Raw genomic sequence first — 70,488 nt, forward strand, 5'->3', positions numbered from 1 at the left:
GGCATTCTTGGCTAAAACTGGTCAGAGGAAACACCAACCCGTGCCCTCAGGATGCCAATGACGTGGTTGTGCAGCAGTACGCGCGGGCCTATCTTTGGTATGTACTAACCAAGGTAGTCTTCTCAGATGCAACCGGGAACTCAGCCCTCTGGATGTTCTTGGAGCCACTTAATAACTGGGATACCCAGTATAGCTGGGGTTCGGCCGCACTAGCATACTTGTATCGTCAGGTAAGAGATATTTGCAACCATTTATCTTGCATTTGTCATGCGCCTCCATATCTAACATGTTTGTTTGATTGCAGCTTGACTTGGCGTGTCGGAGGAAGGGAGGTACATCCTCATTGTCTGGGTTTGTTTGGAGCCTATCCGTGTGGATGTGGGAGCGGATCCCGGTTGGACGGCCCGATTTGAAGAACCCCCTCATGGCAAACCCACGGGGTAATCATGACGGGTTGCATGATGATGATCCATATCGGCGCCCTACGCTTGCTTACTATTGGGAACAAGTGACAGTCTACACAGGAAGCTCGCATGTGCGATACAAGTGCTATATGAACGAGCTGGACACCTTGACTGCTGAGCAGGTTTTGAGAAGTTCGATGAGATAAAATTTAGTCAAGAATGAAACTTATGTAGCTAACAATGTATCTCTTTGTTTTGCAGGTACATTGGTTGCCTTATGTGGAAGATCGTGACTTTGATCTTAATGAGATGTGCACGCGTGATAGCCATCTTTGGCGGGCGAGGTGCCCAATGATATGCTTCTTCGCAGTCGAGTGGCACTTTGTAGACCGTGTGGCAAGACAATTTGGAAAAAGACAAGGTATTCCAATTGAGGAGAGCAAGGAGGAAATGCTATCTCTGCATCGGTAAGCAAGCATGCCTTGAGTATGTAGTAGAGCATTGAATAAGTCAATGTTTGCTAATGCTTTGTCCCCGTGCATCATTTGTAGGTTCGATCGAAGGAACAATCAGGATATATCGGATTGGGCAAACAAACACCGTGCGTGGATAGAAATTTGGAATCAAAGAGACACGTTAGTGCAATCAGAGAATAGACCTCACAATCAGTCAGCATATCAGAAGTATCAAGTGTGGTATGCGGATCGTTACCGGTTAAAGCTGAAGCCAGGTTGGACTCACGAGGAGTGGTCGGAGTTGGTGTCTGAAGACCCGGAGACTGCAGAAGGTTATCATACCTTCAACACGGCTGTGAGAGACACCAGAGGGGCTCATGTTGACTACGCACCGATGCATGACGAAATGGTAGTCTGTTTGACCTATTCTAACATACTTGCATCATGTTGTCTTCTTTCAAATACATAAGTTTGGTGTGTTCATGAATTGCAGGGCAGAGAGTTGCTTCTGTGCGTCAACGATGCCAATGTTGCACTGAGTCATCCACCTGGTGGTGCATTATCTGAGAGGACTCTTAGGAGCACGATGGAGGTTAGTCGCAATATATTATAAAAGTTTTTTTCGCGGATTAGTTATTTGCATCTCATATCATAGCATATTTTGTGTTGTAGCAGAAGTTCAAGAAGCGGTTCCATAAGATGGCAGCTATGCTTTCTTGCCATGGTGCTCAGTCCAGTGACGTGTATGCACCAGGTAGCCGCGCCGCCAGAGCTAATAAACGGCGTTATGTCCAGAACGAAGAGGACATAGAGGAGGAGGTCAATGAAGAGGAGCCAGCACATCAAGAGGAGCCAACACATCATGATGAGCATGAGTATGATGCAACACATCAAGAGGATCATGAGTATGATGTTGATGCTCCACAACCATCACAGGTTACACAACCGACACAAGGCAATGCCCGCTCTAAAAAAGGCAAAGCAATAGCTAAGACACCGGGCCAGAAAGGTAGAAAGAAGATATGGAACACTCAATTCCATAGTCCGGAGTATCCTCATCAATTTATGCCTGCGGGAATGCAAAGATATAAGTCCAACATTGATGCAGAGGCGGAGGAGGCTAGCGAAGAGGAGGAGCATGAGGCTAGCGAAGAGGAGGAGCATACACTTGCAGAACTTGCAAGAGAGGAAGGAAGAAGTGAGCTTGTTGTAGTTTGTTTCAATGAGCTTGTTCTAGTTTGTTTCCATGAACTTGTTGTCGTTTCTTTCCATGAACTTGTTGCCGTTCGAATTAAGTTGCACCGGATTCGTGAAGTTGCTATGAATGTTTGACATGAATGATGTGATTTATGTTAATTGTTGTTTCCTGTGATTTAGTCATTTATATGAATGTTTATATGAATGTTTGACATGAATGATGAAATCTGTAGGTTTAGTCATTTATATGCCACAGGGAGCCAGACGCCAGGGTCCTTGGCGTCTGGCTGTAAGTCAGGGGACCAGACGCCAGGGTCCTTGGCGTCTGGCTGTAAGTCAGGGGACCAAACGCCAGGGTCCTTGGCGTCTGGCAGTCTGCTGACACCAGAAACAGGGTAAAGCAGGGGAGCCAGACGCCAGGGTCCTTGGCGTCTGGTCCTGGTGCAGACAATACTTGTCTTTTCACTTGTAGTTTTGTCTTTTTCACTTGTAGTTTCGAATAACATACATACATAAGCATTGCATAGTCTTTTCATAACACTATAGTTGACAAATGACAAACATAGTTCAAATTACAAACTTAGTTCATGACCACGATGGTCTACGATACAATGTCTCGAATGACATAGCAAATTACAAACATAGTTCAAATTACACAAATAGTCTCGAATGAGAAGTTCATTACATACAATGTCTAGAATGACATAAGTAGTTCATGACCACGATGGTTGAAACGACATGAACATCACATATAACTCGGTTTCCTGTAGCAATGCAAGTCAACAACCCTTTTCCATTTCCATTCTTCCAGCATTTCTTGAATCTTGTCATCATCAGTTATGTCAACCAATTTTCTTTCCCCGGGGCCATCTGACTTCCTCCTGCTGACGTAGTACACAAAATCCTCTTCCTTCAACCCTTGCTTCAACATGAATTTAGTCTTCAACCAATCGAAAGTGAGGTCCACTTGACTAACTTGCACAATACATGGAGACAAGCCATGCACATGAACAACAGGGCTAAGCACCCACTGAGTTTCGTTAGCCATCTACAACACAAAAATCTCTTAGTAGCTAACCTATGATACATTAAACCACGAGGAAAACAAACTAGGGTTTTCACAAAAGTATGATAAATTAAACCAACCAAAAAATGGGGGTGGAGTTGATTTACCTTCTAGTCTCGAAATCCTGAAGATCCAACGGTGAAACCGGACCGATTTGTGAGAGATCTGAGGGGGGGTTAGGGTGCTGGACGAGGGAGTGACATTGGCAGGGCTAGAGGTGAGAGTGGGTGGATATGAGTGAAATGAGAGGGGTAGAGGTGGAGATGAATGGATGAGAGGGGTAGAGGTGGGCCCAAAATCTTATCCACTCGAATCTTATCCATCAGACAAGAATGCTTTCTGGACACCAGACGCCAGGGACCTTGGCGTCTGATGACCATCAGACACACCAGACAGCTTGTCTGGTCACCTGTGTGAGCATAACAAGCCAGACGCCAGGGTTCCTGGCGTCTGGGTATGGGAGGCCAGACGCCACGCACCTTGGCGTCTGGATGTCCATCAAACACACGTCTGCTCACCTGCGCGACACACCAGACGGCCTGTCTGGTCACCTGCGTGAGCAAAGCAAGCCAGACGCCAGGGTTCCTGGCGTCTGGGTGTGGGAGGCAGATGCCACGCACCTTGGCGTCTGGGTGTCCATCAGACACACCAGACGGCCTGTCTGGTCACCTGCGCGAGCAAAGCAAGCCAGACGCCAGGGATAAGTTCATACATTAAACAAAGTCTCGACAATTCATCATCGACGCCGGTGCCTTTCCATTTGTCTACTGAGTAGTATGGGGCCACTTTCCCTTCTTGTCACGTGCCTCGTCCTCCTCTCGTGCATCACGAGCCCTTGCAAGTTTTCTTGCCCTCTCTTCTTGACGAGCCGCCTTCTCTTTGCGTGCCCTCTCTTGCTCACGCTTCTTGCGCTCACGAGCCTCCTTCTCACGACGCTCCCGCTCCAATCCCCGTGCATAGGACTCCTCGAATCGGCGCTGCCTCCGTAACCAATCTGCACGTTGGTCCTCTTGGACATCTTTTGGTACCTCATGATCTATCCAAGTGAAGTACTTGCAAAGTGGAGGAGGGGACTACATATAAACCATGATTTTGTTAGACATATGAGTGACAACTTGTTGATGTTTTTTATATGTACACCTAACATACCGGTGGTATGTCATATGCGTTAGTTGGCCTTCGACGATCATGTGCATAGTTGGAACACACGAAAAATCTTCTACCTTCTGTCCATGACTTGTTGCGGTCAGTGGACACCTTCAGCTTGCAAACATCACCACACCAACATGGTGGTGTGGGCACATCCTTCTCCTTCTCCTTGTCCAAACTGGCCTCCAACCACGTCTTCGGCATGTCCTCTTGGTCCGCGCACGCCGGCCTCGTCCTGGAACCGGATGAAGCCATGCCTACAAAAAGAACAATTGTTAGCACAAGACATAAAGAGAGCAAATGTGTAAATACAGTAAATGAATAAATGCTAGGAATTGTATGAACAAATAATATACCATTATTATTAGATCAACCATCTGGATTAAGCAAATAACCGAAGGCCGATCCATTATCAACCATTCCTCTACGACCACCTCTAGCACTTGTGCTTCCTCTTCGACCACCACCACCTCTAGCACTTGTGCCTGCTCGACCACCACCTCTAGCACTTGTGCTAGCTCGACCACCACCTCTAGCACTTGTGCTAGCTCGACCACCACCTCTAGCACTTGTGCTCCCTCTACGACCACTACTACCACCTCTGACACTCGTGCTTCCTCGACCACCACCATCGTCACCTCTTCCACCTCTTTCACCATCGGTGCCGCCTCCACGACTTGTTTTTCTTTTTTTGGTTTTCTTATTTTTGCATGTCGGCTCATTGTGTCCCCCTTCACCGCACACCCCACAGTTGATAATGTCAGGAGCCTCCATGAAATGACCGCTACCAAATTGTTTCATGCCAGTGTATCCAGCCAGGTCATCCATATCACCCCTGAACCTCTTAGTTCTCCTTCTACCCTTCGTCTCCACCTTCAGAAGAGGGTCTGGCCTAATATGAGGGCCATGGTACTCAGGCCACTGTGATTGGTCCAAGAAAGGGTGAAATCTTGGCGCCCATGTCAACCTAGTAGCTTCCACATGGAACTCTTGCATCCTCACGGTTTTTCCATCATTAACATGTATGTTTCTCGCCTTCGCCGCCGTTATCAAATGCGATCATGGCCAATGATACTTACTAGGCCTCTCGCACTGGCACCACCGAGTCTTCAGTTTCACCTCAAATGCAGCACCACCATATTGTCTACCATCTCGTGTTGTGCCACCTGGCTCATCAATTTGATAGATCATTTCAAGTCTATCGAATATGATAACTTGTTGCCGTGAAGACTTTCTTGCTTGTAACTGCAACCATTCATCAACCTTTTCCGGATAATCCTTTTTTTCACCTATCCATTTTGCAGTCTCTTCAGAATGCCTCTGAAAGTACTCATTAAGCTTGAAGAAGGTGTACTCCACTATTGCAGTCATCGGCAAAGCACGAGCACCCTTCAACACATTGTTGAAACATTCTACGAGATTGCTCGTCATGTCGCCATATCGCCAACCACCATCGTCATGAGCGCGTGCCCACTTGTGCTTCTCGCTTAAATTCCTAGTTAAGAAGTCTTTTCCCCCTTCGTTCACCGCTGCAAAAGAGTTTGTTGTACCGAGCATCGAAACCTTGGGTGGTGAAGGCCACACATACATGGGTAAGGTCTTTGCTGAGCTCCTTGCTCTTACATGCCCGGTAAAAGTTGGCCACGAAATGCCTCATGCACCATCTGTGGTGAAGCTTTGGAAATCCTGGAATAACAATGTCCATTGCCTTGAGTATGCCATGATGTCGGTCAGATATGATGCACACCACCCTAGCCCCAATCACGTTGTGCCTAACATGACCCATGAACCACTCCCAGTTGTCTTGGTGCTCGGAAGGCACCAAAGCAAATGCACACGGCAACACGTTATCGTTTGATGAGTGCGCCATTGCTACCATTAGTGTGCCCTTATATCTACCGGTCAAGAACGTGCCATCTATAGACAAGACCGGACGACAATGCTGAAACGCCTCCACACATTGTCCATAACTCCAGAAGGCACGGTGGAACACTCCCTCATGATCCTCGACCACATGAAACATGCCCGGGTTCCTATGTGCAATGGCGGCCAACAACCTTGGGAGCTGGTTGTATGCTTCTTCATAACCACCGTACAACATCCTAATAGCATTTGCCTTTGCCTTCCATGCCTTCCCATACTTGACTTCATAACCAAATTGTTTTTTCACCGTCCGCATGAGAAACCTCACTTTCACAGTGGGATCAAAGGCTATGTCTTTCATCCATTTGTATCCAAGATACTCAGATGTGAGTTGACGGTGTGTCTTTCTAAGTCGTTTTGATGGCGGTTTGCATCTATGAGTGGTATCACAACTTTTTAACACCCATTCTTCGGTTTCTTTAAGCTTTCTTGCACGAACCTTCCATGTGCATTCCTTTTGCTCACACACCACGGTGTAACGCAACTTCATGTCGGAGTGCTCAACATAAATTGGCCTATGGTTTCGAATGGCATAGTCAGCCAACCAAAACTTCAGCATAGGCAAGCTCAGAAACTTCAATCCTTTCTTCAAATAAGCATTCTCGTCCTCATTCTCCACCCTTGGTTCTCCTGGATCCGGGCATGGTGTTGGCTCAATCGCCGTCATTCTCATTCCACCGTCAACAACAGCTTTATGGGCAAGGCTGAGATCTTTAAACAAGTGAGTTCTTTTTGTAAGCCCGTCAGCTCAAAGTGGATTTGGTTCTCCTCCTTTGTGAATCCATCCTCGTCCAACTGTTCAACTGGACCCTCGTCATCCGAGTCATACGCATATTGACGCCTAAAAGGCAAGTCACGATCCATGTCCTTTTGCGCTATGTACACATCCAAGTCACCAACATCATTGCCATGAAACCCTTCCTCTTGCTCTTCGTCGTCATCATAAGCATCTTCATCCTCTTGAATTACTCCGTCACTAGCAATCACCTCAACTTCATTTGCTTGGCTAGTTGGTGGTTGGCTAGAAGCATTGGGGGCATACAACTCAACCTCATTTGCTTGGCTAGTTGGTGGTTGGCTAGAAGCATTGGGGGCATAAAACTCAACCTCATTTGCTTTGATAGTTGGTACACGGGACGTGGTGGGGGATAAACATTGGGGGCATCAACCACAACCCTATGCTCAACAAGTGGCACCATTGTCCTCTCGCTCATGTCATCCATTGGGGAAGAGACATGCCGGTTCAAATCAAAGGTAAACCGAGGAGATTCAACCTTGGTGGCAAACAATTCAAGTGACTTGTCTTCCGATTGGGATACTTTTTCCTTGTATACATCCCAATGCAAATCCGAGGTGATAGGCATACTTTTCAAGCGAGATTTGGCTCCAACTCCAACATCATACCTTCCTATTAACTTAACATCAACATTGGTGTCCATCCACTTCAAGACTTGTCTCACTTTTGCAACAACATCCTCATAGCTAGGGCTTGTATCAAAAACCAATGGTTCCTCACCCGTGTCGGCATTGTTACTCAAGAATGCCTCCTTGTCAATGTAATGAACATTAACAAGTCTCTCCATCTAAAAATAACATGAATGCATTTAAGACTTCAATGAGAATTGGTGTTTATCCAAATACATCTTATTATATCCAAATCATATCAACACTAAATTATTGGTGATGTCCACAAAAGTATCACTAATTAACACACACTAAGCAAAGTTAACCCTAATCACTAACTAACCCTAACCCCCAATCTTTCTACTCAACAAACATATATTCCTACTACACACCATGCATAGCACTATATTATCAAAGTTAACCAAGCCATTCACACTAACATAAGGGGGAGAAAACATGAACTAGGGTTCCACCAACATGTATAAAATACAACCAAAATAACAAGACTTAACAAAAAATAATTGGATGATTTGAGGGAGATTACCACAAGCAACAAAGTGATGGGAAGATCCACCTAAGGGAAGCACCTTTTGGAGAGGATTTGAGGGGGGAGCTTGAGGAGTGAGAGAGAGTGGGGGGGGGGGCAGAAGCTCTTCTTCAAGCTCGGGCTGGATTGGGGAAAGTGTGTGGGATGGGACCCACACACTCTCCCGGTGGGGTTATCCACTTACCGGGGCCAGACGCCAGGGTCCCTGGCGTCTGGCCCCTTTGCCACGTCAGCAGGTCAACGGGCAGGCGGGCAGTGCGGGTCAAGTCATCTGAGATCAACTTCAAGGGAAGTGCGTCAAGTCTGAATCTCATTTGATGCTCATGACAGAAAATGAGCCAACCTTTTTAGCGTAGCTCCGATACATGTTAGCTCCAACAAAGCTCAAATTCTACTCCCTCCGTCTCAAAATAAGTGTCTTAAGCTTAGTACAAATTTTGATGCTCATAGACTTCTTTTTTTAAAAAAAACTCTTCGCAAAAATGAATACTCTCCTGGCATGGTGTCTCCCTGGTGCGCTTCGCGCCCGCAATTGTCCAGGTGCTGGCCTCGTTTTAAAACTTGGCGAAGGCGATTCTCGGCTGAGTAGATTTGTTGCGTGCCCTAGGCCCTAGCATGTTGATCCACCAGTCTTTGATGGAGGCCTCCACTGCCCGCTCATTGGGAGATGTCAAGCTTTCTAAGCTTAACCACTCCCAACATTTAGCCTTAACGTGAAGCACGGCATTTGAAAAAAAGGATGACCCATCAATTCTTGCTCCGTTTAACACAAACGAACAAAGCCCAAATTGAGCAATTTTAGCGTGAAGCTCTCATTTAATGAACTAGGTACCATGTCCACTCTGCACCTAGATTGCAAGCTCAACTTCAGCCGACACTCAGAACCCTAATGCAAAAGGCCTTATCCTCGTAATACCTATGAAAACGCCCAAGTAAAATTTAACATGGACAAAACCTGACAAAAAGTAGTTCATGAGTCGAGGTTTTGATTTGCATTCACAGGGTTACAAAAATCCAACATAATCTGGTTTCTCGAAAGAGTAAGCTAAAAATCCAACAAAATCCTCACCTGGTTAGCTGTACGAAGCTGAAGAAGCAAACAGGGAACAAACAAATCACATGATCCGCAATTAAGTCACAGACCATCACAAGCATGAAACCAGAAAACAATCTAATGAACCGGGCAACAATGTAGATTGTACAACCAAAGCCAGAGATCTGCATATACTGGCAACAGAGCACACAATAGATTCACATGAATACAACATCTTGCTGCTTACAACAAGGATTACAATAGTCCATTTCAAGGAATTGAAAATAGCAGAGGTAAGCTAGCCTAGCTAACGCGATCCATACCTAGAATGCAAACTCAATGGGCACCCAGAAAATAGAAAATTCCTTCAAAATGGCAGATAAGATGCTAACAAAAATACGTACAAACAACGTATCAGAAAGGCGAGGCAGAAGTCCCTCTCAACTTTTGGCTAAGAACACATCAAGATGACTCATCCTACTACGCCCTGCCAGAGACCGTGAAGAATCATCGCGATTGATCCTTCTGTAGCTGTATTTACCACAAGATGAACTTTGTTCTCCAGAAGACGACAAATGCAGCTGCAACATTGTAATCATGCCAACAGCAAGCACTGCACTGTTCCCTAGAAAACCACCAATATTTTTCATATTGAAACTGTTCCTGACAACATCAAGACTAGAAGAAACCATCCACCCTAAGAAATCTGAACCATCTCCCGTCTCCTTGGTACTGTTAGCGCCAGAATGAGTTCTTGATTTCTCAGGCTTGTTTACTGACAGAAAAGACCAGAAATCATGGTAGACATTGTGGACGAAATCCAACGCCTCATCTATGACTTTGTGATTATTCCCATGGTGCTCTTTTAATCTTATGGTAAGCATGATGTGACTTTGTTGCAGCCTTGCTAATGCAATATCTCGTTCTGCTTGTTGCTGTGAACAAACAGCCTGCAAGAACATTGAGTATAATATATAAGTACACAGTGCAGACATGAAATTCAAGCATTAATCATGGTACTTCACGGATGCCTGAACATAAAGAGAATCTAGAGATTTGAGTTTCCAACTTATTAAATTCATCCGTTCAGTGTCTTTTTTAACTCGCCCAAACGTTCAGTTGTTGACTAACTTGGTGCTTTCCCTTTTGATAAAAGAACGCTACCTAGTACTTAGGTTCATTTCTGCAAAAGCTTGACAAATTAGTATAGGTTTTTTAGTTGTTTACTTGGTCCACTTCAGGATAATCAACCAGGAACTTGCATCCGTTGCAAGTCAGACACTCCATGAATATACATCACTGCATGCATTATGAAATTCCACAGCCAGCTTGGGAGCACTCAGGTTTCTGAAATAAGTAAAACAACCTATGCACAACTAAAAAATATCATCATTTCGGAGGGGAGACTTCTGAACTCTTATCTATGGGTGATAGATGTGCCCAATTGTAATCTAGCGGTCTATTCACATTTGTGGAACTACAACATGCAGAAACACACTACAATATTGCCCTGCTGAGAGGCAATAACATACCCTATCACAAAGATATTGCCTTAGTTAATCATGGTGCAAACAAGAATATTCTAATTTAAGTTAAATCACGGTGCAGACAAGCGCATCTTATTTAACAAGGATATAAATGTCCATGTCGACGGTGCAGCGGCAGACACAAATATAACCATTGGAAACACAAATCTTCTAAACAACCAGTTCAGTGTGGTAAGAACACCGGCACCTATGTTCAACAGAAAACAAGGTTATCCAGTTCTGAGTCTGGAAAACCAAAACGAGACACATAATTTTCACAGATACTTACCATATTTATCAAAATGCAAGTCATTCTTAATCGAATGGGACACTTTCCTTCTAACAGAATAACAGTGCTCCTGCTCTTTCGAGGTTGATTGGAAAACATATTGTCAAAACTATTAATTCGAGATGAGTTTAACCTTCAGAGAAATCCTTGCTGATTAAAGACCTATCGTCAACCGGTGCAAACATCGACATGGCCAAATCATCCCAAGGCATACTAGCGATGTCTGAAAGAACTATCTGCAGATTTAGTTCAGGGTGATTTCCCTCTTCCAAAACCAGCATGGACACTACGAGATTAGTATATTCAGACCAATCACTTCAGATTGTAAATCATACCCCAAATTCCGACCATGCTTTCAAGCTTCAATAGCCGGTCGGTTGAATTTACCAACATTTCTACCCACAGCCAGCCTCTCCACAGTTTACAGAAACATCCTACCAACCAAACTAACCACTTCGGCACTCGGTTCAAACCAATCAACATATAGCGAAGGCGACGCGCGGAACACAGTACAGATCAAACCACGCGAACAAGAGTGAGGGTCTGAGCAGGGGATAAGGAGAGGGGTTTGAGAGGCTCACGAGAAAGCACTCGAATTGGTCCTCGAGGTCCTCGAGCGCGGCGCGGATAGCGTGGAGGCTCCTGGCCTCCTCGGCCACCGCATTCAGGTCGGCCGCCTCGTCGCCGTCCGCGGGGACCCCCTTGATGTGGACGACGCCCGCGGGCTTGCCCCCGGCGCGGCGGCGCACGGTGCGCAGGAAATGGGCGCGCGAGAGGGCGTGTATGGCGTCGCTGACCTTGTCGTGGAGGTCCCAGATGGTCTCCAGCACGGCCTCCGCCTCCTCGGGCTCCATCCGAAACCCTAGCGCCGCCCCGGAAAATTCCAGACGGCGCTGGCCGCTTTGCTTGGGTTGTTGCGGGGTTTCCGAACTGCTTGGAGGGAGGAGAGAGGTAGGTAGAATTTTGCTGAGCAATGATGATGATGCTGACAGTGACAAGACATGGGCCATCGGTCGTCTGCAACATTCATAACGGGCCTCTTAAATTCTGGGCCTCATTTTCTACTTGGATCTGGGCTCTAGCGGGTCGGGCTTCGGAAAGGGGAAAACTCGAGAGCTTTCCAAATCCTTCCTTCTATGCCATCAGCGGCCGCCGGAGCGCCGCTGGTTTTCTTTCTTCTCGCCCAAGCCGCCGCCGACACACCAAACCGGCAGCTGCTTGGTCGCCGGGGCCGACCCTAGAATAAATTACGAAGCAGCGCCACGGTCTCCAGGTAGTAGCAGCTCCCCTCGAGCCACATCTCTCCCGCGTGCTGTTGGTTCGGTGGATTGGATCGGCATGGAGAAGGAAGCGACGACGCCGCGGCCGGTGTGCGCGCAGGAGGCGCTCGCGCTGCTCAACTGCGCCGCCGAGAACCCCTACGACCGCGACAAGTGCCTCGCCCTCCTCGACGCGCTCCGGGAGTGCATCGCCCAAAAGGTAATTATAGGCTCAAGCGCCGCCTTGCGTTTGGTGGACCCTTTGCTCATTCTTGCCGATACAACTATGATTTGTGATCCTGTACTGAAGGTCTTACATCTTAATAATTCCTTGGAAGGAAGATATCACCCACCACTGAGTAATCTTATCTTTGTGCCTACCTGTTTTCTGGATGGACAATTGTGGTGGGACTCCATAGCTCTCAAACATGTGTATCTCACATCATGTGCTTCCGTGTAATTTCCAGCAAAATGAGCACCATGTCACATGATTCCTTGTCCAGTTGGAACAATCCTGCATGCTAAAGGAATACATACTTTTGTTGGTTGGCAGAGATATCAACTTGCCGATCAAAGCCTGGTTAAGTGTGAGAAGTTAGAAACGCTTAGTTAAATCACTTGTTTGTACTCGGAGTTACAAGGCTGAAACTACTTGTCTGTACCACTTAGCTAGTAGTACCAATTTATTAGTACCCGAGGTAATTCCCCTTTGAAAATCAAAGTGGAAATACCAAAGTCTTTTAATAGTTTGTCTCCTTTGAGGATTGTGTGATATTCGGTACCGCTAGTTAAATGACGCCATATTATTGGAGAGCAACTTGTCTAAAATATGTTTGTCAGGTGGATATGTGTTATCTAAACTAGCAGAATGACTACTCCAAAAAGTTATGAACAACAACAACAAAGCCTTTAGTCCCGAACAAGTTGGGGTAGGCTAGAGCCGAAACTCATAACTCTTTCTTTTGGGTTTCATCTCCATAAGAGTGGCTGAGTTTTGACGTTGGCTCGCCAAGCCTATCACAACCCTCCTCCTTTACCCGGGCTTGGGACTGGCTATGTCGAGAAAACATAGGCGGAGTTCCAAAAAGTTATCAAAACATGCAAAATAAATTGACAACACAAGATGCACCTATTATGTCATGACATTTTTAAATCAGAAGTCGATCTATACATTGAGAGAAAAAAAACAATGATGCAATCAATGGTAGCTGAACAACCGGAACCGAATCCTCTGCAAACCTTTAACGCCTCCTGTTTTTCTCGCCTCTCAGCTCCTCTTGTCCACTTTCTTGGTCCCACAGTTAGTCTAACCCTAGGTCGCCATTCTCTTTAAAAAAACTAGGTAGGTGTCATTCACAACAACAAAAATCAGTTTCAGTTTCTCAATGTATATATGACCGATTTTGATATGAAAATTGTCACATTATCCATCTGCCTACATTGTATGGAATGCACCTTTCGATTTTCCCCCCTGTGGCCATGAGAAGTTACTACATCACAATGTAGCTAGACTCTCTGCAGAAATTGGGTGCTAACAGAAATAATTATATTAGTCACGATCAGTTTGTTTCATAAAGAAGATGCAACTGGTCTTTGTGTGGATGTATTTTTGCTGTTATTATCCAACTAAATTTGTCTTTTCCTGTCTCATGTTCTCCTCCAGGCAAGTCATTGCGAAGTATATTTCTGTCTTATAAGATGTATTGTCTTGTTCAAATTTCTCTAAATCCCCCTCATTTTGTTGAAATGCAGAAAGTGAAGAAATTTTCGTTGGCTGAAGCAGGCTCCACCAGCACCACGGAAGCTCCAAAAAGCAAATAGAAGCCCGCAATATTTCAGTGCCACTTACATAACATGTTCTAGGCCAGTCATACTGGTTTGGTTTAGAGTTGGATTCCCCCCCCCCCCCCCCCCCCCCCCCCCCCCCCACACACACACAACAAAATCCAATATGTTATGTCGAGTTGTCGACTGGAGATTATATGTAATTTTTACGCAGTTTGAGCAGACAAGGATGAATGTACTTTCGCTAGATTTGCTGCTGCCGTTCCTATCCAGTTTCATGATCGCAGGTGTCTGAAATAGTCGCATGAACAGTTGCCACCTCTTCACAGATTTATGTTTGTAGTTGTTCTCTGCCGAATCGTCGATAGAAGGGGAACTTGATGGTTTCGAAGGTAATTTTTGTCCTGTTTAGCGAAGTTAGTAGTACAAAATTGAGTCATTTATTTGTCCTGTTTATGTGGATCTCTATGGCTGCTTCTCCCCTCGTGCTTCGGGCTTCTCACCCCATGTTGGGTCCAGTTCGACGCCCCAAGTGTTACCGGACTTCGAGGGGGTGGCCTCCGTCGAGGTAGTGTCTCCGGTGTTGCAGATCATGCTCGAGCTGCAGATGTTGAGTGGGGAACTTGTTTCACCTTTGTCGATGGAGCAACTCAAGTTGGACTCTCCCCAGGCTTCGGAGGTGGACTTGGTGTCCTCACCACCCCCCATGGAGCCTTGTCAGGCGTCAAACAGCCTACCTCTCGACGTCATGGAGAGCGGCGTTTTAGATGCTGTCGTCGTTCCCTCGTCTGTGACCATCGGGCAGGTGATGCCTGTGAGTGGCATGACCACGGAGCCACTTGTGTTGGCACCTACCCCAAATTCAAATGCTCTCTTCGCGAAGGAACTTTGTGACTTGCCAGTGTTGAAGTTGCTAGACCTGGTTTAGGTAGGTCGATTGCTTGCCTCCTAAGAGAGACGCCAATAAGGGACAAACAAAAGAAGGTGGGCAATCGCAAGAGTGGCGCCAAAGACAAAACGTCTTTGGCTGCTTGATTGGGTTGTCATTTCTGGTTGGGAGGTGCCTCTGGGTTTGTGGATGTTGTGTATTCGGCGAGTGTGACAGACCGTTTGTGCGGTTGTGGGGTTTCATGTCGTGTGAGTAGTTCGTTTGTGCTCAGTTTGTATTGGTTTTCGCCCGGTTTCCCGTTAATTAACTGGGCAATTCTCTTCTTCTTAATTAATCGATGAGGTAAAACTTTTGCCTCCGTTTTGAAAATTTTTTTAAGACGGAGGGAGTATCTGATCGCAAGGGCTGACTGGCATGTGCAATTTGGTGCGTTCATGGAGATAGCTTGGACTGCGTCGATGCTGATGTTTCTTGTCTTGGCTTACCTTTGTCTGTCTGGCAAGTATATTCTTTGAGCTCCGGCCGTGGAGCAAAGCCATGTTGTCCCTGGGCTTTATGTGATTCACAGGTAGGAATATGAAAGAACGTAAGGTGTTGATGTTACTACACCAAATGACATTTGATTACACCACATGAGAATCGAATAGACAAATCATACTCCCTCCGTTTTTATTTTACACTGCATATTAGATTTGATTAAAGTTTGATAACGTTTATAGAAAACAATATAAATATTTATCATAACAAATGTCTATTACGTGAAAGTACATTCGACTTTACCATAACAAATGTCTATGACGTGAAAGTACATTCAACAATGAATCTGATGGTATTGATTTATTATTGTACGTATATGTTAGTATTTTTGTTTATAAATTTTATCAAAATTTGTAAAGTTTGTTTTTATCAAAACTAATACACAGACTAGCTAAAAACGGATGGAGTACTCTATTACTCATCATGAAGTAGGGTGTGCGTGTGTGGATTCATAGGGATGAGTATATGCGCGTGTATATGAGCGCTTGTGTTTGTAATGATGTTAAAAAAAAGGAAGTTTGACAAGGCTCGACGTCCATGCAGTTGAGCGCCATCCTTCTCGCAACAACGACGCAAGTCGGCAGCTCACGCGTAAGCACACACGTAGCTGCAAGCGAGCCACGTGGGCACGGCGCGGTAGCGGTGGTCGCTTCTTCATCTCTCTCGGGAGTAGTACGCTTCGAAAACGAGCCGTGTCTTAACTACCGGCAACGATACACACACACACACAATCAATCCGTCCGCCGCCTCCTCCTCTCCCTCTCCTCCCTCGCCATGGCCACCGCGGAGCGAGCCCCGGAGCAGCTCGCCCCGCCGCCGCCGCCTCCCGAGCGCGCCATGGGGTTCGCGGAGCGGGCCGTCGCGGCGGCCGGCGCCGCCGTCGTCTCCGCCGTCCTCGTCAACCCCCTCGACGTCGCCAAGGTATGCGCCGCACCACGCACAAGCGTGCCAATTGGCCAATTGCCACGCCCCAGCCTCTCTTTCCGCGAGAACAAAACGAATCGTCCTCCGCGGGCGCGGGTCCCGCCATTTTCCAGCGCCGTCGCCAGGCTTCTTCTAGTCTAGGTGAACAGGGGTACAACGCGTGCTCTTGGCCAATTTTCCTGCTCAACAGAACACTTGCGCCACTTAATTGCAACGAGAGAGTAGAGAGTTTGTCGGCATGATCGCTGTATTGCTGCCAGGCGAATTGGCCGGGACATGTGACAAAATGCACATATAGACTTGGACCGCATGTGTTGATTCAAACCCTTACTTTTGTCTTGCAGACGAGACTACAGGCGCAAGCCGCTGGAGTTGTCTACAATCCGGTAAGCATCCCACTTCTGTCCCACACAGAGCCGTTTCACAATTGAATGTTCCTACCAATTTCTCTGGTCAACCAGAAATGAATTTGAAAGTTCACATTAACTCAGAAACAGAGAAGAATCAAAGCCATCAGTTAGACCATATCTGTCAATTGTAAGATTTATAGACCACATGCTGCTCTCCTTCTGTATACCACGAGTTAAGCCGTATAAGCCTGCTCAACAGAATACTTTTGTGGTTCTTTAAGGAGAACTATATGTATGTCGTAATCCGAGCATTTTTTTCCTTTTGGGTTGTGTGTCCCAGTCTATTCTCCATTAAAAAAACCTTAATATCTATGCACACATACTTTTTTGCAGATAAACCATCTGCAGCACCCAATTCTGATAATAGTTACATACTGGCAAGCAGATGTATTTCTGTCAGGGTGATTTGTGGTTTTATCCTTTTAATTCTGAAAAAGTGTGTGTGTGTGTGTGTGTGTGTGTGTGTGTGTGTGTGTGTGTGTGTGTGTTTGCTAATTGTTTACACAACAGTATTGCTTGCTTGTTTATTTGTTTTTCTCTGAAATGCATTGCTCAGATATGGTCAGATTTTAGGTGCTACCCATGGTGTAACCCTGGTGGACTGAAGTTGAGTGGTTTAGGGCCATCCTGCAGTCCTGAATGCTTTCAGTACAGAGGAACAATGGATGTGTTCTCTAAGATCAGTAGACAGGTAAATGCACTTATGAGCATTCTTCTTCATTGTGCTTTCCTGTTTTGGGTTGATCATCTTCACTAACGATTTATGAGCTCCTGCAGGAAGGATTTTTTAGACTATGGAGAGGTACTGGTGCAAGTTTAGCGTTGGCGGTACCAACGGTATATCCTTTCAGCTCCATGGCTAGTAGTCTGTTTGTACTAATTAGCCTATTTCATACCTTAATATTAATATTACATGGAGCTTTCGTTGCCTTACATTTAATTTTCTCTACAATATTTTTCTTCCCATTATGTATCTTCAAGTACCATTTTGAAGGATTTTCTAGGGGTCTTATAATCAGGACAACTTTACCGTCCTCCTGTAGAGTCCAACATGATTTCTCTTGGTAAAGCATAAGAGAACTATAAATGGAAGTAACAATGGTGTAATTTATTTTGACGGAAAAAGTATGGATCTTGCACATGCTTGCTCTTTAATAGTAAGTTGGATGGAATGCCCATTGTTTTCTCAAAAAGAGTTCGATCACACCTGTAGCAGTAATAATTGTCTAACAGTCTGAGGTATTTTTAAATGCAAGTAGGAGCAGAATTTGTGGTGAGCATATATTAATGCTTGCTTGAGGATTGGTATCTGTGACACAATCTTTCTATAGATTGTTACTGATTTAGGATCTAATGTGTTTCTTGTGCCCTCTTGGATCTGCATTCAATTTGGGTCAAGGTCATGGGATGTTAGAATTATACATTTTGATGTACTTCACATTTGTATCTCACTAGAAATTTATGCTATGTCTTTCAGGTTGGGATATATCTGCCTTCTTATGACCTGTTGCGCAATTGGATTGAGGAATATTCAGATCGCAGTTATCCCAAACTTAGGCCATATGCCCCTCTCATTGCTGGATCTATTGCACGATCATTGGCATGTATAACTTGTTCCCCTATTGAGCTGGCAAGAACACGTATGCAGGTCAGGATATCGAATCCTCGCTTTTCTACAGTTACCGTTATGAGAAAAGAAAACACATGTACTAGGGGAAGGGGGGGGGGGGGGGGGGGGTGATACGTAATTTGCTCTTTAACTCTTGCCAGCAGACTGTGTACATTAATACTTTGTGAGACATTAAAGCCTTAAGATAAATGATGCTTTTAGATACGTAAAAGTAAAAATATTTACTAGCTTCTGATTCAACAGAAATTGCCAGTACCAGCATGGTTGAAACAGTTGAAAGAGAAACTGAAACTTATTCTGGTTGCAACTTTATTCTCTATGTCATTCTTTTGATATAATTATGTATTTTCTTATTACATATATAGGCCTTCAAACAGTCAAGTGGTGGAGCGAAGCCCCCTGGAATGTGGAAGACTATGCTAGGCGTGCTATCATCGAGGCAAAGCATCAGTCACCCTGAAAATTGTATGCCATTAGTCTACTATACTGTCTGTTGGCCTGTAATGAAGCGGTCAAATCATTCCTTTAGCACAACAATTAACCACACCTGCTACATTATTCGCATAAATTTATACAAACTAACTAATAATTGTAGCTTTATGTTCTCATTTGTTTTGATTAAGCTGTACTTTCGACAGTGCAAACAGCTCGGGGATACCATCTTCTATGGACTGGTATGGGAGCACAACTTGCACGTGATGTCCCCTTTTCAGCTATATGTTGGATGGTTCTTGAACCAGTGAGCTACTACTGAGCTTTAGTTTATTATATTATGATTTAGACCATTTGAATTCATCCAAGCCTGTAAAGTTAACTACTGTTTTGACCTGTAAATGCTTTCTGTACAGACTAGAAGACACTTTTGGGGGTTATTAATTGGTGAGGAGAGCAATGCAGCAGTTATACTGGGGGCAAACTTCTCCGCAGGCTTCATTGCTGGAGTCATCTCTTCTGGTGCAACATGCCCTCTTGATGTCGCCAAGACACGCAGACAAATAGAGGCAAGCAGAGCTTGGGCCATTAGCTTATCACTAGTTTCTTTACTGACTTTTGTTAGTTAGGCTTTATGTGCCTTCAGTCATTCCTGGTGTGCAGAGAGCTTGGGAATCAACTGCTACCGATAACACAAAATACTTAATGTTTTTTTTTGCTCAATATTTTGTGCTTACTAAATTTACCATTCTCATTTCAGAAGGATCCTGCTAGGGTATTAAACATGAACACACGGCGCATACTTCTTGAGGTTTGGAGGTAACTTACATTTCCCTTCAGCAAATTCCATTGCAACGTACCCACCTTAGGTTTTCAACAAAAAATGCCATGGAAACTCCATAATCATCGGGGTTAAAACTTAAAAATGGAAGATGTAAGTATCAGTGGAGCCAAAAGTTAGAACAAGAATTAGGCTCCCTAAGCTGTACTAGCATAGACAAACATGTCCTCAGCGATAATGAAACCATTCTCTTCAGTAGGACATGGACTATAAAATTCTTCATTCAAGAACACATATGCTGATGAGCTAGTAAGCATCATTATGTTCTTGCACATTTCCACCCGCCGAATCCTTCTAAACGAGAAAGAGATAGGCTCTGTTTTCGGTTGCTGAGCTGTGTTGAATTGTGCGAATTTTATAATCTGCTGCGGAAACTAGCCATAAAAGTATGCAAATGTGGGTAAAAGAAACACTAAAATAGAGAAAAGCAGGTGGAGCAAATGGGATTATGAGAATCCACTACAATACCAAATGCAGACAGAGTCATAATCATGTAGCGACGGTTTGTCAGGCGTTTCAGGAATGCTTAATGATGTGATTATTATTTTGCTTGCCGTCAACATACTCCACTATTTAGTCTCTTGCATATAGCAAGTTTTCTGCACAATGCTATGCATATAACACTTGTGATGCGAACGTCACTTGTCGCAGGAATGAAGGTATCAATGGCCTATTCAGGGGCGCAGGCCCTCGCATGGCACGAGCAGGACCTTCAGTGGGCATTGTCGTCTCTTCGTATGAAGTTGTCAAGCACATCATGCACAGAAAACATGCAGAGCTATGAGCTTTTAGATTTAGTCGTATGTAGAACACACGAGCCTTCTGATCAAACCAACAGCGGAGCCTCCTTCTGATCGAACGTGCCTTCACTCTCGTGAAAGCCGGTTTACATTGCATGCCTACCTTATCAGAAGGGAGGTTTGAGTGTCTGTTGTAATAATAAAGGGTAGAATGCCCAAAATGTTGTAATTTCTCGTTGCAAGAAGTTTTGGGCTAGTCCTGTCTCCTGTGTATTTGTGAGATTTTGCTAGGCGTTTGAGCAGCACGACCAGGACTAGAGTGATGGGTTGAAAAACCGTAGAAAAGGCTGCACTGTCAAGTTCATGCTCAATGCTCTTTCTTCAGAACTGCGTCTTCACAGAGGCAACAGATAATTAAAAGTTCATGCTCAATGTTCATGCTCAACTGTTGGCTCCTTTATACCACCCCGCTTGCAACCATGGAAAGAGCTGCTACTGCCATCAAGTACTAGTTCAGGAACTATTGTTTGCCCCGGCAAACCTGTTATCTCCGAGGTTGCCATCGCAGAATCAGGTTTTACTGATCAAATCACAATGCACAGGCACCCAGAAGGGAAATAAACTGCCAAATCGACGTATTCTGCATGGCCGAAATGCTTTTCACTGATCAGGTCAAACCGTCAAAAGTGCACAAGCACCCCAGAAGCCAAATAACCGAATTCTGGGAAGCTGAAATGCTCGTCGAGTAACGTCAGACGTAATGTAAAGGAGCTGGAGGAAAAAGAAATACATGCTTGTAAAAATATACGTAACATAGGATGGTCACTTGGTCTGAAAGATTACTTAAGATACAAGTATCACCGAAGATATCTCGATGCAAAAACGGTTCAAGGTGTCAGCTTAATGCCTCTTCTTCGTGCATCTATCTTGGCACAAACACTACGAAGGTGTTCCATCAACGTCTGTTCCTTCGGCCTCCCTTCCCCTTCCCCTTCCCCTTTACCTTTCCTTTCCCTTTCTTGCCCTTTCTCATCTCCCGCTCTGGCGCATCTCTGAACGATGACGACGACGATGGTTTTGGTGCTCCCATAAGGTGCTTCACATCGAGTATACCATTCTTGAAGCGCCCTTCAGTTGCCCTGAGTACTCGGTCCTCTGGTCTAAGCTTCTCAAATTTCTTGTTCTTGTTTTGTTTCCTAAAAATCCCAAGCAGTCTTTCCTGTATAGAGTTATCATGTGTCACTCACTATTCCAGAGCAAACCAGAGTCAGAGTAATTGAGAAACATACCTCTTCAATCTTCTTTTGTTCTCTTTTCTGCTGATTCTTCATAGCTGGGATTGCCACAGACAACGGTGTACGCTGCTTCTTGATGGCCTATTCCAGACAAATGAAAACTTTTGAGATAGTGCAAAGTTTCAAGTCAGGATATATACAAGGAAACAAAGATTACCTTTCCGCCCAGTTCAACTACTTTGCGGTTCTGTATTTTATTTTTGTCCTTCCATGTAGTGGCACCTGTAAATATAGCACCGAGTGAATGTTTGAGCCTGAACAAAAACTCAGATGAAATGGTAAGCGTACAAGGAGAGATGAGCTCACTATTAGTCCGTTTAGTTGAAGAAACACTAACATATTAGCCTGTTTATAAGAATAAGCAAAATCTGAAACAATTGGAAATTGTTCTGTTGTATGCCTATGCAAAATGTTAATCCTTTTTAACAGCTCGCTAAATGGCTAAGATAGGACATTCTGGGGTTCTGTTGAGGAAACATTGATATTTGCTTTTATTTGAGAATGTAGTTTTTTTTCGCTGGATGTGCCTATCGGTTGTAGAATATAATGTGAAGTTTGTTCCATATTATAGTTTGGGTATGAAGAAATGCAATTTAGTGTTTTTCATCTGCGTCTATGTTTCTGGAGTTGCGCCAGAAACAACTTCACTTCTTTGATTAAGAAAGAATAATATAACTGTTACCATTGTTTCGTTTATGAGTTGTTAATATTCAATATTTTGCCCAAATGTTTCAGATTCTACTTCACAAATACGAGCTCTTGAATTACTACGGTAGTCATCAAATAGCTAGACCAGAGCGCGAGCAGTTGTTTGACATGGTATACTAATATTAGCAGCTATGGCACATGCTAAAACTTAAACCACACTGAAATAATCAGAACAAAACAGTTCACAACGCCCGAGGATGCAGTATATGAGATAATTACCGAAAAGCTCGACATCTTTCAACAACTTCTCAATATCAATGTCAGGCTCATCATCAGACATGTCAGTAGATTTCGCCGGAGCTGGCTTGTGGTACATATTTGAAAGACTCGACCCCTAGAGCAGAAAAGGTCAGCACAAAATTAGGAACTGATGATGGCTCGGAACAGACGTGCTCCAAGAAAAAGCAAACCACACACAGGGACAAACCATGAAGTGGTGATACTCGCCGCTCGACGAGGGCGCCTCGGCGCGGCGCGGCTTCCGGGGGCCAGAGACGGACGGGTCGAAGACCACCTCGGCCGCCGCTTTGATAGGTCTTGATTTGGGCATCCCCTTCACCATCTTCTTACCCGGCTCGTGGTGGCGCGAAAGTTAGCGGCTCTCGGAGAGGACGGCCGCCAGTACTGGAAGCGGCGACACGGCAGGCAGCAGGAGGAATTCGGGGTGGACGAAGCGGAGGATAGGGAGCCTTGAGCGTCGTTGCCGGACCTGGACGTGGGAGGGGAGCTTAGGGGCGGCGGCGGCGGGGGCTTGGGGAACCTGGTCGAGGGAGCTGGCTTGGTGCCATGGTTGATTGTGAGTTGGGCTACTGGGCCTTGTTGTGGTTAGCATGTTAAACATGAGTATATCTATTAACCAGGCCCAAGAACTTTCTTCTGTGTCTCGCATTCAGCAAGACAGAGGAAAACGAGGGAGTATCCTATTGGAAAACCCTATACGATGCTCTTTGCGTCCAATTGTCGACCGAACGCACAGGGGCAATACCCCGCATCGCTAAATATGGGCCGGCCCATTGTACCAGACCTAGCCAGCCGGTTTTGGGAGAAGGTTCCCTGAACCGGTTTTTCCTTTTTGACCGGTTTTTCTTTTTCCTTTTTCGTTTTTTCCGTTTTTCTGTTTCTTTTTCTTTCTCCTTTTCCTTTTTTTTTCTGTTTTAGGTTTTTTTTTGTTTCTTTCAAAAATTGGTTGGAAAGTTCCAAAATTTTTCGTGTTTCTAAAAATGTTCAAAATTTCAAAAAAATGTTCGCGTTTACAAAAAATGTTAACATATTAAAAAAAATCGCATTTTTCAAAAATTGTTTGGACATTTCAAAAAATGTTCTTGTTTTACAAAAATTGTTTGGAATGTTCCTGTTCAAATTTTAGAAAATGTTCCCATTTTCAAAAATTGTTCACAGTTTCCAAAATTTGTTCATGTTTTCATTTTTTCAGGAGTTTCAAAAAATGTTCCTATTTCAAAAATTGTTCGGGCATTTCAAAAAATGTTCTTGTTTTACAAAAATTGTTTGCAATGTTTTTGTTCAAATTTTAGAAAATGTTCCCATTTTTAAAGATTGTTCACAATTTCCAAAAATTGTTTATGTTTTCATTTTTTCTGGAGTTTCAAAAAATCTTCATATCTCAAAAATTGTTCGGGCATTTCAAAAAATGTTCTTGTTTTACAAAAAAATGTTTTTGTTTAAATTTTCACAATTTTTTTAAGAAGTTCATCTTTTGAAAAATTGTTCACAAATTCCAGTATTCCATTATTAAGGAGTTTCAAAAGATGTCCCTGTTTCAAAAATTGTTCACAAGTTTTTATAAAATCGGGTGTGCAAATTTTGTTCAGGAATTTTAAAATATGTTCACGTTTCCAAATTTTGTTTTAAAATTTGAAAAAATATTCTCGTTTAAAAAAATTGTTCAACATTTTCAAGAAAAGTTCTTGTTTTTCAATTATGTTATAGTTTTTTCAAAACTTGTGAAAAAAATTTGGAAAGTGTTTGCGTTTCTCAGAACAGTCTGTTTTTTTTTACCCCTCATAAAAAAAAGAACACTCTGTTTTTAAAAATAATATTGCTTTCGAAATTCTTAAACTAATTCGGCTTTGTGCGGCGCGTTCGGTTCTTTAAGGGTGATGCTACTCTTTTAACCAGATAATGCTGCTAGGTGAGCTGGCAGGTGCACCATGTCTTCGAATCCCGGCAATCGCACTTATAGCGCATTTGTCTTTTTTTTTAGCTGCAGTGCTCGTTCGATTTGAGTGGCTGTCTTCATGGGCCGGCCCAGTCGAAGCCCTGCCTGTGCGAAGCCTCGACTTCCTGCCGCAGAATGCGGCGTATAAGAGTTCCCTATCCTATTCGCCGCTTGTTGCCGCAAAATGTTGAGGCGCCGCACACCCCCTCGTCTCGAGTGGGCCAGCCTTTTTATTTCATCTTCCGTGTCCCTTTTCCTCCCTTGCCCCGACTCGTTCGTCGACAGAGAAGCCACAACTTTCCCTTCCTCCCTCGCCTCGCCTGGACCCCCTTTTCCTTCGTTGGCGGTGGCTGCTTCTTCTGCTTCCTCTGCCGGCCGCTGCTTGTTCTACTTCGTCCGTCGGCCGCTACTTCTTCTGCTTCCTCCGCCGGTCCCTGCTTCTTCGGCTTCCTCCGCCGACCGCCGCTTCTTCGGCTTCCTCCGCTGGGATCCTACTCCGCAAGTGACTGCCGCCGTCGTAAGCAGCCGGCGGGCCTCTCTACTTCCTATTCATCTGCGCCATTGCATCAGATCTAGCTGAGCTCGTCGCGTTGGATGTTTTTTTTTGCAGGTTTTTTGTGTCTCGTCGGCTAGGGTTCAGCCAAGCTCGGCGTCTGCTAGGGTTTCGTGAAGCTCGGCGTCATCTAGGTCCCGGCGAAGCTCGGCATCAACAAGGTAACGCGCCCAATCCCCCCCCCCCCCCGGTTGTGTTCCTTGCTCCTTGTGTGGTACGGCGCGATCTAGCCGTTTTTGTTCCACTTAGCTTTGGTCAAGTGTTGCTAGGGTTTTGTAGGGGGCTTTGGTCGTGGTGGTGGTGTTTGGATGTTCTGGAGATTAGACAAGGGGGTTGTGTTCAGAGATCTAGATTAGGGGTACGATTCAGCATGATGATGTTAGGGGGTTATGTTTAGAGATTTGGATTCAGGGTATGATTTTCAGCATGATCTTGTTAGGGGGTTGTGTGTTCTGGCACTTGTCCTTGGGATTTTTTGTTTGTTTTGTTGATGATGATAGGTGCTTTGTGTAGCATGGTTGTCTCTGTGTTTTTCTGAATTTTGCAGTAGCATTTGAAGATGACACATGTGGAATTTATTTGCATATGCTTGTGTAACTATTTACTAGTACTGTTTTTGTGCTGGATGATGTATTGACAACCCAAATATTTGATCCCACTAAGATTTATGCAACTAAAGTGAAGGTTCTTGATATTTGTGGTTCCCTCAGTTTGTTGATTTCTTAATCAGGCTGGAAAATAATTTTCCTACATTTGCACCATCCAAGAAATTGTCCCTTAAATCATCCTACCTCTCATTAATCTGGCAGCGTCGTGATGTACAGTCGATTTTTCTGCTATAAGACTGATAGTCAATTGATATGTGCCTATGCAGATAACAGTATTTTGTAATTGATACGGAAATAGCAAATCTGTTTAACTGCTTAACTGAATGCATTCAGCTGTTGGGTCACATGTTTTATACTTGTATTGATTCCACACCTATCCTTCTCGATTAATTCATAGATGCATCCACAAAACCCTAGGCTAGCCTGGCCTAGTGAGTGGGAAAAGCAACTTTCAGGGTTCCGGCGCGTGGGGTGTGGGGAAACGAAACGAACGCGAACGGTAGGAATAGGTGGAACCAACGACCAGTGGCTACTTTTATTGTTGTTTGCTGTGAAGTTATATGCCATTTTTTTGTTAATCTGATGCTTACTACAGTGGCCACTTCTTATTGTGCCCTTTCTTTTTTCCTGAGAGTGATGTTATGAGGAATTGAATAAGTAATAGGTAATAATATTAATGCATTCCCGGGGTAAGAGTGCTTGCTGTTTTCGAGGTTGTTGAACTTGTGGCATTTTTTTATACATTGATTCCTGTTAATTCACTGCTTTATAGTATTTGATTGGAGAATCACTCTTCTTTTCTGTTTTACAATAAACCATGAGTAAGATATGTTTTAACCACAGTTTGAGAATAACTTTTGTGTGCTACCTTCTTGTCATATTTTCTTAGTTGTCACACATTCTTCTGTGTTTTTAATTAGTCTTTGTTTCACCACCTTACTTTTTTTAATTACTATACATGCCTCCCTCAACTCTAAACATGCCTAGACTTTACAAATATCCTGCTGGTACTATCAAGCACAGGTTTTCTACCATCAGGTGGCATAAGGCAGTTTCTGATTTAAGTGATAATCAAAAGTCGTTTGTTTCAAAATATGAGCTCGATAATCTTCTGAATATTCATCCTCACTTAATGGTTCGCAACAAACCAGAATGCATAATCTGTTCCTAGTATAACATATGAGTACTCAAAAATATAACTAGTTTTGCATTTTATAAAATGAACATACTGTTTTCGTACTCTCAGTTGAGATAGGAATTCTGGTAGAGGTAATTTGCTCCTTGTCAGTTAGGTGGTTCTCAATTATATTGAAAAGTTCACGTGTTGACAAATTACGTGGTTTTCAAAATGCTCATGATCTGTTCCTAGTGCAACATATGAGTACTCAAAATATAATGAGTTGCAGTGCTCCTAGAACAACATATGAGTAGTTTGCAGTGCTCCTAGTTGCAATGCAAAATTTGTTCCTTCCTTTTGAACATATAATGATTTGCTGCATAATGATTTGTTCCTTCCTATGTTTATTTGCTTATTATTAACCTTTTGAACTAATACACATCTAACTTTTCTGTCCCAAACTAATAGGTTATGAATATAATATCTGAAGTTGTTGCAAAGCATGATCAAATTTGGAAGAAGCTTCATGAACAGTATGTGCAGAATATGTTTTCAGATCTCAAAGCAACTCTGATGTCTCATCAGCCAAATACAAACAGCCAAGTAAACATTCCTGGCACTTCAACCACGAATCCCATTGTTCTTCTTTCAGCACGCAGCAACATGAATAACCACAATGAACCATTAAACACCAACCATTGCCCAGTCCAGATAAAAAGTGAGCCAATTAGAAGTTCTTTATTCCAAGATCATGTAGAAGTCAGTCCTACTGCTGATCTTACCTTAAGCCACACCAACAAGGACATCCAAGTTGAAATTCCAGCTCTAGTTCCAGAACAAGTTTTAGTTCCTTAGCAAGTACAGGAAACTGAGCAAGCACCTTCAGCTGTGAACATCGTTCAGAATGAAGAACAATGGTATTCATACTGAAGACACAGTTGATCAACATATTTCTTTTAGTCAAACAAGTGATGGCACTCAATTTGCTGTTTACACTCTTATTGAGACCTCATGTACCTTTTCTGAGCCAATTCATACTCCACCGATGTCAGTATTGCAACCACTGGATCATGTTGATCATGCAGTCAATAGCGAGCCACATGACACGGAATTTCAGCATGTGAACCCCACAATAGCAAATATTCAGGAATCTCCAAGTAAAGAAGCCGATGATGGCTTTATGCTAAGGAATGTGATCTCACAATCAAATGACAATCTGGGAGATGGCATTGAAATTGCCATGAAGTATGTTGATGGTATTATAATCCCAGAACTTGATAATACAGTCGCCAAAGGTAGTTTCCACCTTTTTTTTAAATCAACTGCCCTTTTCTTCTGTCCATTTTTGTTTCCCCAAAGGAGTTTTTACTTCCAATTTGGTTGTTTCAGTTTTTGCAATGCCATGCCTTCTTTTTACATGCTTCATTGTTTTTATACCAAAGCTTATCATATGCATTTGGTTCATTGGACAGATCCTGTAGTACCTGATGCACCTGAGCACAAATCATCTGATGCAGCATTGGATATATTGCTACGTCTTGAGCTTGCGTTGGTTTTCCTTGAAGAGGAAAGGGTGATGCAGCAAAGTAGCGTAAGTATTTCCCTCAGTTTTTGAGAATCAAGGTATCAATCCAGTAGGAGGCTGCTCAGAAGTCCCACGCACCTACACAAACAAACAAGAACCTCACAACCAACGCAATAAAGGGGTTGTCAATCCCGTCACGGCCACTTGAGAAAGTGAGATCTGATAGAGATAATATGATAAGATAAATATATTTTTGGTATTTTTATGATATAGATTGTAAAGTAAAAGATGAAAATAAAAGTAGATTGAAAACTTATATGATAAAAGATAGACCCAGGGGCCATAGGTTTCACTAGTGGCTTCTCTCAAGAGAGCATAAGTATTACGGTGGGTGAACAAATTACTGTCAAGCAATTGATAGAAAAACGAATAATTATGAGATTATCTAGGCATGATCATGTATATAGGCATCACGTCCATGACAAGTAGACTGACTCCTGCCTGCATCTACTACTATTACTCCACACATCGACAACTATCCAGCATGCATCTAGAGTATTAAGTTCATAAAGAGCAGAGTAACGCATTAAGAAAGATGACATGATGTAGAGGGATAAACTCATGCAATATGATATAAACCCCATCTTTTTATCCTTGATGGCAACAATACAATACGTGCCTTGCTGCCCCTGCTGTCACTGGGAAAGGACACCGCAAGATTGAACCCAAAGCTAAGCACTTCTCCCATTGCAAGAAAGATCAATCGAGTAGGCCAAACCAAACTGATAATTCGAAGAGACTTGCAAAGATAACTTAATCACACATAAAAGAATTCAGAGGATATTCAAATATTTCTCATAGATAAACTTGATCATAAACCCACAATTCATCGGATCTCGACACACACCGCAAAAAGAGTTACATCGAATAGATCTCCAAGAAGATCGAGGAGAACTTTGTATTGAGATTCAAAGAGAGAGAAGAAGCCATCTAGCTAATAACTATGGACCTGAAGGTCTATGGTAAACTACTCACAACTCATCGGAAGGCCTTGGAGATGATGTAGAGGCCCTCCATGGTCGATTCCCCCTCCGGCGGAGCGCTGGCGAAGGCTCCAAGATGGGATCTCGCGGATACAAAAGGTTACGGCGGTGGAAATAATTTTTCGTGGTCGCTTCTGATGTTTTCAGGGTACGTGGATATATATAGGAGGAAGAAGTAGTTTGGTGGACGCTCGAGGGGCCCACGAGGGTGGGGGGCGCGCCCACCTGTAGGGGGCACGCCGGGCACCCTGGTGGCCGCCTCCTCTGTTGCTTGACGTCCACTCGAAGTCACCTGGATCACGTTTGTTCCAAAAAGATCGCTCCCGAAGGTTTCATTCCGTTTGGACTCCGTTTGATATTCCTTTTCTTCGAAACACTGAAATAGGCAAAAAAACAGCAATTCGGACTGGGCCTCCGGTTAGTAGGTTAGTCCCAAAAATGATATAAAAGTGTAAAGTAAAGCCCATAAACATCCAAAACGGGTAATATAATAGCATGTAACAATAAAAAATTATAGATATGTTGGAGACGTATCAAGCATCCCCAAGCTTAATTCCTGCTCGTCCTCGAGTAGGTAAATGATAAAAACCGAATTTTTGATGTGGAATGCTACCTAGCATAATTATCAATGTAATTTTCTTTATTGTGGCATGAATGTTCAGATCCAAATGATTCAAAATAAAAGTTCATATTGACATAAGAAATAGTAATACTTCAAGCATACTAATCAAAGCAATCATGTCTTCTCAAAATAACATGGCTAAAGAAAGTTCATCCCTACAAAATCATATAGTTAGGCTATGTTTCATTTTCATCACACAAAATACTCCCATCAAGAACAACCCCGGTTTTAGCCAAGCAATTGGTTCATACTTTTTAACGCGCTTTAGTCTTTTTCAACTCTCACGCAATACATGAGCGTGAGCCATGGATATAGCACTATGGGTGGAATAGAATATGATGTTGGAGGTTGTGTGGAGAAAAAAAAGGGAGAAAGTCTCACATTGACGAGGCTAATCAACGGGCTATGGAGATGTCCATCAATTGATGTCAACATGAGGAGTAGAGATTGCCATGCAACGGATGCACTAGAGTTATAAATGTATGAAAGTTCAACAAAAGAAACTAAGTGGGTGTGCATCCAACTTGCTTGCTCACGAAGACCTAGGGCATTTTGAGGAAGCCCATCATAGGAATATACAAGCCAAGTTCTATAATGAAAAATTCCCACTAGTATATGAAAGTGACAACATATGAGACTCTCTATATGAAGAACATGGTGCTACTTTGAAGCACAAGTGTGGAAAAGGATAGTAACATTGCCCCCTTTTTTATTTCCTTTTCTTTTCTTTTTGGGCCTTTCTTTTTTTGGCCTTTATTTTTTCTGGCTTTACTTTTTTGGGGACAATGCTCTAATAATGATGATCATCACACTTCTATTTATTTACAACTCATGAGTTACAACTCAAAACCAGAACAAGGTATGACTCTATATGAATGCCTCCGGTGGTGTACCGGGATGTGCAATGAATCAAGAGTGACATGTATGAAAAATTATGCATGGTGGCTTTGCCACAAATACGATGTCAACTACATGATCATGCAAGGCAATATGATAATGATGATGCGTGTCATGAAAAACGGAATGGAACGGTGGAAAGTTGCATGGCAATATATCTTGGAATGGCTATGGAAATGCCATAGTAGGTAGGTATGGTGGCTGTTTTGAGGAAGATATAAGGAGGTTTATGTGTGATAGAGCGTATCGTATCACGGGGTTTGGATGCACCGACGAAGTTTGCACCAACTCTCAAGGTGAGAAAGGGCAATGCACGGTACCGAAGAGGCTAGCAATGATGGAAAGGTAAAGTGCGTATAATCCATGGACTCAACATTAGTCATAAAGAACTCATATACTTATTACAAAAGTTTTATTAGCCCTCGAAGCAAAGTATTACTACGCATGCTCCTAGGGGGGAGGTTGGTAGCAGTTAACCATCGCGCGCCCCCGACCTCCACTCAAGGGAAGGCAATCAAAAGAGCACCCTATGCAATAAATTTGTTACACAACTTTTACCATACGTGCATGCTACGGGACTTGCCAACTTCAACACAAGCATTCTTTAAATTCATAATCACCCAACTAGCATGACTCTAATATCACTACCTCCATATCTCAAAACAAATATCAAGTATCAAATTTATCATAGCATCCAATTCACTTCCTATGATAGTTTTTATTATACCCAACTTGGATGCCCATCATTATAGGACCAATTTTATAACCATAGAAAATACCATGCTGTTCTAAGAAACTCTCAAAATAATATAAGTGAAGCATGAGAGATTAATAATTCCTACAAAATCAAGCCACTGCCGTGCTCTAAAAGATTTAAGTGAAGTACTAGAGCAAAACTATCTAGCTCAAAAGATATAAGTGAAGCACATAGAGTATTCTAATAAATTCCAATCAAGCGGGTTTCTCCCAAAAGGTGTGTACAACAAGGATGATTGTGGTGATCTAAAAAGCAAAGACTAATATCATAAAAGACGCTCCAAGCAAAACACATATCATGTGGCGAATAAAAATATAGCTCCAAGTAAAGTTACCGATGAACGAAGACGAAAGAGGGGATGCCTTCCGGGGCATCCCAAAGCTTAGGCTTTTGGTTATCCTTAAATATCTTAGGGTGCCATGGTCATCCCCAATCTTAGGCTCTTGCCACTCCTTATTCCATAGTCCATCAAATCTTTACCCAAAACTTGAAAACTTCACAACACAAAACTCAACAGGAAATCTCATGAGCTCCGTTAGTGCAAGAAAGAAAAACCACCACATAAGGTACTATAATGAACTCATTCTTTATTTATATTGGTGTTAAACCTGCTGTATTCCGACTTCTCTATGGTTCATACCACTTAATACTAGCCATAGATGCATCAAAATAAGCAAACAACACACGAAAAACAGAATCTGTTAAAAACAGAGCAGTCTGTAGCAATCTGTAACTCTCAAATACTTCTGGAACTCTAAAAATCCTACCAAAATAGGAAGTCTTGGGGAATTTTTCTATTGATCTATATCAAAAAGAATCAACGCGTGAATTACTAAAATTATTTTCGTGCGTGCAAAGTTTCTGTTTTTCAGCGGAATCAAATTAACTATCACCATAGGTTATCCTATAGGCTCTACTTGGCACAAACACTAATTAAAACATGAAAAAACATCTAAACAGAAGCTATATGAAAAATTTATTACTAAACAGAAGCAAAAACAAAAAACAAAGATAAAATTGGGTTGCCTCCCAACTAGCGCTATCGTTTAACGCCCCTAGCTAGGCATAAAAGCGAGTATAGATCTAAGTAGTGCCATCTTTGGCACTCAATTCATAAGTAGCTCACATGATAGATTCATAAGGTAATTTAACTTTCTTTCTTGGAAAGTGCTACATGCCTTTCCTTAATGGAAATTGGAATCTAATATTCCCTTTCTTCATATCAATAATCGCACCAATCGTTCTAAGGAAAGGTCTACCAAGAATAATAGGACATGAAAGATTGCAATCTATATCAAGAACGATAAAATCTACGGGCACCAAATTCCTATTTGCAACAATAATAACATCATTGATCCTTCCCATCGGCTTCTTAATGGTGGAATCCACAAGGTGCAAATTTAAAGAGCAATCATCAAGATCATGGAAACCTACAATATCACATAAAGTTTTCGGAATCATGGAAACACTAGCACCCAAATCACACAAAGCATAGCACTCATGATCCTTAATTTTAACATTTATAGTAGGTTCCCACTCATCATTAAGGTATAGAAACTTCCAAATTAAGTTTTTCATCATAAGATTGCATCAAGGCATCAACAATATGTTTGGTAAAGGCTTTATTCTGACTATAAGCATGAGGAGAATTCAAAACGGATTGCAACGAGAAAATACAATCTACTAAAGAACAATTATCATAATTAAATTCCTTGAAATCCAAGATAGTGGGTTCAATGCTATTTAAAGTCTTTACCTCTCCAATCCCACTTTTACCAAATTTAGCATCAAGATCTAAGAACTCCGAATCATTGGGATGCCTTTTAACTAAAGTTGACTCATCTCCAGTCCCATCATTATTAAGATTCATATTGCAAAACAAGGATTTAATAGGGGACACATCAATAACTTTTAGATCTTCATCATTATTTTCATGGAAATTAGAAGAACACGCTTTTACAAAGCAATCTTTCTTAGCACGCAATCTAGCGGTTCTTTCTTTGCACTCATCAATGGAAATTCTCATAGCTTTGAGAGACTCAGTGATATCATGCTTAGGAGGAGTAAATCTAAGTTTCAAAGAATCAACAACAAGCGAAAGTCTATCAACATTCCCAGCCAAATCATCAACCTTAAGTAATTTTTCTTCAAGCAAAGCATTAAAATTCTTTTGAGAGATCATAAATTCTTTAACACTATTCTCAAAATCAGAGGGCATCTTATTAAAATTACCATAAGAATTATTGTAGGAATTTCCATAATTATTAGAGGAATTACTAGGGAACGGTCTAGGATTAAAGTTTCCTCTATAAGCATTGTTACCAAAATTATTCCTACCAACAAAATTCACATCCATAGATTCATTATTATTCTCAATCAAAGTAGACAAAGGCATATCATCGGGATCAATAGGAGCACTCTTAGTAGCAAACAATTTCATAAGTTCATCCATCTTTCCACTCAAAACATTAATTTCTTCTATAGCATGCACTTTCTTACTAGTAGATCTTTCGGTGTGCCATTGAGAATAATTAGCCATAATATTATCAAGGAGCTTAGTAGCTTCTCCTAAGGTGATTTTCCTAAACATGCCTCCCGCGGCCGAATCTAAAAGATTTCTAGAAGCAAAATTCAATCTGGCATAAATTTTTTGTATGATCATCCATAAATTCAAACCATGAGTAGGGCAATTGCGAATCATTAATTTCATTCTTTACCAAGATTGGGAACATGCTCATGATCAAGTTGTTTAAAATTTATAATATCGTTCCTAAGAGAGATGATCTTAGCGGGAGGAAAATACTTAGAGATAAAAGCATCTTTGCACTTATTCCATGAATCAATACTATTCTTAGGCAAAGACGAAAACCAAACTTTAGCACGATCTCTAAGTGAAAACGGAAATAACTTCAATTTAACAATATCATTATCCGTATCTTTCTTCTTTTGCATCTCACACAAATCAACAAAGTTGTTTAGATGGGTAGCGGCATCTTCACTAGGAAGGCCGGAGAATTGATCTTTCCTAACAAGGTTCAACAAAGCAGCATTGACTTCACAAGACTCAACATCATTAAGAGGAGCAATCAAAGTACTAAGGAAATCATTATTATTTGTATTGGAAAAATCACACAATTTGGTATTGTCTTGCGCCATCGCGACAAGCAATCCAACACACAAGCAAACAAAAAGGCAAGCGAAAGAGAGAGGAGATTGGGAAAGAGAGGGCGAATAAAACGGCAAGGGTGAAGTGGGGGAGAGGAAAACGAGAGGCAAATGGCAAATAATGTAATGCGAGGGAGATGAGTTTGTGATGGGTACTTGGTATGTCTTGACTTGAGCGAAGACCTCCCTGACAACGGCGCCAGAAATCCTTCTTGCTACATCTTGAGCTTGCGTTGGTTTTCCTTGAATAGGAAAGGGTGATGCAGCAAAGTAGCATAAGTATTTCCCTCAGTTTTTGAGAACCAAGGTATCAATCCAGTAGGAGGCTCCTCAGAAGTCCCACGCACCTACACAAACAAACAAAAACCTCGCAACCAACAGAATAAAGGGGTTGTCAATCCCTTCACGGCCACTTGCGAAAGTGAGATCTGGTAGAGATAATATGATAAGATAAATATATTTTTGGTATTTTTATGATATAGATTGTAAAGTAAAAGATGCAAATAAAAGTAGATTGAAAACTTATATAATAAAAGATAGACCCAGGGACCATAGGTTTCACTAGTGGCTTCTCTCAAGATAGCATAAGTATTATGGTGGGTGAACAAATTACTGTCAAGCAATTGATAGAAAAGCTAATAATTATGAGATTATCTAGGCATGATCATGTATATAGGCATCACGTCTGTGATAAGTAGACCGACTCCTGCCTGCATCTACTACTATTACGCCACACATCGACCCCTATCCAGCATGCATCTAGAGTATTAAGTTCATAAAGAACATAGTAACGCATTAAGAAAGATGACATGATGTAGAGGGATAAACTCATGCAATATGATATAAACCCCATCTTTTTATCCTCGATGGCAACAATACAATACGTGCCTTGCTGCCCCTGCTGTCACTAGGAAAGGACACCGCAAGATTGAACCCAAAGCTAAGCACTTCTCCCATTGCAAGAAAGATCAACCTAGTAGGCCAAACCAAACTGATAATTCGAAGAGACTTGCAAAGATAACTTAATCACACATAAAAGAATTCAGAGGATATTCAAATATTTCTCATAGATAAACTTGATCATAAACCCACAATTCATCGTATCTCGACAAACACACCGCAAAAAGAGTTACATCGAATGGATCTCCAAGAAGATCGAGGAGAACTTTGTATTGAGATTCAAAGAGAGAGAGAGAAGAAGCCATCTAGCTAATAATTATGGACCCGAAGGTTTGTGGTAAACTACTCACAACTCATCGGAAGGGCCTTGGAGATGATGTAGAGGCCCTCCATGGTCGATTCCCCCTCCGGCGGAGCGCTGGCGAAGGCTCCAAGATGGGATCTCGCGGATACAGAAGGTTACGGCGATGGAAATAGTTTTTTGTGGTCGCTTCTGATGTTTTCAGGGTACGTGGATATATATAGGAGGAAGAAGTAGGTCGGTGGACGCTCAAGGGGCCCACGAGGGTGGGGGCGCGCCCACCTGTAGGGGGCGCATCGGGCACCCTCATGGCTGCCTCCTCTGTTGCTTGACGTCCACTCCAAGTCACCTGGATCACGTTTGTTCCAAAAAGATCGCTCAAGAAGGTTTCATTCCGTTTGGACTCCGTTTGATATTCCTTTTCTTCGAAGCACTGAAATAGGCAAAAAAATAGCAATTCAGGCTGGGCCTCCGGTTAGTAGGTAGGTCCCAAAAATGATATAAAAGTGTAAATTAAAGCCCATAAACATCCAAAACGGGTAATATAATAGCATGGAACAATCAAAAATTATATATACGTTGGAGATGTATCATATATCTGGTCCCAACACTATAGAGAAGAGAAATCGAAAGAAAAGGAAAGCAAAAGTTCTATCTCCTCAAGAAAATATATGAAAGTTAACTGTTGAACCTCATGTTCAGGAGTTTTATAAGAAATACCTTGGAAACAAATTCTTCAAGGATGAAAAGTAAGTTATTTCAGGAGCATCTTAATTTATATGCATGAAACAATCTTCCTTTGTTGCACATTCAGTTTGTTAACTGTTTCAAATTTTAAAAATGCAGTCCAACCGTTATTGACATCAATAGCTTTACTGTGGAATATGATAATTTCTATAATTCACTCAAGGAAATAGGAAATTTTAACAATGAAGTCTTCAATGCTTATGTCCAAGTTTTCAATTATGATAATGAAAACCCAGATGCAAAAAGTAAGGAACCTTCAAAATACTACTTTACTTCCTACTTCACGGTAATTCTCTATTCCTCAACTATACTGTTTCCTTTTTTTGTTTTGTGTTGCACTCTTTGCACCTTCTGTTCTTAGTGTTGTTATCTCTTTCATTGGATGTGTAGGAGAAGCTTCTTGTCGATCCCAAGAATTTCAACTCTCAGTCTTGTGTAAGAGATATTCAAGAAATTAAACTGTCGCAACAACTTACATAAGCGTGATCCGGTAAACATCAGCTGTCAATGCAACAAACTCCAAATTATCACATCCTCTCTCCATCTCTACTGATTTTACTTCTTTGTTTGCCATCCAGCTATATTTCCCCAGAGTTGATTCATTCCACTGGACTTTGTTCTGCATTAATAATCTGTTTGAAACTGTCAATTTCTTTGATTCAAGGAGTTCTATTCCTCAAAATCAAGTCAACAAGTTAACGTCAAATCTGGTTTGTTTTCTTCTCTTTTAGTTTTTACTATTGTGCCTTTTGTAATATCAAGTTTGTTACTGCTACATACCCTGTCACCATCCGTATGTCAGTAGTTCCTCCCATATAATTCCACTGGACTTTTTTATAAATGTTTTGCACTGGTTGAACTCTTTTACTTCTTTTAATATAGATCATCAACCTGGGGACCATTCTCAAGTCTTCTGGGTACACATACAAGAATATCGAGAATTTTGAGTGCATTTCCCCTGAGGACTACCCACAGCAAAACAACATGTGAGTAAAGCAACCATCATTATGCTTCATGCACTTTTCTGTCTTTAACTCTTATAATCCATTAACATTCTTTCACCCAAGAAGTCCCTTTGCTGAATTTTATGAATACTTTGTACAGCCACAATTGTGCTCTCTATGTTATCATGTATATGGATATCTGGGATGGGAAGAACATGAAGGAATTTGATGATGTATGTCACCAGCAAATCACTCTTCATATTTCTTGGTCTTTATTTTCGTTCACAAATCATCCCCCCCCCCCACGTTTTTATCCATGCTAATCTGTTGTTTACATTTTCATTTGTCCTAGGAAATTATTCCTCAATTTCGACAGGTCGTTGCTTACAAGCTGGCAAAGTTTGACATCAACGAAAAAGGTACTGACGGACTTCAAGATGATGTTTCAACCAAGAAGAGGAAGAAGCGCCGTTAGTTTTGTGCAGGAAGCAAATACTTTGAGTTTCTAGAATGGATCTGTCCAATCTGCCACTTGAATGTGCACCACAACTACTTGTAACTCATTATTGTCATGGCTTGGAAAACTTTCAAGTACCCTTTTTCCCTTTGTGTGGAAAACATTTATGTTGGAGACTCAGTACATTTATATTTTGTGAGAATAGTGTCACCAGTACAATTTATTTTTCTGTTCTTGTGTGAGAGACAGTCAAAGAAACTTAGCTGTAGAATAACAATGAAGAATAATTAGTATGTTTTTGCTTTTCAATACCAACATGAGTGTATTCAAGGATTTTTTTCAATGATGTGTGTTCTTATTTTTTTCCAAAGCACATTTGTGATTGATTTCCATGAAAAGGATCACTATTGCTCTTGTAAATATAATGGCAATGTTGCGTTTCGTCTAGTTTGCTACGGAAATAATACACATTTTTTTTTGTTAAATATCCTAAGATGTTTGAGAATTGAACTTCACAAAATATCTTCATACATTCAGTGAATTCTCTCAGGAAATTTGGTATTTACGAGGTACGGCCTCAGTACCATACTCTCTACTTTTGCATCTACTGCTTCCTGAATCAAGAATGTCTACTTCAAAAGAGTTTCGTTTTTAGGATTTCACAAAGAATTGAAAAAGCCCCCTAAGTAATGTTCCGCAAGTAATGTTCTTAGGATTTCGTTCTTAGGATTTCCCAAATAATTGTTTTCAGAAAACATTCTTAGTTTTTCTGTTCCCCCTAACTGAATTTGTGTTCACTATTTTTATTGTTTCCCTCAATTATGTTCCATCAATAATGTTCCCTCAATAAGGATTTTTTGTTCCCCTAAATAACTAATTAAAAAAACATTTTCCCGTTAAATTTGTTCATCGAAAACTGTTCCGTAAGCAATGTGTCAAAAATATTATTCAGGAAATATCATTTAATATTGTTCACTAATTATTGTTTCCCCTAACAATGTTCACAATGTTCCCTCATTAATGCCCATCAATAAAAAAGTGAAATCATTATTTTAGGATTCCCTCAACAGATGAGCCTAGTAAAACATTAATTTCTTCACTTTTTTTATTGTTTCCCTCAATAATATTCCATCAATAATGTTCCCTCAATAACTGTTCCATTAAAATAATGTTTTTAGGTAATGTTTATTGAATAACATTGACAATGTTCCCTCAATAATGTTGTCAAAGAATTGGTTTTTACCATTTCCAAAAAAATTGAAAAATTCCCCTAAATAATGATTTCTGGGAAATGTCCATTGAATAATGTTCAAAATTTTTTGTTTCCCATAACGATGTTTACAATCTTTCCTCAATAATGTTCCATCAATTATGTTCCCTCAATAAGGATTATTGTTCACTAAATAACTAATGCAGGAAATTGTTCCGTAAAGATTGTTCATCGAAAAATGTTCCGTGAAAATAATTTTCTTTACGCAATGTTCTTTGAATAATGTTCACTAATTATTTGTTTTCCCTAACAATGTTGACAATTTTTCATGAAGCATGTCCGCTTCAAAAGAGTTCCGTAAAAAAGTCCCATGAAAATTGTTGTCAAAGAATTGTTCTGTAAGTCCCTCAATGAAAAAGTCCCCTAAATTATGTTCCGTAAGTAATGTCCCCTAATAATGTTGATAATGTTCCCTTAATAATGTTCTATAAGAAATGTTTGCTGAATTTCTGTTCAGCAAAAATGTTCCTTCGATAAGGATTATTTCTTACCTCTCCATGAATTTGGCCTTAGTACCTCAATAATGTTCGCTCAATGATCTTCCCTCAATAAAGATTATTGTTCACTAAATAACTAATGCAGAAAGATTGTTCCTTTAAGTTTTTTCATCGGAAAATGTTCTGTGAATATAATGTTCTTTACGCATTGTTCACTATGTTTATTGTTTCCCTTAACAATGTTCCAAATGTTCCTCAATAAGGATTTTTGTCCCCTAAATAAATGATGCATAAAAATTGTTTCGTTAATTTTGTTCCCTTAATAACGTAAGTAATGTTTTCCTAAATAATGATTTCTAGGAAATCTTCATTGAATAATGTTCACTATTTTTTGTTTCCCATAACAATGTTGACAATGTTTCCTCAATAATGTTCCATCAATGATGTTCCCTCAATAAGGACTAATGTTCACTAAATAACTAATGTAGGAATTTGTTCCCTTAAGATTGTTCATCAGAAAATGTTCCGTGAAAATAATGTTCTTTACGCAATGTTCATTGAATAATGTTCACTAATTATTTGTTTTCCCTAACAATGTTGACAAATTTTCCTCAATAATGTCCGCTTCAAAAGAGTTTCGTAAAAAAAGTCCCGTGAAAATTGTTGTCAAAGAATTGTTCTTAGGATTTCCCCAAAAAAATGAAAAAGTCCCCTAAATAATGTTCCGTAAGTAATGTCCCCTAATAATGTTGATAATGTTCCCTTAATAATGTTCTGTAAGAAATGTTTGCTGAATTTCTGTTCAGAAAAAATGTTCCTTCCATAAGGATTATTTCTTACCTCTCCATGAATTTGGCCTTAGTACCTCAATAATGTTCCATCAATGATGTTCCATCAATAAGGATTATTGTTCACTAAATAACTAATGCATAAATTTGTTCCGTTTAGATTGTTCATCGGAAAATGTTCCGTGAAAATAATGCTCTGTAGGCAATGTTCATTGAATAATGTTCACTATGTTTATTGTTTCCCTCAACAATGTTCCAAATGTTCCTCAATAAGGATTTTTGTCCCCTAAATAAATGATGCATAAAAATTGTTCCGTTAAAATTGTTCATCGAAAACTGTTCCGTAAGTAATGTTTTAATGATTTCTAGGAAATGTTCATTCAATAATGTTCACTATTTTTTGTTTCCCATAACAATGTTGACAATGTTTCCTCAATAATGTTTCATCAATAATGTTCCCTCAATAAGGAAATGCAGGAAATTGTTGCGTTAAGATTGTTCATCAGAAAATGTTCCGTGAAAATAATGTCATTTACGCAATGCTGACAATTATTTGTTTTCCCTAATTACGGAAATAGTGTTCATTGAATAATATTCACTAATTATTTGTTTTCCCAAACAATGTTGACAATTTTTCCTCAATAATGTCCGCTTCAAAAGAGTTTCATAAAAAAAGTCCCGTGAAAATTGTTGTCAAAGTATTGTTCTTAGGATTTCCCCAAAAAATTAAAAGGTCCCATAAATAATGTTCCATAAGTAATGTCCCCTAATAATGTTGATAATGGTTCGTTAATAATGTTCTGTAAGAAATGTTTGTTGAAATTCTGTTTAGAAAAAAATGTTTCTTCAATAAGGACTATTTCTTACCTCTCCGTGAATTTGGCCTTAGTACCTCAATAATGTTCCATCAATGATGTTCCCTCAATAAGGATTATTGTTCACTACATAAGTAATGCAGAAAAATTGTTCCGTTAAGATTGTTCATCGGAAAATGTTCCATGAAAATAATGTTTTGTAGGCAATGTTCATCGAATAATGTTCACTAATTTTTTTGTTTCACCTAACAATGTTGTCAATTTTCCCTCAATAATGTCCGCTTCAAAAGAGTTTCGTAAAAGGAGTCCCGTGAAAATTGTTGTCAAAGAGTTTTTCTTATGATTTCCCAAAAAATTGAAAAAATTCCCCTAAATAATGTTCAGTAAGTAATGTTCCCTAATAATGCTAATAACGTTCCCTTAATAATGTTTCGTAAGAAATGTTTGCTAAATTTTTGTTCACTAATTATTTTGTTTCCCTAAAAAATATCCCATCAATAAGGATTATTCTTACCTCTCCATCAATTTTGGCCTTAGTTACAATATATTTTGTTTACCGCAATTAATATTGCATTGATAGTGTTCCCTCAATATTGTCAAATTCAAAATAGTTTTGAGAAAAAGTCCCGTTAAATTTGTTGTAAAATAAATGTTCTTACCTTTTTGTTTCCCTTCATTGAATTTTTGTTCACTATGTTTATTGTATACTTCATCAATATTCCATCAATAATGTTCCCTTAGTAACAATTTTTGTACCGTAAATAACTGATGCATAAAAATTGTTCGGTTAAAATTGTTCATCAAAAACTGTTCCATAAGTAATGTTTCCTAAATAATTATTTCTAGGAAATGTTCATTGAATAATGTTCACTAATTTTTGTTTCCCATAACAATGTTGACAATGTTTCCTCAATAATGTTCCATGAATGATGTTCAATAAGGATTATTGTTCACTAAATAACTAATGCAGAAAGATTGTTCCGTTAAGATTGTTCATCGGAAAATGTTCCGTGAAAATAATGTTCTTTAGCCAATGTTCATTGAATAATGGTCAAAGAATTTTTGTTCACTATGTTTATTGTTTCCCTCAACAATGTTCCAAATGTTCCCTTAATAAGGATTTTTGCCCCCTAAATAAATGATGCATAAAAGTTGTTCCATTAAATTTGTTCATCGAAAACTGTTCCGTAAGTAATGTTTTCCTAAATAATGATTTCTAGGAAATCTTCATTGAATAATGTTCACTATTTTTTGTTTCCCATAATAATGTTGATAATGTTTCCTCAATAATGTTCCATCCATGATGTTACCTCAATAAGGATTATTGTTCACTAAATAACTAATGCAGAAAATTGTTCCGTTTAGATTGTTCATCGGAAAATATTCTGTGAAAATAATGTTCTTTACGCAATGTGCATTGAATAATGTTCACTAATTATTTGTTTTCCTAACAATGTATTTTTCCTCAATATTGTCCGCTTCAAAAGAGTTTCGTAAAAAAAGTCCCATGTCGGTGTACCAAAATAGGGGCGCTCTTTTGTACCCCTTATTCGTGCACGGGCAGTCAGAGCCGCGCGGACGGCCATACTTAAGCAGGGCAGAGATAGGAAATCAAAGCCATGGGATAGCCAAAGCAACGCCAAGACAGAAGCATAAAGAGCAGGAAGGCAAAGTGGTTTCCCCCGGCAGGGTCCTTGCCAGGGCAGCCCCCACGGCCCCGGCAAGGTCCTTGCCAGGGCGGCCTACCTGACGCCAGCAGGACGCGCCACCCTTGGGCCCCATTTCTCCAGCGTCACCAACCACGTTGGAACATAGGCTCGGGAGGCGCCTCCATGGTGGCATGCAGATCTTTGTGAAGACAAGGAACACCTCAAATCCGAAGGGCAGAAGATGACGAACCTCGGCAAGATCCTTGTTGAGGAAACCCACAAGACCCCTGGCAAGACCCTTGCCATGGACGACCGCAACACCGCGGCAAGACCCTTGCCGAGGGCCCCCGGCAAGGCCCTTGCCGGGGACGTCCACGAGGCCACAGCCAGGCCCGCACCCGCCAAGCCTTTGCCAACGCTCCCATGCAGCTGCCAGCCCACCAGCTGGGCAGGCACCTGCGTATCGGCACAAGGCTTCTCAGCCAACTCAGCGCATGCCTACGTGGTGGCATGCAAATCTTCATGAAGGCCCTACCACCGCGCCACCTCAGCAGCCAGCCAGCCTACATGGCGCTGGCCGCCTCGCTGGCCCAGGCGTGTGTCGAGACAGGGCGAAGCGGCGGTAAAGTGAAGGGAACACATTAGAGGCGCATTAAATGCGTCTTGTCCCGTAATAGCTAGCGATAGGCTTAACCACAGTACCCCAATGCCCCCTCCTGTGTGCCACTGTGGCGCCCCCCTTGCCTATAAAAGGAGGCCCGAGGCATCCAGGAGAAGGATTCGGACTTTTGGACAAGTTACGCCCATTGTAGCTAGTTCAGGAACCTCAAGAACACTAATACACACATGCAAGCAGGACTAGGGTATTACGCATCTCTGCGGCCCGAACCTGGGTAAACGACCCGTGTGCTCGTACTGACTGCTGATCCTACTCCCCTTATGACCCAGCGCCCCGTAACCGTAGTAGGGATTCTCGTGATCCCATAGGTGTCATTTTCCACCGACATCTTTGGCGCGCCAGGTAGGGGGCGCAGTAGTGAGCATCTGGTTTGGCAGCCAGTGGCACAACTCTTCATCGCCACGGCTCCCAAGAAGAAGACGACCACGGCGATCGGTTCGTCCGGGACCGGACTGCCTGCACCGGTGCGGACCAGTAGCGGGCCAGTCGTGAAGAGAACCCGTGGCGCAGCCCGCGAACATCCACATCACCCTGGCAGTCTGGGCCTAGTGAGCAGCGTCGTTTGTGCGCTAGACGACGAGCCACACGTCGCGAACTCCAGAGACGGAGTTGGGCCCCCTGTAGGCAGCGCGGGGCCCTCCAGGGGCGTCATCGTGCCGCCAGACGGCAGTGCGGCGACCTCCAAGACATCAACACCGGCGCCCACGACGCGCTCTTCTCAGGTCGTGCGCGATGAGCAGCGCCGTCCCACTGGTGACCCTGGGCGCCGCCTGATACGTCTCCAATGTATCTATAATTTTTGATTGTTCCATGCTATTATATTACCTATTTTGGATGTTTATGGGCTTTATTTTACACATTTATATCATTTTTGGGACTAACCTACTAACCGGAGGCCCAGCCCATATTGCTGTTTTTTTGCCTATTTCAGTATTTCGAAGACAAGGAATATCAAACGGAGTCCAAACGGAATGAAACCTTCGGGAGCGTGATTTTTGGAACGAACGTGATCCAGAGGACTTGGAGTGCAAGTCAAGAAGCTTCCGAGGAAGCCACGAGATAGGAGGCCCCCCCCGTAGGGCGCGCCCCCTGTCTCGTGGGCCCCTCGGGCGGCCACCGACATACTTCTTCCTCCTATATATACCTATGTACCCCGAAAACATCCAGGAGCACCACAAAACACAATTTCGACTGCTGTAACCTTCTGTATCCGCGAGATCTCATCTTAGAGCCTTCACCGGCACTCTGCCGGAGGGGGAATCGACCATGGAGGGCTTCTACATCAACATCCTTGCCCCTCCGATGAGTTGTGAGTAGTTTACCACAGACCTACGGGTCCATAGTTATTAGCTAGATGGCTTATTCTCTCTTTTTGGATCTCAATACAATGTTCTCCCCCTCTCTTGTGGAGATCTATTCGATGTAAACTCTTTTTGCGGTGTGTTTGTCGAGATCCGATGAATTGTGGGTTTATGGTCAAGTTTATCTATGAATAATATTTGAATCTTCTCTGAATTCTTTTATGTATGATTGAGTTATCTTTGCAAGTCTCTTCGAATTATCAGTTTGGTTTGGCCTACTAGATTGGTCTTTCTTGCCATGGGAGAAGTGCTTAGCTTTGGGTTCAATCTTGCGGTGTCCTTACCCAGTGACAGAAAGGGTTGCAAGGCACGTATTGTATTGTTGCCATCGAGGATAACAAGATGGGGTTTATATCATATTGCATGAGTTTATCCCTCTACATCATGTCATCTTGCTTAATGTGTTACTCTGTTCTTATGAACTTAATACTCTAGATGCAGGCAGGAGTCGGTCGATGTGTGGAGTAATAGTAGTAGATGCAGGCAGGAGTCGGTCTACTTGTTATGGACGTGATGCCTATATACATGATCATGCCTAGATAATCTCATAACTATGCGCTTTTCTATCAATTGCTCGACAGTAATTTGTTCACCCACCGTAATACTTATGCTATCTTGAGAGAAGCCTCTAGTGAAACCTATGGCCCCCGGGTCTATCTCTTATCATATTTGCTTTCAATCTACTTTTATTTGCATCTTTACTTTTTGCATCTATATTATAAAATACCAAAAATATATTTATCTTATCATACTATCTTTATTAGATCTCACTTTCGCAAGTGGCCGTGAAGGGATTGACAACCCCTTTATTGCGTTGGTTGCGAGTTCTCAGTTTGTTTGTGTAGGTGCGTGGGACTTTTGAGGAGCCTCCTACTGGATTGATACCTTGGTTCTCAAAACTGAGGGAAATACTTACGCTACACTTGCTGCATCACCCTCTCCTCTTCGAGGAAAACCAACGCAAGCTCAAGACGTAGCAAGAAGGATTTCTGGCGCCGTTGCCGGGGAGGTCTTCGCTCAAGTCAAGACATACCAAGTACCCATCACAAACCCATCTCCCTCGCATTTACATTATTTGCCATTTGCCTCTCGTTTTCCTCTCCCCCACTTCACCCTTGCCGTTTTATTCGCCCTCTCTTTCCCAATCTCCTCCTCTCTTTTTCGCTTGCCGTTTTTCTGTTTGCTTGTGTGTTGGATTACTTGTTGCCATGGCGCAAGATAATACCAAATTGTGTGATTTCTCGAATACCAATAATAATGATTTCCTTAGTACTCCGATTGCTCCTCTTAATGATGTTGAGTCTTGTGAAATCAATACCGCTTTGCTGAATCTTGTTATGAAAGATCAATTCGCCGGCCTTCCTAGTGAAGATGCCGCTACTCATCTAAACAATTTTGTTGATTTGTGTGATATGCAAAAGAAGAAAGATACGGATAACAATATTGTCAAATTGAAGTTATTTCCGTTTTCACTTAGAGATCGTGCTAAAGTTTGGTTTTCGTCTTTGCCTAAAAATAGTATTGATTCTTGGAACAAGTGCAAAGATGCTTTTATCTCTAAGTATTTTCCTCCCGCTAAGATCATCACTCTTAGGAACGATATTATGAATTTTAAACAACTTGATCATGAGCATGTTGCCCAATCTTGGGAAAGAATGAAATTGATGCTTCGCAATTGCCCTACTCATGGTTTGAATTTATGGATGATCATACAAAATTTTATGCCGGTTTGAACTTTGCTTCTAGAAATCTCTTAGATTCGGCCGCGGGAGGCACGTTTATGGAAATCACGTTAGGAGATGCTACAAAACTTCTTGATAATATTATGGCTAATTATTCTCAATGGCACACCGAAAGATCTTCTAGTAAAAAAGTGCATGCTATAGAAGAAATCAATGTTTTGAGTGGAAAGATGGATGAACTTATGAAGATGTTTGCTACTAAAAATACTCCTCTTGATCCCAATGATATGCCTTTGTCTTCCTTGATTGAGAATAATAATGAATCTATGGATGTGAATTTTGTTGGTAGGAATAGTTTTGGAAACAATGCTTATAGAGGAAACTTTAATGCTAGACCGTTCCCTAGTAATTCCTCTAATAATTATGGAAATTCCTACAATAATTCTTATGGTAATTTTAATAAGATGCCCTCTGATTTTGAGAATAGTGTGAAAGAATTTATGATTTCTCAAAAGAATTTTAATGCTTTGCTTGAAGAAAAATTGCTCAAAGTTGATGATTTGGCTAGGAACGTTGATAGACTTTCGCTTGATGTTAATTCTCTTAAACTTGGATCTTCTTCTCCTAAGCATGATATCAATGAGTCTCTCAAAGTAATGAGAATTTCCATTGATGAGTGCAAGGAAAGAACCGCTAGATTGCGTGCTAAAAAGAAAGCTTTATAAAAGCGTGTTCTTCTAGTTTCCATGAAAATAATGATGAGGATCTTAAAGTTATTGATGCGTCTCCGATTAGATCTATGTTTTGCAATATGAATTTTGATGATTATGGGACTGATGATGAATCAACTTTGCCTAGAAGGCGTCCCAAGAATTCGGAGTCTTTAGATCTTAATGCTAAATTTGGTAAAAGTGAGATTGGAGAATCCTCAACTTCTAATAATATTGAACCTTCTATCTCGGATTTCAAGGAATTTGATTATGATAATTGTTCTTTAAAAGGTTGTATTTCCTTGTTGCAATCCGTTGTTAATTCTCCTCATGCTTATAGTCAAAATAAAGCTTTTACCAAACATATTGTTGATGCCTTGATGCAATCTTATGATGAAAAACTTAATTTGGAAGTTTCTATACCTAGAAAACTTAATGATGAGTGGGAACCTACTATAAAGATTAGAATTAAAGATTATGAGTGTTTTGCTTTGTGTGATTTGGGTGCTAGTGTTTCCACGATTCCGAAAACTTTATGTGATATTCTAGGTTTCCATGATCTTGATGATTGCTCTTTAAATTTGCACCTTGCGGATTCCACCATTAAAAAGCCTATGGGAAGGATCAATGATGTTCTTATTGTTGCAAATAGAAATTTGGTGCCCGTAGATTTTATCGTTCTTGATATAGATTGCAATCTTTCTTGCCCTATTATTCTTGGTAGACCTTTCCTTAGAACGATTGGTGCGATTATTGATATGAAGGAAGGGAATATTAGATTCCAATTTCCATTAAAGAAAGGCATGGAGCACTTTCCAAGAAAGAAAGTAAAATTACCTTATGAATCTATCATGCGTGCTACTTATGAATTTAGTGCCAAAGATGGCACTCGTTAGATCTATCTTTGCTTTTATGCCTAGCTAGGGGCGTTAAACGATAGCGCTAGTTGGGAGGCAACCCAATTTTCTTTATGTTTTTTGTTTTTGCTCCTGTTTAGTAATAAATCTTGCATCTACCTTCTGTTTAGATGTGTTTTTATCTTTTAATTAGTGTTTGTGCCAAGTAGAACCTATAGGATAACCTACGATGATAGTTGATTTGATTCTGCTGAAAAACAGAAACTTTGCACGCACGAATATAATTTTGTTAAATCACAGGAACGTGCTTTTGCCTTGATTCTTTTTGCTGCTTTCAATAAACAAATTGTCCAGGACTTCCTATTTTGGTAGGATTTTTAGAGTTCCAGAAGTTTGCGTTAGTTACAGATTGCTACAGACTGTTCTGTTTTTGACAGATTCTGTTTTTCGTGTGTTGTTTGCTTATTTCAATGCATCTATGGCTAGTAAATTAGTTTATAAACCATAAGGAAGTTGGAATACAGTAGGTTTAACACCAAAATAAATAAAGAATGAGTTCATTGCAGTACCTTATGTGGTGGTTTTGTTTTCTTTCACTAACGGAGCTTATAAGATTTCCTGTTGAGTTTTGTGTTGTGAAGTTTTCAAGTTTTGGGTAAAGCCTTTATGGACTTTGGAATAAAGGGTGGCAAGAGCCTAAGCTTGGGGATGCCCAAGGCACCCCAAGATATTCAAGAATAGCCAAAAGCCTAAGCTTGGGGATGCCCCGGGAAGGCATCCCCTCTTTCGTCTTCGTTCATTGATAACTTTACTTGAAGCTATATTTTTATTCGCCACATGATATGTGTTTTGCTTGGAGAGTCATGTATTATATTAGTCTTTGCTTTTTAGTTTACCACAATCATCCTTTCTGTACACACCTTTTGGGAGAAGCCTATTTGATTAGAATTTGCTAGAATACTCTATGTGCTTCACTTATATCTTTTGAGCTTGATAGTTTTTGCTCTAGTGCTTCACTTATATTTTTTTGGAGCACGGTGGTGTCTTAATTTTGAAGAAATTGCTAGTCTCTCATGCTTCACTTATATCTTTTTGAGAGTCTTTTAGAACAGCATGGTATTTGCTATTATCATAAAGTTGGTCTTAGAATGGCAGGCATCCAAGTTGGGTATAATAAAAACTATTATAGGAAGTGAATTGGATGCTATGATCAATTTGATACTTGATAATTGTTTTGAGATATGGAGGTAGTGATATTAAATTCATGCTAGTTGGGTGATTATGAATTTAAAGAATGCTTGTGTTGAAGTTAGCAAGTCCCGTAGCATGCACATATGGTTAAAGTTGTGTACCAAATTTGAAACATGCAGAGTACCTGGCTTGTGCATCCTTATGAGTGGCGGTCGGGGACGAGCGATGGTCTTTTCCTAACAATCTATCCCCCTAGGAGCATGCGCGTAGTACTTGGTTTTTGATGACTTCTAAATTTTTGCATTAAGTATATGAGTTCTTTTGACTAATGTTGAGTCCATGGATTATACGCACTTTTACCTTTCCACCTTTGCTAGCCTCTTCGGTACCGTGCATTGCCCTTTCTCACCTTGAGAGTTGGTGCAAACCTCGCCGGTGCATTCAAACCCCGTGATATGATACGCTCTATCACACATAAACCTCCTTATATATTCCTCAAAACAGCCACCATACCTACCTATTATGGCATTTCCATAGCCATTCCGAGATATATTGCCATGCAACTTTCCACCGTTCCGTTCATCATCATCATGACATACTTTACTTTTGTCATATTGCCATTGCATGATCATGTAGTTGACATCGTATTTGTGGCAAAGCCACCAAGCATTATTTTTCATACATGTCACTCTTGATTCATTGCACCATCCCGGTACACTGCCGGAGGCATTCATATAGAGTCATATCTTCTTCTAGTTTCGAGTTGTAATCCTTATGTTGTAATCAATAGAAGTGTGATGACCATCATTATTAGAACATTGCCCAAAGAAAAAAAAGAAAAAAAGAAGAAGAAAGGCCCAAAAAAAGAAGAAAAAGAAAAAAAGAAAAGAAAGAAAAAGAAATAAAATAAAATAAATAAATAAAAGGGCAATGTTACTATCTCTTTTTCCACACTTGTGCTTCAAAGTAGCACCTTGTTCTTCATGTAGTGAGTCTCATATATTGTGCTTCAAAGTAGCACCATGTTTTTCATATAGTGAGTCTCATAAGTTGTCTTTTTCATACTATGGGAATTTTTCATTATAGATCTTGGCTTGTATATTCCTACGATGGGCTTCCTCAAATGCCCTAGGTCTTCGTGAGCAAGCAAGTTGGATGCACACCCACTAATTTTCTTTTGTTGAGCATTCATTTATAGCTCTAGTGCATCCGTTGCATGGCAATCCCTACTCCTCATGTTGACATCAATTGATGGGCATCTCCATAGCCCGTTGATTATCCTCGTCAATGTGAGACTTTCTCCTTTTTTGTCTTCTCCACACAATCCCCATCATCATATTCTATTCCACCCATAGTGCTATATCCATGGCTCACGCTCATGTATTGCGTGAAGGTTGAAAAAGTTTGAGATTATTTAAGTATGAGACAATTGCTTGGCTTGTCATCGAGGGTATAGAAGTTGGGAACATCTTTGTGTGACGAAAATGAAGCATAGCCTAACTATATGATTTTGTAGGGATGAACTTTCTTTTGCCATGCTATTTTGAGAAGACATGATTACTTTGATTAGTATGCTTGAAGTGTTACTATTTCTTTTATCAATATGAACTTTTATTTTGAATCATTTGGATCTGAACATTCATGCCACAATAAAGAAAATTACATTATGAATTATGCTAGGTAGCATTCCACATCAAAAATTCTCTTTTTATCATTTACCTACTCGAGGACGAGCAGGAATTAAGCTTGGGGATGCTTGATATGTCTCCGACGTATCTATAATTTTTGATTGTTCCATGCTATTATATTACCTCTTTTGGATGTTTATGGGCTTTATTTTACACATTTATATCATTTTTGGGACTAACCTACTAACCGGAGGCCCAGCCCATATTGCTGTTTTTTGCCTATTTCAGTATTTCGAAGAAAAGGAATATCAAACGGAGTCCAAACGGAATGAAACCTTCAGGAGCGTGATTTTTGGAACGAACGTGATCTAGAGGACTTGGAGTGCAAGTCAAGAAGCTTCCGAGGAAGCCACGAGACAGGAGGCCGCGCCCCCCGTGTAGGGCACGCCTCCCCTGTCTTGTGGGCCCCTCAGGTGGCCACCGATGTACTTCTTCCTCCTATATATACCTATGTACCCCGAACACATCCAGGAGCACCACGAAACACAATTTCCACCGCCGTAACCTTCTGTATCTGCGAGATCTCATCTTGGAGCCTTCGCCGACACTCTGCCGGAGGGGGAATCGACCAAGGAGGGCTTCTACATCAACATCCTTGCCCCTCTGATGAGTTGTGAGTAGTTTACCACAGACCTACGGGTCCATAGTTATTAGCTAGATGGCTTCTTCTCTCTTTTTGGATCTCAATACAATGTTCTCCCCCTCTCTTGTGGAGATCTATTCGATGTAAACTCTTTTTGCGGTGTGTTTGTCGAGATCCAATGAATTGTGGGTTTATGATCAAGTTTATCTATGAATAATATTTGAATCTTCTCTGAATTCTTTTATGTATGATTGAGTTATCTTTGCAAGTCTCTTCGAATTATCAGTTTGGTTTGGCCTACTAGATTGGTCTTTCTTGCCATGGGAGAAGTGCTTAGCTTTGGGTTCAATCTTGCGGTGTCCTTACCCAGTGACATAAAGGGTTGCAAGGCACGTATTGTATTGTTGCCATCGAGGATAACAAGATGGGGTTTATATCATATTGCATGAGTTTATCCCTCTACATCATGTCATCTTGCTTAATGCGTTACTCTGTTCTTATGAACTTAATACTCTAGATGCAGGCAGGAGTCGGTCGATGTGTGGAGTAATAGTAGTAGATGCAGGCAGGAGTCGGTCTACTTGTTATGGACGTGATGCCTATATACATGATCATGCCTAGATAATCTCATAACTATGCGCTTTTCTATCAATTGCTCGACAGTAATTTGTTCACCCACCGTAATACTTATGCTATCTTGAGAGAAGCCTCTAGTGAAACCTATGGCCCCCGGGTCTATCTCTTATCATATTTGCTTTCAATCTACTTTATTTGCATCTTTACTTTTTGCATCTATATTATAAAATACCAAAAATATATTTATCTTATCATACTATCTTTATTAGATCTCACTTTCGCAAGTGGCCGTGAAGGGATTGACAACCCCTTTATTGCGTTGGTTGCGAGTTCTCAATTTGTTTGTGTAGGTGCGTGGGACTTTTGAGGAGCCTCCTACTGGATTGATACCTTGGTTCTGAAAACTAAGGGAAATACTTATGCTACACTTGTTGTATCACCCTCTCCTCTTCGAGGAAAACCAACGCAAGCTCAAGACGTAGCACCGCCTTGGGAAGAGTCCCGTGCACCCGTCACGTGACGAGGAGGGCCAGCATGCGCGCCGAGGCGTTGGCGGAGGTGGCGGACGGTCGCAGGGCCGTGATGGAGCTCCTTCTAACGTAGTTACAAGTCGAAGCGCATAACGGTCCACGCAGCTTTCACCGCCACCCACACCAGCAGAAGCCCTAGCACGCGCGCAACTGCTCCTCGACTTTCCTCTCGCTGCAGAGAAGCTCGATGAATGGAGGGCCACCATCCGGAGCCTCATCGGCATCGCCAACAAAGATGAGTTGCGACCGGCGGGGCCCGTAGGCCGTCGCTCCGTCTAGCCACCGCATGCCAGCGATGGACAGGCCAGAGGCGATGCGGCCACGGTGCACTCCCTCCTCCACACCAGCCACCGCGGGTGTCGATCCGTTGCGACGACGCTCATGATGATATCTCCATAGCATCGTCCGACCCGCGAACCCACCGCGACCAATGTCAAGTTCTTCGGGAGCGAGCTCATGAAGATGCTCGAACCACCATCGAGCACCGACGTGATGTGCGCCACGAGTTGGACAGGCGGGCACGGCCCACCATGGACCACCCAGCACCGGGAGGTGATACATCTCCAACGTATCTATAATTTTTGATTGTTCCATGCTATTATATTACCCCTTTTGGATGTTTATGGGCTTTATTTTACACATATTTATCATTTTTTGGACTAACCTATTAACCGGAGGCCCAACCCATATTGCTGTTTTATTATCTGTTTCAGTATTTCGAAGAAAAGGAATATCAAACGGAGTCCAAACGGAATGAAACCTTCGGCAAAGTTATTTTTGGAACAGAACCAATCCCAGGAAGTTGGAGTGTAAGCCAGGGGATCATCAAGGAGGCCACAAGATAGGGGGGCGTGCCCACCCCCCGGGCGTGCCCTACCCTCTCGTGGGCCCCTTGAGGCTCCCCTGATCGACTTCTTTTGCCTATATAAGCTTACGTACGCTAAAAACATCAATGAAGAAGATAGATCGGGAGTTCCGCCACCGCAACTGTAGCCACCAAAAACCTCTCGGGAGCCCGTTCCGGCACCCTGCCGGAGGGGGAACCCATCACCGGTGGCCATATTCATCATCCCGACGCTCTCCATGATGAGGAGGGAGTAGTTCACCCTCGGGGCTGAGGGTATGTACCAGTAGCTATGTGTTTGATCTCTCTCTCTCTCTCTCTAGTGTTCTCTCTTTGGCACGATCTTGATGTATCGCGAGCTTTGCTATTATAGTTGGATCTTATGATGTTTCTCCCCCTCTACTCTCTTGTGATGAATTGAGTTTTCCTCTTGAAGTTATCTTATTGGATTGAGTCTTTAAGGATTTGAGAACACTTGATGTATGTCTTGCCGTGCTTATCTGTGGTGACAATGGGATTTCACGTGCCACTTGATGTATGTTTTGGTGACCAACTTGCGGGTTCCACCCATGAACCTATGCATAGGGGTTGGCACACGTTTTCGTCTTGACTCTCCGGTAGAAACTTTGGGGCACTCTTTGAAGTACTTTGTGTTGGTTGAATAGATGAATTTGAGATTGTGTGATGCATATCATATAATCATGCCCACGGATACTTGAGGTGACAATGGAGTATCTAGGTGAAATTAGGGTTTTGGTTGATTTGTGTCTTAAGGTGTTATTCTAGTACGAACTCTTGAATAGATTGACCCGAAAGAATAACTTTGAGGTGGTTTCGTACCCTACCATAATCTCTTCGTTTGTTCTCTGCTATTAGTGGCTTTGGAGTGACTCTTTGTTGCATGTTGAGGGATTGTTATATGATCTATCTATGTTATTATTATTGAGAGAACTTGCACTAGTGAAAGTATGAACCCTATGCCTTGTTTCCTATCATTGCAATACCGTTTGTGCTCACTTTTATCATTAGTTACCTTGCTGTTTTTATAATTTCAGATTACAAATACCTATTTCTACCATCCATATTGCACTTGTATCACCATCTCTTCGTCGAACTAGTGCACCTATACAATTTACCATTGTATTGGGTGTGTTGGGGACACAAGAGACTCTTTGTTATTTGGTTGCAGGGTTGTTTGAGAGAGACCATCTTCATCCTACGCCTCCCACGGATTGATAAACCTTAGGTCATCCACTTGAGGGAAATTTTCTACTGTCCTACAAACCTATGCACTTGCAAGCCCAACAACGTCTACAAGAAGAAGGTTGTGTAGTAGACATCAAGCTCTTTTCTGGCGCCGTTGCCTGGGAGGTGAGTGCTTGAAGGTATATCTTTAGATCTTGCAATCGAATCTTTTTGTTTCTTGTTTTATCACTAGTTTAGTTTATAAAAGAAAATTACCAAAAAATGGAGTTAAGTTTGTCTCATACGCTTCATCTTTTTAGTATCTTTCGTGAGTATGATGAAAAGGAAAATTGTGCTCAAGTGCTAGAAGAAGAAGTCTATAAAATGTTTGGTATTACATCTTTGTATGATGAGCATGATTGCAATGTTGTTAGTATGAACTCTTTGAATATCCATAGTACTAATGATGATTGCACTAGTTATGATGGAAATGTCTCCTATAAGCATGTCAATTTTTGTGGAGAGCATTGGGTTTGCATAGATACACCAAATAGAGAAGATAGATATTGCAAGAGGCATAAGCATGTAGAAACTAAATTGTTGCAAGAAAGACTTAATGATTGTGCTAAAAGATTCAATATTTTTTGTGCCCCTTGTGAACTTTGTAATGAACATGGTCATTTATATCTCCAATGCAAATTGTTTCATGATCGAATCGTGTCCAAAAATTGTGATAACTTGATTACCCTTGGGCATCATAAAGAGCTTAGTCTTCTTTTGGGGTATGAAGAAATAAAACGTATAACTGAGGGTATTCCAAAATTTAATCTTTATAGATTTCTTGATTTTGATCTAGAGAAGATTTATGTGTTTTGTGCGGTGAATTGCATTGAAAATCCTTATATTGCCAATTACCTAAAGAAAAGAAAGCAAATAGAAGATGATGAGAATACTAATGAAAGGGAAGAGACTTCCCAATATCCTCTTATTATTTCTTATGATGAATCATGTAACGAGGAGGAGCTTTCTATTCAACCAATCTCGTCAATAAGGAGCTCAAAGAGGAAGGTTGAACCCACACATAATGTGAAGAAGAAAAAGAAAAGAAGGAGCAACAAAGGTAGAAAGGTATCCCTCCCAAATGATGTTGCTCCTACTACTCATTGTGATGATCATAATTGCTATACTATTGGTGCTATCCATATTTTTAATGATGAGAGTGATTATGCTTATGATATGAAAGGGCCCAAGCTTGGGGAAGCTATGTTTGATGAGGATGAAATATTTGAGAATATATTTGCTGAAATTAATGTTTATCCCAAGCTTGGGGATGCTTCGTTTAATGAAGATGATATTTTTAGCATCCCAAGTTTTGATATGCAAAGTTGTTATGATGATATCATGCCTCTTACCTATTATGATTACATTGATGAAAGTGGGTTTGGAAGAGTTTCAACTTTATTTAGTGATGATTCCACTATTTTGGAAGAGGTTTCAATCTATTATGATGAGAACGAAGTTGCTACTTATGATGATTATTGTGATGAAACTTATGCTATAAAAAGTAGTGATGATTATATTTATAAAACTTGTCATGATTATGATTACCCTTTTCTGAACATTACTCTTTTAATGTGGAAACAATTTTTAGTGTTCAAGTCTTTTATGATACTTCCACTATTCCGAATGAGAAGAATTTTGCTTATGTGGAGAGTAGTAAATTTTCTATGCTTGTAGATCATGAAAAGAATGCTTTAGGTGCTGGTTATATTGTTGAATTCATTCATGATGCTACTGAAAATTATTATGAGGGAGGAACATATGCTTGTAGGAATTGCAATAATATCAAGTTTCCTCCCTATGTGTTGAAAATCTTGAAGTTATGCTTGTTTAGCCTTCCTATTCTAGTTGATTATTATTCCCATAAGTTGTTTGCTCACAAAATCCCTATGCATAGGAAGTGGGTTAGGTTTAAATGTGCTAGTCATATGCTTCATGATGCTCCCGTTATGTTTCAATTCTTATCTTTTATGTGAGCATCATTGTCATCATCATGCCTAGCTAGAAAGGCATTAAAGAAAAGCGCTTGTTGGGAGACAACCCAATATTTATCCTTACTGTTTTTGTGTGTTCACATGATTATACTACTGTAGTAATCATGTTTTATAGCTTTTGTGTCAATAAAGTGCCAAGTAAGACCTTTAGGATAGCTTACGGTGATAGTTGTGTTGATCCTGCTGAAAATCAGAAACTTTTGCACCCAGTAAATTAGTTTTGTTAATTCACAGAAATGTGATATGGATCTGATTCTTTTTGCTCTAGATTGGTACACAAAGTTATTAGGACTTACTAATTTAGTAGGATTTTTGGAGTCCCTGAAGTATACGTTTGATACAGATTACTACAGACTGTTCTGTTTTTGACAGATTCTGTTTTCTTTGTGTTGTTCGCTTATGAATCTATGAGTAGTATCGAAGGGTCTGAACCATAGATAAGTTGGAGTACAGTAGATATTACACCAATATGAATTTATAATGAGCTCATTACAGTACCTAAGTGGTGGTTTTATTTTCTTATACTAATGGAGCTTACGAGTTTTCTGTTGAGTTTTGTGTTGTGAAGTTTTCAAGTTTTGGGTAAAGATTCAATGGGCTATAGAATAAGGAGTGGAAAGAGCCTAAGCTTGGGGATGCCCAAGGCACCCCAAGGCAATATTCAAGGACAACCAAGAGCCTAAGCTTGGGCATGCCCCGGATGGCATCCCCTCTTCCGTCTTCGTTTATCGGTAACTTTACTTGGAGCTATATTTTTATTCGCCACATGATATGTGTATTGCTTGGAGCGTCATTTTCTCTTGTTAGTATTTGCTTGCTGTTATTTATAATAATGTTTTGCATCTTTATTTTCAATAAAAATGTCAAGGATAGCCTTTGCCATGCTTATTTTGCTAGTATACATGTTGCTGTTTGAAAACAGAAAGTTTACCGCTGTTGCAAAAATTCCCTAGAAAATTCAGAGAATGGTATAATGTTGAAACTTTTTGCATATTGAGCTCTGATAAATTAACTACAGTGGGAATTTTCTCTCATAATTTTTGGAGTCAGAGAAGTATTGATACTCTTGCACTCTTTACAGACTGTACAGTTTTGGCAGATTGCTGTTATGTTTGCATTGTTTACATATGTTTGCTTGTTTAATGATTCTATTTGAGGATAGGAGTATTAAATATGCAGAGGCATTTAGTATGCAATTTTGAATAATAATTTTAGCGATTCATTACAGTAGAAAATGAAAAGGTTTTGCATTGGTTTATACTAACCTATCTCACAAGTTCTTGTTGAGTTTGGTGTGGATGAAGCTTTTGACAAAAAGAGAAACCATGATATGAGAGGAATTAAGGAGACACAAAAGTTCAAGCTTGGGGATGCCCAAGGCACCCCAAGATAATATTTCAAGAAGTCTCAAGCATCTAAGCTTGGGGATGCCCCGGTAGGCATCCCACCTTTCTTCTTCAACAACTATCGGTTAGTATTGGTTGAGCCTAAGTTTTTGCTTCTTCACATGAGTTGTGCTATCCTTGCAATGTCATATTATTTTGCTTTGCTTGCTGTTTGAATACAATACCAAGATCTGAAATTCCTTAAATGTTAGAGAGTCTTCACATAGTTGCACAATTATTCGACTACCATTGATCTTCACTTATATCTTTCGGAGTAGTTTGTCATTTGCTCTAGTGCATCACTTATATCTTTTAGAGCACGGCGGTGGTTATATTTTGTAGAAATTGATAGTCTCTCATGCTTCACTTATATTATTTTGAGAGTCTTTTAGAACAACATGGTATTTGCTATGGTTATAAAGTTGGTCCTAGAATGGTAGGCATCCAAGTTGGGTATAATAAAAACTATCATAGAAAGTGAATTGGATGCTATGATCAATTTGATACTTGATAATTGTTTTGAGATATGGAGGTAGTGATATTAAAGTCATGCTAGTTGGGTGATTATGAAAAATGCTTGTGTTGAGGTTTGTGATTCCCGTAGCATGCACGTTGTCGGATTTCGGGTTCTGGCAGACCCTTGAGGTTCGAACACTGGGGTGCACGCGGAGATTTCGCCCTCTACCTACCTGCTCCTCGCCGCCTCGCTAAGATCTAAGCTACTGAAGGAACAACACTAGAGACACAGAGTTTATGGTTCAGGCCACCATTGTGGTGTAATACCCTACTCCAGTGTGTGGTGTGGTGGATTGCCTCTTGGGCTGATGATGAACAATACAAGGAAGAACAACCTCGCGAGGGTCTGCTCTTGGCTGGTGCGATGAACTACTAGGGGAGTTCAGTCACCCTCTCTACTGGTTTCTTGGTGAGGATCTCGTCTTGCTCTAGCTCCTGGATTCTAGATTCAGATGCCTCTACCCTGGGGGTGGCTAGCCCTATTTATAGGCAAAGGCCCTGGGCCTCTTCCCAAATATTGAGTGGGAAGGGCGCCAACAATTGACCATTTTGAAGGGGAACATCGGGTACACTTATCCTGACTAAAGTTGGTCCTCGCCTGTCAAAGGCTCTGGTGGTGACGCTTGCTTGGGCTCCACAATGACTTCCTTCCTGCTGTTGGGCTGGTCTTGGTCTTGTTGCACCGAAATGGATGCCTTTGCTTGATGCTCTCGCCTGCGCTTGCTCCCTTTGCACCAAAGAGGAAAGGAGGACACTACGGGGGCTGGCGCCCGACTGGTGCCCTTGGTCGTCATGGCTTGCGTCATGGGCACCTCGTGAGGTACCCCGCCTTGAACTCTCCGCCTCCTCGTGAGCCAGCCTAATGAGGCCGTGCCTGAGGAAGCTCCTTGTCGTCCGCCCCACGAGGCTTGGCCCCTCGCGAGGGTCTTGAGCTTGTGTTGATGAAGACGGGCCGTGCTAGGCCCCCTTTTGAGCCACGCCGCAGGCCGCAAGCAGGCAAGTCTGGGGACCCCCGTTCCCAGAACACCGACAGTAGCCCCCGGGCCCAAGGAGCGCCCGGACTTGGCCGAGCAGAGAGGCGAAATGGCAAGTGCGAAGCGCCACGGGCCCTAACAGCCTGCGGCCTTGGGCGCCACGTGGCGGTTGATTGGACGTGGGCGCCTCAGCAACCGCGCGAGTTGATAAAGAGCCGCATCTGTCTAGGCTTTGCCTCCTTTACTTTCTCCGGTTGCTGCTCAGATCCCCTTTCTTGCGCCTCTCCTTCCTGCCTCCGAAATCTTCAGATCTACTCCATCCGCGCGCCCTAGCAAGACATGGCGCCTCGCCAGGCCCCGGCCGGATCTTGGTATTCGTCCACCTTGGACCCACCAAACGTGTCGGAGGCGAGCCTTGTCTGGGTGCGCCAGATGGCGGCGGCACAGGGCATCAACGGGGCGGAGGTGTTCAAGGCCGGCTCTGCCCTCCCTGAGGGCCAAGGGAGCACCTTCTATCCGCTCTTTGTGATCGCCATTGTTGTTGGTCTGGTGCCTCCCTTTTCTGAGTTCTTCTTCTCTGTCCTCCGCCATTATAAGCTTCAAGCTCTGCATCTCCACCCCAACTCTGTCCTTCTTCTGGCAATCTTCGCCTACTATTGCAAGGCTCACGTAGGGGTGAAGCCCTCAGTGGCCTTGCTGCGCCACTACTTCTCCGCCCGGACCTCTCGTGGTCCCGTCTCTGCGTGCACGAGCTTCGTCGCGTATGGTAGCTCCATCACCATTTCGAACCCCGGGAAGAGGATTGAGGGCTTCAGGAGCAAGTGGGTCTTGGTAGATGCTGGGTGCATCCACCCTCGGCTGATCTTGCCCTCGGGGCACCCCTCGAGCTCCGACGACTAGTCTCGAGTGGAGCTTGTGGACCCCCGCGCGAGGCTGGTGTTGGAGAAGATGGACGAGGATCTGAGGCCGGCCAGCATGGCGGCGGAGAAGCTGACTGACGCATCGCTGCTGAGGGAATTCCTGGAGCACCAGCTAGCTCCGCTTCGTCAGTACCCACTTCTGATGTGGAGGCCCCACCCGAGCCCCGCGGTCTTGGCCGACGAGGATCTGGCTGCAGTCCTCCAGTCTTTGGTCGGGGGCGACGTGGCGAGGTTGGACGGCGCTCCTACGCCCCTGTTCCTCCGCGAGGACTGGGAGCAGGTAGTGGAGTCCATGTCTGTCTTCAACGGGGACGGGCCCGTGCCCGCGGAGGCTCCCGAGGACCCAGTGGACGTGTCCTCCGGCGACTCCAGCGAAGAGAAGGAAGAAGGGGAGCAGGAAAAAGGGCCTGACTCCGAGGCGACTGATGGAGAGTCTAGGGCTCCCCCCTAGGCGCAGGTCCCGCGCTCTCCGCCTCTCTCTGAGTGATGACGACGAGGATGATGCCGAGCAGGGCGGCGGGAGCCTGCCCCCGATCCCGAAGAAGGACAGGACTGGGCTGATCCCCCGCGGGTCTGCCCCGGTCCCGAGGCGGTCCGCGGACGCGCCTCCTGCTCCCGAGCTCCTTGAGGCTGATCCTTGCAGCCGGCTCTCAGGCTTCAAGTACGGCCGGAGGCTGCTCGAGCTCGTGAGCGACGACCTGTAAGTGCTTGATTCCTGTCTTATTTCTTGTTCTATTGCTGAGGCTTGACGTTCGTATCTCCCGGCTAGGCTGGCGCCCGCGGCAAAGAAGTCAAAGGGAGCTCCTAAGGTTCCATCCGGGGCAACGCCTCTGCCCGCGAAAGAAGGTGACCGTGACGCATGGGCCTCTCCTGCCCGGGCGTCCTCGCGAGGCCTGGCTGAGCCGGCTGGGGCGAGCTCAACCCCCATGGCCCAAGCGACTCCCGAGGTGCCCTTGCCTGATGCCGCCACCACAGCCATTGGGGCGCAGCAGGCTCCACCTCAGGATACTGTGGTCACGCTGCCGTCTTCTCCTCCTACTCCACCGACTGCTGTTTCCCCGACTCCTCCTGCTGTTCTGGATCGTGCTGCTGCCGAACTAGACCGTCTGCGGCAGGATCTTCTGGGCGCCGACCCTCATTTAGTGGCCGGGCGCTTGGAGCTGGCTTCTGGCTGGATTCGCTCCGACGCTTCGATTCGGGCGGCGCTGGTCTAGGCCTCAACGGCTTGCGACGAGGAGAAGCAGGCCATCCTTGGGGCGAAGGCTGCTCGCGACGCCGCCTTGGGGGAGGTGGCTAATGTCCGAGGTCGCTGCAAGGCGCTGGAGAGCGAGCTTTAGGGCCTGCGGGACCAGCTCGCTGAGGAGACCCGCGTTCGCCAAGAGCAGGAGGAAGGCATGAAGGCTCTCGAGGCGGCCGTCAAAGATCGGGACGCCAAGCTCAAGAAGCGCCATGACCGCCTAGGCGCGCTGGAGCAAGAGTTGGAGGCGAGTAAGGTCGAGCTAGACGTCAAGGCACGGGTTCTTGCCGAGGATCGCGTGGCCTTGGCGGAGATGGAGGAGAAGGCTCGCACCTCGCTGAAGACGCTTTATGACAGCGGCCTGGAGAGCCTACTGGCCAGCGCTGAGGACGGCCCCACCAAGCTGCTTCCCTTCCTGGTTCGTGCTCTTGAAGATGTCACCCTTGGCCTTGGCCCTACGGCTGAGGGCGAGGCGCGTGTCTTGTCTTCTGCAGCACTGACGCGGGTCCTTACCCACATCTATCTTCACGACCCCAACGTCGACCTCGACAGCCTGCTGGAGCCAGCGAGCGGCGAGCTTGCTGCTGCCACTGCTGAGGCCGTGAAGGGTCGCGCGGAGGCTCTGCTGGGGAAGTTCCAGGCCTTCAGCACCAAGCCGAAGCAGGGTGCTGCCGGCCCTGCAGCTCCACAAGGCGAACCCGCTCCGCGCAGCTCCACCGCCGGCAAGTGACTCCGTCGCGGCTCCCGTCCTGCTTTTAATTCCTGCAGATGTACCATGCCTCGGGGAGGCGTTAAAACTTGCATTTGGTGTTGTGATAATAGTATGGACTGTAATATTTGCTTCTGAATTCCTTGAAATTTGCGCTATTCCTTCCTACTTGCTTATGTTCTACGCCGGCAGAGCCCGGCCCCGCGCATACCTCAGCCACCATTAGCCCCGACCGGAAACCAGGACGGGACCAAGGAGTGAGGGGCTACGTGACAAGTTAGGCTCCTGAGTCGCGATGCTCAGGAGTCCCCCTTGGCGCTCGAATAGCAAGTAGGGAGGTGAGATGTGGGGGTGACTCCTTAGGGAGGTGAGATGCGGGTGGATCTACTGTTCTACGTCTGCAGAGCCCGGCCCCGCGCATACCTCAACCGCCGTTAGCCTTTCAGAACTAAGGAGTGAGGGGCTACGTGACCAGTTAGGCTCCTGAGTCGCGATGCTCAGGAGTCCCCCTTGACGCTCAAACGACCTTCGTACCTTGGCTCCACTCGGGGTGGGACGTGCGACGAACCAGGCCCGGGGGGCCTGGCTGGGTGGCATGCGCCTGGGCGTGACCCAGGCGCAGCCCCCGTGCCCAGCCCCCTCGCGCGGCACTCCCGAGGGGAGGCGTTGTGATGAGGCTAGACACTGAGCTCTGGGCTCCCTGAGGTTGATGTGGCCCGGGGGCCACCCTCAGTTGTTTATCACCAGCGTGGAGCATAGTGCTTCCGTATGTCTACGGGCATAGCCGCTCCTTGGCAGTGTCGTCAGCCAGCGCGGAGCATGGTGCTTCCACTGGTGCATGGGAGGGGGCTCCACTCCGGGAGGAGCCCCCGGGGCGTGTACAGCCCCGCCCTGACACGTGGCTGGCACGGTAGGGCCTGACGAGGTGTATCTGGGCACCCGTGAGCCAGCGCGGGACTCACGGGGCCCTACCTCAAGGCGGGTTGCACCTGGCACTGGGCCTTATCTTGGGGTGTGTTCCTGCAAATTTGGTTAGATGTCGAAACTCTACGTCCTCGGGTCCCGGCCCTCGAGCTGGTCTCAGCCGTCGCTGGTATGCCAGGTCGCGATGCCGTGGACAAGGCCAGAGGGTGAGGGCTGGAGAGCCGGTAGGAGCCCTGAGTCGTGATGCTCAGGTACCCCCTGTAACGCGCAAGCTTGGTTAGATGTCGAAACTCTACGTCTTCGGGTCCCGGCCCTCGAGCTGGTCTCAGCCGTCACTGGTATGCCAGGTCGCGATGCCGTGTACAAGGCCAGAGGGTGAGGGCTGGAGAGCCGGTAGGAGCCCTGAGTCGCGATGCTCAGGTACCCCCTCTTTAACGTGCAAGCTGCCGACATCAAGGAAGAAAAGGTGCCACAGACAGGCACCAAATAACAAGCATCATGGGTCGAAAGCATGGCCCGAAGATAAATGCGAGAGGGGTACACGCCGCTGGGTCTGACCCGAGCGACTTGGGGATAATGCAGCCGGAGGGGCGCCCCCAACAAAGTAAGCTAAAAACACGAACAAAAGGGATACACGCCGCAGGGACGGTCCCACGCGGCCTGGGAATGATGCAGCCCTGAGGGCGCTCCCAGCTGGAAACAAAACTTGAAAGATGTCACCTGATGATGTTGAAGACGAAGGGGTGTTGGTGTAGCAGACACGGTGGGCTGCGGGAGAAGGTCCTCACGAGCCGCCAGGCCCTGGGGCCTCGGGAGGCTCCTGAGGCGCTGGTGGCTCCTCGCGGACCATCTCCATCTCCGCCAGGGCTGCAGAACGCCTGACCTCTTGAGCCTCCAGGATGCCCCTCATGAGGCGCTGGTACGTGGCAGCCGCGTTTGGCAAGCCGTAAGGCATGCAAACGTAGCTGTGGGGTGGAGCTTCGCAGCGCCCCACTTGCGAGGGCCAGAGGCGCTCCTGAGAGGCGGCTTGGTTGAGCCCTGGTATGTTGATGCAGACGCGCATCCCACCATCCTCGCCTGGATGGGGGGCCACAGCGGGTAAGCGGCGGCTGCCTCTCATGACTCTTGGCTCCTGTAGCTCCTGAATGGCCTTGCTGACGAACTCCTGAGGGTTTGGCCCTCCTTGCCTTGCTCCTTCTTGAGGGAAACATGCTTCAAAACATGCCTCCAAGTGGTGCCCAAGCGCCTCCCTCGTGACCTTGGCGAGGTCGGCGGCCCTCCAGGGGAGAGCCCCCGAGCCCTGCCTGAGGAGGGCGCCGGGCGTGCTTCCCTATGCGATGGAAGGAGGTTCTCCCTGGGCAGGCGCGGGCCCTGAGGGGCCTGCCTCCTGAGGGGCCGGGCCGGACAATGTCTTCTTCTTCTTGGGGGCGGTCTCGGGAAGCCTCCTGCTTCTGCGATCCAGGTCTTCCAGTGATGCGGCCTGAAAGGCTCGTTCCAGGGAGCACACCGTGTATTTCTCTTCGCAGGGCACCGTGATGACTCCGCCACTTCCTGGCATCTTGAGGATGTTGTAGCCGTGGTGGGTTACGGCCATGAACTTGGCCAGCACTGGGTACCCGAGGATGGCGTTGTACGGCAGGCAAATGTGGGCGATGTCGAAGTCGATGAGCTCGGTGCGGTAGTTGTCGCGCGCCCCGAAGGTGACAGGGAGGCGGACCTGCCCTATCGGGACCGTGGAGCCGTCGATGACTCCGGAGAAAGGCTTGGTTGGCTGAAGCTAATTGTAGGGCACTTGGAGATTGTTGAACGTTTTGACGGACAGGATGTTGAGCCCTGCCCCGCCATCGATGAGGGTCCTGGTGACTAGCACGTTGCTGATGATTGGGGAACAAAGCATTGGGAGGACTCCGGCTGTGGCCGCGCACTTGAGCTGATCCACTGAGCTGAACGTGATGGTGCACGCCGACCACCTGAGAGGGCGTGTGGCCTCAAGCTTGGGGAGGACTGCATTTACCTTGCGGGCGAACTGCTTGAAGATGCGTTGAGAGGCTGGGGCTTGAGCTCCGCCCAGGATGCAGGCGATCGCATGTGGCTCCTGGAAGCCCCCAGCCCCCTCGTCCTGATGACGGTCCTCATTTCTCCTTGGCTGCGGCGGCAGCGGAGGGAGGCCTGCGTTGCCTTGCGGGCGATCCTCGCGAGGCTGATCCCTCCAGGCTCCCTCGCGAGGCGGGTCCTGCCAGCGATCCTCGCGAGGTTGATCGCGCCACCCTTGGCGAGGGTCGCGGTCTTCCCAGCGCCCTGCGTTCCTTCCTTCTCCTCGGCCGTAGCTGCGGTCGGGACGTCGGCCGATCCTTCCTTCATGCACGGCTCGGAGCTCTTGGCATTCATTGGTGTTGTGGGTGTGGAGGTCGTGGTGCACACAGTACCGGCTGCCCTTGGAAGATTCGGGCTGATCTCTGCCCCGCTTGGTGTCTGGTTCTGCGCGAGCACGGCAGTCCCCTTGCGCTTCACATCCTTGGCCTTGGGTTTCTTCTCTCCTGGGTCTGCGGCAGGCAGCTCGAGGAGGGAGAGACGCCCTTCCTCAGCCCTGGCGCACTTGGTTGCCAAGTTGAACAGCTCCAAGGAAGTGCACATGTCTTCATGCATCGCCAGCTCCTCCTTCATCTTGACGTCGTGCACGCCATCGGAGAAGGCTGAGATGATGGCCTCCTCGGTCACCTTGGGAATCTTGAGGCGTGCGTTGTTGAAGCGCTGGATGTACTTCTGCAGGGTTTCCCCTGGTTGCTGCTTGATACGGCGCATGTCGCTCACGGCGGGTGGCCGGTCGCGAGTACCCTGGAAGTTGGCAATGAAGCGGGTGCACATCTCGTCCCAGGAGGAGATTGTGCCTGGAGCCAGGTTCGGGAGCCAGGTGCGGGCCCCGTCCTTGAGCGCCATGGGAAACCAGTTCGCCATGACCTTCTTGTCTCCATTGGCAGCCTCGATGCCCAGCTCGTAGAGCTGGAGGAACTCTGCGGGGTCAGCCGTACCGTCGTAGCGAGGAGGCAGGTCTGGCTTGAACTTGGCAGGCCACGCGACGCTGCGCAGCTCGGTGGTGAAGGCGCGGCAGCCTGCTGTGGCCACGGGAGCCTTGGGTGACGAAGAGCTTGGTCCTGCAGGTCCCCATGCGCTGTAGCTGGGAGCAGCACGGGGTCTTGACATGCTGGAGCAGGAGCGTGGTCGGGACGAGCCGGAGCAGGGAGCGCTCGGGCAGCTTCTCGCGGGCGAGGGACTTCTTGGCAGCTCTGTACTTGCCGCGCTGGCGCCTGACGGAGCGGGTTCCGCCCAGGGGCCACGTACCTTGGGGCCAGGGCGCCTTCTTGGGGGGGAGGCGGCTGAGGCACCCCCGGAGCTTCGTCGCCCGCGCAGGGCGGGGTGCGGTGCAGCGGGACGGATGGCGCATGAGAGCCCCCTGCGGCACGGACGAGCTCGGTGACGCGGTCGAGCCACTCTTCGTAGACGTCGTTGACGGGACAGTAGCGCAGGAGCTCGTTTGCCGCGATGAGCGCAACCCGAGCCTCCATGGGCGCATGGAATGCGCGAGACGAAGAACCAGCTGGGGTGAGCGAGGGGGTAGCAGTGCGGCCGTCTTGCCTCACGGAGGGATGCTGGGACGATGCTTGCTGCTTGTTCCCCGCCAGGCCGGTGGCGGCGTTGACGGCAGGTGACGGGGAACAACGAGGGCGCCCGCCGACGGGAGTCGTCTGGGCGACGCGGGAAGCGAGGGCCGCTCGGCGCTCGGCGCGTGCCCGACGAGCGTCAGACATGGATGCGATGGTTGGAGAAGAACAGGGCGACGAAAGATGAATTCCGGCGCACCCCTACCTGGCGCACCAAATGTCGGATTTCGGGTTCCGGCAGACCCTTGAGGTTCGAACACTAGGGTGCGTGCGGAGATTTCGCCCTCTACCTACCTGCTCCTCGCCGCCTCGCTAAGATCTAAGCTACTGAAGGAACAACACAAGAGACACAGAGTTTATACTGGTTCAGGCCACCATTGTGGTGTAATACCCTACTCCAGTGTGTGGTGTGGTGGATTGCCTCTTGGGCTGATGATGAACAATACAAGGAAGAATAGCCTTGCGAGGGTCTGCTCTTGGCTGGTGTGATGAACTACTAGGGGAGTTCAGTCGCCCTCTCTACTGGTTTCTTGGTGAGGATCTCGTCTTGCTCTAGCTCCTGGATTCTAGATTCAGATGCCTCTACCCTGGGGGTGGCTAGTCCTATTTATAGGCAAAGGCCCTGGGCCTCTTCCCAAATATTGAGCAGGAAGGGCGCCAACAATTGGCCATTTTGAAGGGGAACATCGGGTACACTTATCCTGACTAAAGTTGGTCCTCGCCTGTCAAAGGCTCTGTTGGTGACGCTTGCTTGGGCTCCACAATGACTTCCTTCCTGCCGTTGGGCCGGTCTTGGTCTTGTTGCACCGAAATGGATGCCTTTGCTTGATGCTCTCGCCTGCGCTTGCTCCCTTTGCACCAAAGAGGAAAGGAGGACACTTCGCGGGCTGGCGCCCGACTGGCGCCCTTGGTCGTCATGGCTTGTGTCATGGGCACCTCGTGAGGTACCCCGCCTTGAACTCTCCGCCTCCTCGTGAGCCAGCCTGATGAGGCCGTGCCTGAGGAAGCTCCTTGTCGTCCGCCCCGCGAGGCTTGGCCCCTCGCGAGGGTCTTGAGCTTGTGTTGATGAAGATGGACCGTGCTGGGGCCCCCTTTGAGCCACGCCGCACCCCGCAGGCAGGCAAGTCTGGGGACCCCCGTTCCCAGAACGCCGACACACGTATGGTGAACCGCTTTGTGATGAAGTTGGAGCACAATTTTATTTATCGATTGTCTTCCTTATGAGTGGCGGTCGGGGATGAGCGATGGTCTTTTCCTACCAATCTATCCCCTAGGAGCATGCGCGTAATACTTTGTTTTTGATGACTTGTAGATTTTTGCAATAAGTATATGAGTTCTTTTGACTAATGTTGAGTCCATGGATTATACGCACCCTCACCCTTCCACCATTGCTAGCCTCTCTTGTGCCGCGCAACTTTCGCCGGTACCATACACCCACCATATACCTTCCTCAAAACAGCCACCATACCTACCTATTATGGCATTTCCGTAGCCATTCCGATATATATTGCCATGCAACTTCCCACCGTTCCGTTCATATGACACGCATTACTTTTGTCATATTGCTCTTTGCATGATCATGTAGTTGACATTGTATTTGTGGCAAGGCCACCTTCATAATTTTCATACATGTCACTCTTGATTCATTGCATATCCCGGTACACCGCCGAAGGCATTCATATAGAGTCATATCTTGTTCTAGCTTTGAGTTGTAATTCTTGAGTGGTAAATCCATAAAAGTGTGATGATCTTCATTATTAGAGCATTGTCTCAGTGAGGAAAGGATGATGAAGACTATGATTCCCCCACAAGTCGGGATGAGACTTCGGACTTTACAAAAAGAAAAGAAAAAGAAAAAAAGAGAAAGGCCAAAAAAAAGAAAGGCCAAAAAGAGAAAAAAAAGAAAAAAAAGGAGAAAAAATAAAAATAAAAAAATAAAATGAGAGAAAAAGAGAGAAGGGACAATGCTACTATCTCTTTTTCCACACTTGTGCTTCAAAGTAGCACCATGATCTTCATGATAGAGAGTCTCATATGTTGTCACTTTCATATACTAGTGGGAATTTTTCATTATAGAACTTGGCTGGTATATTCCAATGATGGGCTTCCTCAAAATGCCCTAGGTCTTCGTGAGCAAGCGAGTTGGATGCGCACCCACTTAGTTTCTTTTGTTGAGCTTTCATATATTTATAGCTCTAGTGCATCCGTTGCATGGCAATCCCTACTCACTCACATTGAATTCTATTAATGGGCATCTCCATAGCCCATTGATACGCCTAGTTGATGTGAGACTATCTTCTCCTTTTTGTCTTCTCCACAACCACCATTCTGTTCCACATATAGTGCTATGTCCATGGCTCACGCTCATGTATTGCATGAAAGTTGAAAAAGTTTGAGATTACTAAAGTGTGAAACAATTGCTTGGCTTGTCATCGGGGTTGTGCATGATTAAATACTTTGTGTGATGAAGATAGAGCAACAGCCAGACTATATGATTTTGTAGGGATAACTTTCTTTGGCCATGTTATTTTGAGAAGACATTTTTACTTTGATTAGTATGCTTGAAGTATCACTATTTCTTATGTCAATATGAACTTTTATTTTGAATCATCTGAACATTCATGCCACAATAAAGAAACTTACATTCAGAATTATGCTAGGTAGCATTCCACATCAAAAATTCTGTTTTTATCATTTACCTACTCGAGGACGAGCAGGAATTAAGATTGGGGATGCTTGATACGTCTCCAACGTATCTATAATTTTTGATTGTTCCATGCTATTATATTACCCCTTTTGGATGTTTATGGGCTTTATTTTACACATTTATATCATTTTTGGACTAACCTATTAACCGGAGGCCCAGCCCATATTGCTGTTTTATTACCTGTTTCAGTATTTTGAAGAAAAGGAATATCAAACGGAGTCCAAACAGAATGAAACCTTCGGCAAAGTTATTTTTGGAATAGAACCAATCCCAGGAACTTCGAGTGTAAGCTAGGGGGTCATC

The 70,488-nt window shown here is 43.9% G+C and overlaps 5 protein-coding genes across 6 annotated transcripts in view; 3 read left to right on the plus strand and 2 right to left on the minus strand.

Moving 5' to 3' along the window:
* LOC123067450 (serine/threonine-protein phosphatase 7 long form homolog) overlaps nt 1-2,295 on the plus strand; it is a 2,839-nt gene extending 544 nt beyond the window's left edge. The window contains exons 2-8 of the mRNA XM_044490238.1: nt 1-230; nt 305-586; nt 666-871; nt 956-1,268; nt 1,353-1,451; nt 1,535-1,795; nt 2,290-2,295. The exon at nt 1-230 is cut by the window's left edge and continues 373 nt beyond it. Coding sequence (XP_044346173.1) covers nt 1-230; nt 305-586; nt 666-871; nt 956-1,268; nt 1,353-1,451; nt 1,535-1,795; nt 2,290-2,295 — 1,397 coding nt within the window. The remainder of the gene's footprint in view (nt 231-304; nt 587-665; nt 872-955; nt 1,269-1,352; nt 1,452-1,534; nt 1,796-2,289) is intronic.
* Nucleotides 2,296-9,364: 7,069 nt separating this feature from the next.
* LOC123069306 (plastid division protein PDV1) lies at nt 9,365-11,964 on the minus strand. The gene is made up of 2 exons (XM_044492126.1): nt 11,575-11,964; nt 9,365-10,128 (listed from the first exon to the last, which is right to left on the minus strand). Exons 1-2 carry the CDS (start codon nt 11,845-11,847, stop codon nt 9,619-9,621), a joined length of 783 nt encoding a protein of 260 aa, XP_044348061.1. The 5' UTR covers nt 11,848-11,964; the 3' UTR covers nt 9,365-9,618.
* Nucleotides 11,965-12,088: 124 nt separating this feature from the next.
* On the plus strand, nt 12,089-14,318 carry LOC123069308 (uncharacterized). Its single transcript, XM_044492128.1, has 2 exons — nt 12,089-12,472; nt 14,005-14,318. Exons 1-2 carry the CDS (start codon nt 12,332-12,334, stop codon nt 14,071-14,073), a joined length of 210 nt encoding a protein of 69 aa, XP_044348063.1. The 5' UTR covers nt 12,089-12,331; the 3' UTR covers nt 14,074-14,318.
* Nucleotides 14,319-16,102: 1,784 nt separating this feature from the next.
* Nucleotides 16,103-20,872, plus strand: LOC123069305 (mitochondrial carrier protein MTM1). 2 transcript variants are annotated; one of them, XM_044492123.1, is made up of 11 exons: nt 16,103-16,384; nt 16,732-16,773; nt 17,131-17,198; nt 17,371-17,488; nt 17,575-17,634; nt 18,275-18,445; nt 18,793-18,892; nt 19,066-19,166; nt 19,276-19,428; nt 19,620-19,678; nt 20,352-20,872. In XM_044492123.1, exons 1-11 carry the CDS (start codon nt 16,238-16,240, stop codon nt 20,482-20,484), a joined length of 1,152 nt encoding a protein of 383 aa, XP_044348058.1. In that variant the 5' UTR covers nt 16,103-16,237; the 3' UTR covers nt 20,485-20,872. The 2 variants fall into 2 exon arrangements, with proteins under 2 accessions (XP_044348058.1, XP_044348060.1); XM_044492125.1 differs by lacking the exon at nt 17,131-17,198 and having other exon boundaries at nt 17,354-17,488.
* Nucleotides 20,873-21,212: 340 nt separating this feature from the next.
* Nucleotides 21,213-23,262, minus strand: LOC123069307 (uncharacterized). The gene is made up of 5 exons (XM_044492127.1): nt 22,871-23,262; nt 22,663-22,777; nt 21,893-21,957; nt 21,730-21,816; nt 21,213-21,659 (listed from the first exon to the last, which is right to left on the minus strand). The coding sequence occupies exons 1-5, from the start codon at nt 23,003-23,005 to the stop codon at nt 21,396-21,398; spliced, it is 666 nt and encodes a 221-aa protein (XP_044348062.1). The 5' UTR covers nt 23,006-23,262; the 3' UTR covers nt 21,213-21,395.
* Between the last annotated feature and the right edge of the window lie 47,226 nt (nt 23,263-70,488).

This window comes from Triticum aestivum, chromosome 3B (assembly GCF_018294505.1).
Source record: "Triticum aestivum cultivar Chinese Spring chromosome 3B, IWGSC CS RefSeq v2.1, whole genome shotgun sequence".
NCBI classification, from domain to species: Eukaryota; Viridiplantae; Streptophyta; class Magnoliopsida; order Poales; family Poaceae; genus Triticum; species Triticum aestivum.

Bases quoted from the DNA above. Each gene is read 5' to 3' on its own strand.
- LOC123069308 (XM_044492128.1), top strand. From the start codon at position 12,332: ATGGAGAAGGAAGCGACGACGCCGCGGCCGGTGTGCGCGCAGGAGGCG. The intron at 12,473-14,004 runs GTAATTATAGGC...GTTGAAATGCAG, and splicing joins GGGAGTGCATCGCCCAAAAG to AAAGTGAAGAAATTTTCGTT.
- LOC123069307 (XM_044492127.1), bottom strand. From the start codon at position 23,005: ATGGTGAAGGGGATGCCCAAATCAAGACCTATCAAAGCGGCGGCCGAG. The intron at 21,817-21,892 runs GTAATCTTTGTT...TGTCTGGAATAG, and splicing joins TAGTTGAACTGGGCGGAAAG to GCCATCAAGAAGCAGCGTAC. The intron at 21,660-21,729 runs GTATGTTTCTCA...AACTCTATACAG, and splicing joins AACAAAAGAAGATTGAAGAG to GAAAGACTGCTTGGGATTTT.
- LOC123069306 (XM_044492126.1), bottom strand. From the start codon at position 11,847: ATGGAGCCCGAGGAGGCGGAGGCCGTGCTGGAGACCATCTGGGACCTC. The intron at 10,129-11,574 runs GTGAGCCTCTCA...ATGTTCTTGCAG, and splicing joins ACCAATTCGAGTGCTTTCTC to GCTGTTTGTTCACAGCAACA.
- LOC123069305 (XM_044492123.1), top strand. From the start codon at position 16,238: ATGGCCACCGCGGAGCGAGCCCCGGAGCAGCTCGCCCCGCCGCCGCCG. The intron at 17,199-17,370 runs GTGATTTGTGGT...GTCAGATTTTAG, and splicing joins GCAGATGTATTTCTGTCAGG to GTGCTACCCATGGTGTAACC. The intron at 19,167-19,275 runs GTGAGCTACTAC...CTTTCTGTACAG, and splicing joins GTTGGATGGTTCTTGAACCA to ACTAGAAGACACTTTTGGGG.